Source organism: Corvus moneduloides, chromosome 4 (assembly GCF_009650955.1).
Source record: "Corvus moneduloides isolate bCorMon1 chromosome 4, bCorMon1.pri, whole genome shotgun sequence".
Taxonomy (NCBI): Eukaryota; Metazoa; Chordata; class Aves; order Passeriformes; family Corvidae; genus Corvus; species Corvus moneduloides.
In genome coordinates this window covers 39,411,091-39,473,464 of record NC_045479.1, presented here as the reverse complement: position 1 = coordinate 39,473,464, position 62,374 = coordinate 39,411,091, and the positions used below count along the sequence as shown (strand labels likewise).

At 39.3% G+C, this 62,374-nt stretch overlaps 1 protein-coding gene across 5 annotated transcripts; it reads left to right on the top strand.

Moving 5' to 3' along the window:
- Positions 1–3,560: 3,560 nt before the first annotated feature.
- On the top strand, positions 3,561–42,570 carry MYRFL (myelin regulatory factor like). Of its 5 annotated transcripts, none has more exons than XM_032106333.1 (24): positions 3,562–9,109; positions 12,054–12,121; positions 12,217–12,475; positions 13,263–13,357; positions 15,181–15,328; positions 18,519–18,714; positions 19,142–19,218; positions 20,478–20,588; positions 21,155–21,245; positions 24,025–24,225; positions 24,605–24,713; positions 25,169–25,278; positions 28,695–28,858; positions 29,452–29,515; positions 30,240–30,325; positions 31,104–31,175; positions 31,297–31,340; positions 31,468–31,632; positions 36,042–36,116; positions 38,622–38,709; positions 38,927–39,001; positions 39,980–40,088; positions 42,133–42,207; positions 42,300–42,570. In XM_032106333.1, exons 1-24 carry the CDS (start codon positions 8,907–8,909, stop codon positions 42,384–42,386), a joined length of 2,772 nt encoding a protein of 923 aa, XP_031962224.1. In that variant the 5' UTR covers positions 3,562–8,906; the 3' UTR covers positions 42,387–42,570. The 5 variants fall into 5 exon arrangements, with proteins under 5 accessions (XP_031962225.1, XP_031962224.1, XP_031962222.1 ...); XM_032106331.1 differs by having other exon boundaries at positions 31,294–31,340; XM_032106334.1 differs by lacking the exon at positions 38,927–39,001 and having other exon boundaries at positions 3,561–9,109; positions 31,294–31,340.
- The last annotated feature ends 19,804 nt before the right edge of the window (positions 42,571–62,374 follow it).

Below are 62,374 nucleotides of genomic sequence, written 5' to 3'. Positions count from 1 at the left end.
AAAATTTTTAAAAATACGTACATAAGAAGAGAAATACATATATTGTATATTGAAGAGTCACAGCACAGTAAACCTGAGTATCTTCTCTTTAATGAAGGGTGCTTCTCAAATATGAAGGAACAATAAAATTATCTTGTTTGTTTTTTGGTTAGAAATCTGTTCTGATCCCTATCTGACTGCTAAAAACTTTATCTTTCCCCCTAGTTTTCTTTCACTAGATTTTTTCATTCCTTTAAATTATTTGGTTTTTTCTCCCACTCTTCTGGGATTTCCAATTTTCAAAGTTTTATACATAATTTTCCCAGCAGTTGTTCTTGAAACTCGGAAATTTCCATTATGTGATTTCTTCAGCATGCTGATGATAATTTCCATATGATGATACAATCTGTGTGTGTGAAAAAACTTGTCAGAGAACCCAAAAAAGGATCATGGCCTCTTAAGAAAGTTGCCTTTTCTGTTGGAAGTGTTACTTTGGCACTTGAAGTTCAAGTGATCATTTTTTTCCTGGGCATTGTCTCAGCTGAAAGCAGGCAGTTGATGATGTTATGAGGAACATAGTTGTGGGTATGTACTAGACTTGCCTTTTTGGAAAAACATTAGATAGAAGGACCTGACAGGCATTTGTCAGTTGCACATAAGATTAAAACTTTGGCAGGTGAACTGAGAAACATTAGAAGGTGAGCTTATTCAGCTGTTTTTTTAACAAGAGGCATCTCAGTGGATACAGATCTCTTTGATGCTGAACAAAACCAACAGTATTCATCATTATCTTACTGCAATGTTCTCTGTTTTCATAAAAGTCAATAGAATGAGCAGTGAAATTTAATATCATACTTGTGTTGCTTGTATGTGCCTGAAAACACTTTGCAAGTGTTGGCTTTGACTGGGCATTTCAATGTTAAGGTAAAACAAACAACTGAACCTAAATATTACTAGTAATGGAGTATGTATGGCCAAGCTGGGCTATTTTAGTACTGAGGGAATACTTTTATCAATCTGTTGTAGAAACCTGGAATAATTCTACTAGCAACTGTTAAAGGATTGTTTGTTCATTCAATAATGCTAAGGAAGTCTGGCTTTAGTCACTCCTAGAAAATAAGCTGTGTTTATTGGTGTTAATGTTTTATGTTAGGCTCATAAACGCTTCGTAAATGCTTGTTAATCCTTAGTTTAGACAATGAGATAGAGCTGTTTCCATGATTAGCTAGCAGTAGGCAAATGGTAGCCAGTAGCTGGTGCTATTCTGACTTAATATCCTTTACAACAACAAACTCCTGTTGCTCATTTAAGCAGAGAGAAGGGTCCTTTCTATACATGGTAGTATCTAAAATGTATTACGCTGTATTTTCTTGTATTAGGGATGACAAAGCTGGACCCCATGTAGTACATCTCAGTAGTAATGACTGGCTCAATTACATAACATCTTGTAAATGCTGACTGGCTTCTGTTTTCATGCCCATACTCAGGTTTTTCATATGAGCTGTTCATCATGAGAAACCTGTGTCACTGTGAGTGCCTGGGACTTGTAAAAATTGGGCAACAGTTACTTGGCTGGTAGATATAATTACTTCCAAAACTGTCCTAATTCCAGATTTCATTGGAACTTTTGTTCATAACCAAATGCCTTTTTTAGATGTCTACTCAAATCATTTGAGTATTTTTCTCCTGTTAGCTTAGTGGTGACAGAATGAGCGGTTTTCAGTGTTTAAAGATGAACTATGAGAAAGTGGAGTTTGCTGCTAGCCTTAAAAGAGCTTTGTTCCGTGTTCTACTTTCCCATATGTTTTCCGATGTTACATTAGACAAACAAGTTAATATGTCATTTAGTTTGTTAATAATAGTAACAACATAGAAGTTCTACTTTCCTACCGCTGATGGCTTTGCTCTTGCATTTTTGATTACTGTTGCTTTCATCAGTATTACTAATTACATGACCTGTGTGAAAGTACAAAGACAAGATAAGTAATTTTTATTGCTGCATTTTTTGCGCATGTGTGATTAGTACTGGGACCAAAGGTCCTTAAAACGAGAACATTAGACTTACTGACCAGATAGAACACACATCATCTTGCCTCAAAAGCCTTGTTAGCTCTCCTTTATGTGTAGTTTAAGTCCTTTACATAAAGCCTAAGTATAACCCTGGCTCTAGTTATGGAGGAATGAAATCAGCTGGGACAAAGTCATTGAAACCTCTGACAAAAGTATGATGTGTTCCTTGGCATGTTCATAATCATCTGGATGAGAGTGCGTTTGTCCCAACGTGAGCTCTTCAAGTAGCAGGAAAGCAAAACACTTCTACTGGCTTTTCATGGATGTGGTGGGAGAAAATGAGGCCTTGCAGCAGTTCTTTGAAGGTAAGAATAGTTTCAAGAGAAGCCTTAACAATTTTTGGTGGCAGCAAACCCAGTAATTGTTTGAGGGTCACTGAGGGAGAAAGGAGGAAGAAAAAGTGCCCTGAAACCCAAAGCTATATTTACACTAAGTTATTGTGGAAGACAATACCAGAATGAAGTATTACAAATAGTACAGATGTGCTGCAGTGCCTTTTTCTTTGTGCTCTGGCCACAATACCAAAGGGAAGGCAGACCCAGCAAACCCTGTGGTACTGGCGAAGTAATTGCCTTGAAGAAAAACTGGGAAGTGACTGAGGACTCATTGCAGTGTAACACTTCTGAAATTGTAGTGCTTTTCATGTGGTTAGAGATCTCACTTCCTTCTCAGTTACAGCATGTGAGATAAAGAGGGTTTTCTTTCCACTAACATTCTTCTGAAATGGCCTGATTGTAATCGGTAAAATGGTAATTGTGCTGGTATCCTCAGGACCCTTCTGAGGCGTTAAACTTAGATATTTTTGTCTTTTGCCTGGGATCATCTGTCTTTCTGCCTTTTTCTCCAAGACATTTTCTATTCAAGCTGGTCCAATTAGTTTCATAACTTTCTCTTACTACACAATTCACTTTCTAATAGATTCCATAATAAAACCGCATTTTTTAGATTCTCTGATAATGTGTTCAAAGGCTTTTTACTTTTTAATTTTTTTACTATTTTCGTTCCCTTCTTCCAGTTTGCTCTTCACTTTTTGTTTTGTTTTTAATACATTAACCATTCTATTCTAAGCTGTTTTTGTTGTATTTGTTTTCCATCTATTATCTGTGCAGGTATTCACTGATCTCAAAGTAACTTGGGAAATAACCTTTTCTGTCATGATTTTCTTTGTCTTTTGTTTCCCCTGCCCCTTTGTTGGCCTGGGTGAGAGGTGGCAACTGTAACTTTTAAGTTTTGATTTCAAACTAGGAAATTAAAAAATTGATCAAGGAAATACATTTAAGCCAAGAAATTTAAATTGGTGAGCTACAATCTAGGGCTGCTAGCCAGCAAATGTGTGGTGTATAGATTGTAGGAAATCCACACCATGTTCCTTAAGTTCAGTTTACATCATGGAGTTGAAAAGCTAACAAACTTTTTTGGCTTTGCTTTCAGCAGCATAATATTTGTTTTTATCTGGCTTTTTTTTTTCCCAGCTGCTGCATTGCATAGCTGTTAAAAAAATCATGTTGAACATGAATTATATTTTTAAAAAATTTTTTTAGGAACCATCTTGGAGAAAACCACTTTCTAGGGAGTATGGGTTAGGTTCTGTTAGCTTTTGTGATGATGATATTTTGATGGTAGAAGGTATGACAGAGATTTTAGCTGAGCTCTTTAATGAGAATTAATATTTTTAATTATATAATTATTACTTTAATTCTTTTTAAAGGTTTTTTGGTAGTCTGCCAGTGTGAGAGGGAGAAGCTCTGTTGATTCCTTTTAGTTATAGGAAAAACGAACCTCTTGGGATGTCATGTCTCTTCCATAATGTGTGGTTCTGCTGTGTTCCATTAGGATGTGACAAAGGTCTGCTAAGGGTATACAGCATACGGTGATGCTGTTAGATGGCTGAATTTCATTATCTGGACACAGGTATGTGTCAAGGCTGCAAGAGCTAATCCTTTATTCAGCATGGAGTAGGCTCTCTTGCTGTTATAAACCATAAGTAAATCTGAAAAGGGAGCAAGCTGAATTGAAGAGGTGGTTAGCCCTCTTTTCAAGCAGGGGTTACGTTTACTGAGTGCAAAGCCATCTTTAAGTGATGGCGTCTCTGCAGCTTAGCACTACAGCTTGTGTGCTGGCTTTGTAACACCTGAATGAGGCAAAATCTCATGAGGCAAGAGTAATAAACTGCTAGTGTTGGTTTGGCGGTCTCTGTGATTAGTCATAGCAGTGTTAGAACATTGTTTTTCAAGGCTATGAAAAAACTGAATCTTGCAGTATCAAGTGGAGAATGATGCTACTGAGTGGTTCCTCAGTGATTCAGTTTTGGCTTACAAATGCATCAGCTGGCAGTTAATGAATCTATAGGTCTGCTTTGTAAGATGATTTGAAATTCATGAACAAAAAAGATCCCCTCTCCCCTGTGCTTTAGTTCCTTACAGTGCATATTTGTTTTGACACTCACTAGTAAGATAAAGTTGTATCTGCAATATTGAGAGGGGGCAGTCTGAAACAGGATATTTTTTTTCAAGGAAAGTGAGATAATGTTTGTTTTCCTGACAATCACTTCTTTGAATGATTGATAGACCTTTTGCATTAGATATGACTCAGGGATTTGACCTTTGCTTTTTCTCATTCAAGTAAATGGCTTTTGTGTTGTGTGGCTGGGAAGTTATCTTTTTTTCTGTTTCATTTCGATTGCATATTAGAGAATTCATCTTTGATGCAGGCTTTTTCCCTATTATTCCTGTTGAAATGAGTATTTATAATTAAAACATTTTGCATTTTACAGTCACAAAGTTCCTATTTGTCAAGGGAAGGTCAGGGTTCCTGATTAGCTCTTCTGCCTGTGTGTGGCAGAACAATCTGTTCTGGCTGATGTTATCAATGGGTTGAGAGACCTGATGGAAGGTCAGCCTAGTTACTGTTGAACTCAGTCTTCTCTTTTGTTGTAAGTTACTTTGAGGTGTCTGAAATGTGTTTTGTTTGTGCTGTCTGTGATCTAAAGAAATCTCTTCCTTAGTGGAACCAACACCTCTCTGTATACTCATGCTCCTGCATGGGTAACATGGAATATAGATTAGAGTTTGTGGTAAATAAACCAAGCCACTGAAGAAACATGCCCTTAAAATACAAAACACTTAAACCCCAGAGATGCCACATACCATTTTAGCGATGAGAGATTGAAACAGGAATAAAAGATTAAATGAAAAATATAAAATATTAATGGTAAGATTTGTTTCTACAGAAAATGTTACTTTGGGGGGAAAAAAAGTCTATCTTAACACAAAGTCGCTCCTTACACTTTGGAGTTACAGGTCTTCCTGAAGTTGAATAACCTAGGCTGGGCTACGTCCTGGTTGGCTGCAGCGCTGCTAGCTACATCTGGTTTATATTTACAGCCCTGTAGCTCTGCAGCTTGTGTCAATGACACCAGGTCTGTTCTAGTCAAAATGAGCTGGACTTTGTGAACAATTTAAATGGCAACCAGTCCTTGGAGTCCTTTAGCATGAAAAAAGGGCCTATAAGCCCCATAAGTAATATTTACCTTAGTAAGTCAATGAGGTTCAGCTGGACTTTCCACTGAGCCTGTATAGTGGAACTCATAAAGTGCTGAAGCCTCTTTTGGTAAAAAAAAGACATAATTTCATGATAAAGTATCTTTAGATGGAAATCAGTTATTAATTCTCAAGCAGAAACATATCCCTCAAGGTGCAAGGGTTTGTAGCAAACAGTATGAATTGGTCTGTTCAGCAAGCAGGTATTACTGAACACTGATTATATTCTCTGCGCTGTTTTTACACCTTGAGCTGTATATAGGGATTGTTTCCTGTGTAAAGTAGCTGATATCTTAACACTAATCTTACTACACATTGCTGGACTTGGCTGGAAGCTTCCTGGTGTCCTCTTCTAATGTCAGGAAATTATTAGTTTAGTACAGATCTTTAGTCAATACTATTTCTCTGTCCCCTATCCTTCACTTTCCATTTAGATACCACTGAAAAGGAGGCAGCCGATTTAAATGCAGATATATATATATAAGGCTACATGAAAGTGTTGGGAGAATTGATCAAGGTAGGTTTTCAGGGATTGAGACTTGGCTACAGGACTGTAGAATGAAGCTGAGGAGCCAGGTGATGAGAACCTCATGTCTGGAGGAAAGAAGGGGATGACTGCCAAAGAGTAACTGCCAAATTAAGAGGCTGGAATTCATACTTCTCCTTGCGGGCCTGTGGCTGAGTATTAGGGACAGGCAAGAAAGAACAGGGAAAGAGAAGACAGTGGTAGTACTGACAGATTTTAGACTTGGGGACCAAACAACAGAAGTATCAAGCTTATGAAGAAATGAGAAAAATTATATTAGTAATATTCAGCCTGTGACTGCAGTGTGTGTTCTGCAAACATCTCTGTGTGAACCCCCTGCCATGGCCCTGCCTTGGCCTTTCACCTTCATCTGTTTGTTGGGTAGCTGGGAGTTCTCTGCACAGTGAGACTGAAGTTGAATGTGTCACTCAGTGCAGACTCTTCCAGAGATGTCTGGGCACATTGCAGCGTGAACTGCAAGCAGAGATCCCCAAGCACAAGCTGATGATTGAGGCTGCTGACTCCACATATCCTCCAGCAGCTCTTAGCCATGCATATGGTTTTGTGCAGGAAGCTGTATTCACAGAAGCCTGACAGCAGGGCTTGTCCTGCCACATACACGCAGTTCTCTGCTCTTACAAGCATGCAGCATCCAGGTGAGTGACTGGCTTGCATACCGCCCACATCTGTTAAGTACGTACTGGGATCAAATGCCTGTGAGGTGGATGCCACCATTTAAAATAAATCTGCATATGATGCAGTAAGTCCTCCTCTGCTGAAACAGTGCAAGCCTGTGATGCCACTGACCTGGAAAGTACATTAACAAAGTTCCACAGGGCAGCAAAATGTACCCGCTCTTCCTTTCACCTGCTCCACAAACATTCATTAGTCGTGGGCTGTCTTCCTGGTGTGCTTCCTTCCTCTCCCAGTGCTGCTTATCCTTTCATTGTCCTCCTCCCCATTTAGCTGTTCATGCAAAGTGGAGAGATTAAGAAGAAATGATAGATACTTCTGTTGTCATCACTTAGCAGCAGAACTGATCTCTGGACTGTGGGATGTCCATTTGAAAGGCCTTGTTTAGAGCTGTATTCTTTGATTCAAAAGAGCCTGTCTCTGATCTTGGTCAAAACGAAGCATTCTTGGTTGTGTTATACAGGAAAAACACTTTGTATTTGACCTCTGGCCTCAAGTTAGTAATGAAATTATATCATTCTGCATGAGGGTTTGGTAGTTTGAACAGGAAGAACAGGTGGGGTAAAAGAAGGAGAAGGTGATTGAATCCTTTTCCTGTGCACTACATTAGTAAAAGGAGAAGGGTTTGTAGTTCAAGGTGGGGTTACACTGTATTCAGACGTGAAGAATGAAAAGGTGAGATCTCAACAGGTTTGAGGAAAGCTGCTAAGGAAAGTTAAGCTCTTTTGTACTCATTAAGCTGGTTTTGCAAAGTGACTTGCTGCTGCTTCCAGACTTTGTGTGTTCCAATTTTGCTAAGTCAGTGGGCTGCACCTATTGAATCGGTTCTTCTCTGGTATGTGTGGGACAGCTTTGTATACAACATCAATAAATTGAGATGCAAGGGTCTATCAGTAGCACACCTGCAAGTTGCTATCCCCCAGTGAAAGGCAGTCAAAATTAAGCCTGCAGCACCAACAAGTAAACAAAACCTAGATTAATCTACTATTCCAAAGCAATTTGGGAAATATCTATTAGCAATATGAATTTATGTATTAAGATAGATACAAGAGGGAATTCCTGTGCAAGGTTGTGGATTTTTAGATTCTGCTTGCATGAATGTCCTTTCTAAGCACTAGATCAAGAAGGAACACTATCAGAGAAAGACATCAGAAAAGGAACTGAAGATATATTAGGGTAAGTGTACTATGCAGGGCAGTACAGTGAGAAGACAGCAAACGCACTAAAGGCAGTGACTACTCCTCAGCCAGTGGCAGTGATTAACCTTTTGTGTTCTCACATGCTGCAGCTGAACTGAGGGGTCGTGGTTGGTGTCAGACTCCAGGGTTGAGCCTCGAAGCTCTGAATGTGTGGGCTGGTCCATTTTATCATGTATGAAGTGGTACAGAGGCACTTGCAGCTCAAGCAGGAATGTCAAGGTCCTTATCTTGTTTGTACTCTGACTGGCCACACCTGTATTTGTGGAAGACTTGCCGCAGAGTTGGGGAGCCTGCAGAGTAGGGCTGCTTGTCTGGGTTTTTTAATGAGTGCCTGATGACTTTCAACGAAAGTTGACATGAATTCTGGAAACTTTATAATCATAAAATCTGTTTATAGCCTCCAGTTACTAAGCAACAAAGGACAAAGTACGGAACCTTTCTCTTTGCTAATACATTTAACATGTTAGTGGGCTGGATTTTTTAGGCAGAATAAAAGGAAGCCACCAATCAAACATTTTTAAAGCTTTATTTTGGCTTTATTTAAACTCAGATGGTGGATTTTTAGATTGAGTGTTTCAGAAACTCACTTGCAGTACTTGTGAGTACTAATGCACAAAGTGGATCTGTGTACGACTATGAGCTTCAACCCAACAGACTGTTTTGACCTCAATGTGAAAGAGTTGGAAATGATCTTCAAAAGCCCTTTTCTCAGTTGCAGACTGGAGTCGTTCATCTTCCTGCTGTAGTAATTCACTGAAACCTTAATGCCATGCATTCAGTGGTGTTTGCCCAGTGCTACACTGTCATCTGCAGTGCCCTGCATATCATTAATTACTCTGCATTTCTCATCATCCTTTTCCCCAGAGTGACTAAACCAGAAGCATAACCCTTTCATTACACATGAGACAGGCGAGATTTGGTTTTCCTTTGTGTAGGAACATGGGCAGCATTACTTATTCTGAAACACCGACAATTCCCTCTGAATTTCTGTCTTTTTTACTTTTAACTTCAGGGCAAGATGTCCATGGAGCCTTGGAAAATCCCATGGTGGATACAAGCCTGTTGGAAGAATTCATTAGTAGCGACATAGAGTTTGGAACTTTGTAAGTATTATAGCAACATGTATTTCCTCTCCTTAGCCACAGCTTTTGAATTGTTTTCATTGGTGCCATGATAAAATCTGAGTTTCAAGAGGATTGTGGCTCTCTTGGCATTGTTTCTTGAAGCTGCATAGGAAGACTTAGAAAAAATTAACTACAGCCAGTAATGGAAATACGGTTGTCCTCTTGTTCAACAGAACGAATGATAATGAAATCTGCGTTGGTTCACAACTGTTGAGCTAATTGCGACATTAAATGCAGAACTGGTACTTTAAAATTCCTGTAAGTGCTAATTTACTGTTTATGTACAGAATAAGCGATTAAAGTAAGACTACTGTATAATAAATTGAGAGAAAATGGAAGTCTCCCAGTTTGAAGGAAGCAGAGTTACTGTTTTCACCCTACTTAGTTCAGAACAGCAACTATCCGTCAGTCTCTTTTGAGACTAACTTTAAAACTATCAAAGGATGCATAGTGCAAAGGCTTATGGTCAAGGGTGGAAAATTATGTATCAAAGACTTAAACCCCAAATCTTTCATCTAGACAACTGTCAGATGATTGTAGTTCAAGGCAAAATACTATTAATAGTATTATTACACTTGCACTTGCCAAGAAGCAGAGCAAGAAGGGATGTTTTAAAAATAATTAAACATGGAATTTTTCATTCTAGACAGATTCAGCAGCACATGTTTACTTAAAGTGGGCTAAATAGGCTCCTACCTGATCTAAATCATGAATAATGAGTTAATTCTCTTTGCCCACACTATAAAAGTAAAGAAAAAACAATTAGGAGGTTATATATAAATATCCATAGCCTTTATTTTTGGAGTGACTAAATGTGTTTTAGGTTAACAAGATTATTGAACTCCTGTATGACAACTTTAAAATATTATTTTGCTTTTATACACAAAATACAACAGAAATATAAATGTATATATAAATATGCTATTATGTAGTTTAAGGAAGTTAGATATTATAGTTACAGTGCTACAAAGTATTTACATGCAAGAAAACCATCTGTAAAACTACCATGGGTTTGGAGGCTGAACAGGGTTTTACACTAATACTACAGTCCTACTTCATTATTTATGGGATTAAGAATATTTACTGAATCATTAGATCTGTACAGGTCAAATTATTAAGTATTTGTGTGTAGTGCAGACAATTTGTGCATAAACAGAATAGAATCTCATAAAGGAACTTGTCAAAACATATCAAAGGAGAAAAATATTAAAAGCCTCCATATGCACATATAAAATGCAGAACTTCATAATGTCATGTGCAATGAAGAGGGTGCTGTTACCACCAAGGTCTTGGGTGTACATTGAAATTTCCATTGAAGATCAACTTGCATCAGAAAGTCCATCAGCCTTAAATTTATTCTTCTCTTACGTCACATGTGAAGCACCATGTGATTTCCTCACCTTTTTCTACAGTAATACCTTCTACATTATCAGTGAAAGGAGAAAAAGGGTTGCCATGCCTTTTTCTAAGTAGGCATTTCATTGATATACTGTTTGTAATATAGGATCATTTAAAATACAGATTATTTTCTTTTCCTTCAAAAAGTATCAATTTCAGTAAAGTTTTAACTTGGAGATATATTCCTACTACCTCTGTATTCCATAAATACTTTCTCCTAGAAAGTGTCTGTCTGTATTTTACTGAAATAATCTAAGTTAAAGCAGAAATCAAGTACCCAAGGCCACATTTGAAGCCAGAATATGAGCTGAATGTGTAGAAGGGAAGTTTTAGACTTTTACATATGTATATTTTTAAATTTTACAAGGCACAATTGGAATTCAGTATATATGGATCAAGCATCCCACAGGAAAAAAAATTAAAATGAAATATTTACTAACTATCCAAAGTTGAAAACAAGGTTTAGGGTGTAGTCATGGTATTTAAAAGCATCAGAGAATCTATTTTGAAGGAAATTAAAGAAAATTCTAATGTGGAATTTTAAAATTTATTTTTAAAGAGGAGCCATGTGGTTGAAGCTAACCCTAAATGCAAGGTTGTGGATGTGACATGTTAGAAGACCAGTAGCAATACCATTATGAAATGCATGAGCACATGTCAAAAGTAATAGGCTGTAACCAAAAATGAAACTGCTCTCTTTAATGCTATCCATACTCAGAAATACAAAACCTGAAGTGAAAACAATAGAATGAAAATTGTCCATTGATGCTTGAAAATATTTGCTGTGTGTATGCTTTTATGCATATGAGGGTGTCCCTTTAAGGAATTTTATTTTATTTTATTCAGCTTCTGTGAGAACACTAGGCTTTGGTAAAGGAGGTGTGTCTCATTAGATTTTTCATCCTTCCTCTGCTGTAGCATTTTTAGCCTAACATGCATCTTAAGACTTGCCTTTCAGGTCAGGCTTCAGAGCAGTGTTTCAGCTGACAATTCATAGGAATACCTGAAAGGACTGAGAATCCATTTCTTGAACCTCCATCTATTCCTAATGTAACAGAAGAACCCTCTGTAGTTTATTTGGATGGCAGCAAGATGGCATAGGATTTTCTCTTCCTTAAGAGAGATGAAGATGCTATAGGTCTTTAACCTTTAGTCTAGAGAGAATGGGGCTTAAATCCCTTGTGAGCGCCATATGTTCAGAGTCACTGGTGTGCCTGGAGGTAACTGAAGAACCACTCATGGGAAGGAAGGAGGATTGAAGTCAGTGGGTTGTGAAGGGTGGATTTGGGTGAGAAGGGATGGGATGGGGTCTTCCTGCATGGCAGAGAGGCGGAGGGCCACAGGAGATGGTCTGATGAAGTGTAAGTGACACTGTCATGTGAGAAGAGGCAGCAAACATGGTGAACAATGCTTCCTGAAGACCCTTGTCAGTAGCCTGGTGGTCCCTCTCCACTTGCTTTCAGCATTGGCTGTTGTCCTCCATGGCTTGTTCCAGCAGAAATTAAAATCTCTTTTTCATGTTTAGGCAAAGCCAGTTGCCAGACTCCCCACCGGACTCCGGATCAGAACCATATTCCCCACCACAGCTACAAGGTAGGTGATATTAACTTTGGCTTTTCCCAAGCTTGTAGGAAGATCTCCAGCTCCTCTTCCTTGTTCTTATTCTCTTATCTGTTTATTTTTCTCAGCCTCATGGTACAATACTCTGTGGCCCAGTGGGCTGCAGCCTCCACTGCCATGCCCATCTGCCATGGCACCCAGCAAGCTTCCTTGTGGGTTCATGGAGACTTACTCTGACCCCAATGCCATGAGGCAGCTTTCCACCATCTCCCAAGACTGCTGCCTGAAGACAGAAAATGCTGTGACTCCATGGAATCATTCTACATCCTCCAGCTGTTTGGGTTTTAATTATTCATGTTTCCAGCCTAACGCAGCTCAGATTTCTGGGTAAATGATAAAGCTTTTATGCAAAGGATGAGACATGCAAAAAACAGTAGAGCTGGTTTAAGATTGGTTATAAATCCCTGTGGGTGTAGGGTTTTCCACAGGATGGCAGTGTTTAGACATTTTTGAGACCCTTGTGGTTAAGGGTTCTTTAAACCATCTTGATTGAAGTTTAGATTGGAAGTAGGAATGGATTTCAATTTTTAAAACTGAAGAAGGCTAATGATAAACCAAGAGGTTTTTCATAACTGGATTATAAAAATATTCAGGTGTTTTGCAATACCTGTTGTAGAGATTTGTGCATGAGGATCTTGTAAGTGTTCTAGCAAATGACATAAGAGAAAAAAATTCTCATATCTATGTAAGCAAGTGAAGCAGTAATCATATACTACCTGCCATATTAACCCACCAGTGCGTTGTAGGTGCTTAATTATTTAAAATGGCTCTGGTATTTTGACATTAACTGGTAAAAAGTAAAATTATTCAAGATAAAAGCTGTGATTTTAATGCAAATGTCAGGAAATTAAACTCCTGACACTTATGGACTGTGTAAATTTTTAAATGGGATCAACTTCTTTATTCATATGAAATAAAAAAAAATGTTTTGGAAGGAAAAATTTGGATAATTCAGTTTTAAAAACCCACCAACAATCTCCTCCCCCAGCAAATCAGAATTTGGGTGACAGTGCAGTTAAAATGAGGTAATAGAATCCTGAGTGTTCTTTTGTTATGATTTTGTAATATCTATATTTAAACTTATAAATGAGTAATGCAACTTACGTTTTTACAGAAGTATTTCTGCAGTGTCAAGCAAAAAAAGGAAGCTCTCCCAATTACTAGGAGATGTCATTGATTCTCCAGTGCAGTCTCAGGATTCCAGACAAGGTAAGCAAGTGTGTGAAGATGAAATGTTTTATGCCATAGACAAGTGAATACTTGAGGAGCACAGCTCTGTGCCTTACCAGAAAAGGTAATGGTATTAATGGATTGTACTTCACTACCAGGTTTGGAGGAATGTACTTTTTTGGAAAACTAGGACCTATTTAGATTTGGCAAAGAGAGAAGAGCATTAGAGGTTCATGTTTCCTGAGGATTTTCTGTATAGAATATTCTGCCCTTTTCCATATGTGAATCTCCAGTATGGAGATGATATCATATTTTGCTAACTTTGCTTGGCACTAACTTGACAGGGCAAAGAAAGCATTTTGGGTCAGATTAACAGGGAATTAATGGGGTGGATGAGCAAAGAGATTGCATTTTCCCATTATCTCCTCCACTCCTTGTTTTTTTTCTGCTAAGTGTATGCATGAGCAAACTTGGTAAAAGCTGTATGTTCTTTCCCACCTGTTCCCCATATTGATTTGGTTCATTGTTTTATCAAGATAAAAGTGCTAAGTTTATACCAATTGATACAAAAAAACTTTATCAGGCATGTACAGAAATGAATCAGCTTCTGTGAAGCTTCTGTGAGGCTCTCTCTGAATGAGCAGTTTGTAATGACCAGTTTATCTGAGGAATTTCACCTATGTCTGTTAGTGAAAAATCTAGGAACTGCTTGTTATTTCCTCAGAGTAAGTTATTTTCAGCATTAAATCAATCTTTTAGAACACTTTTAATGAGTAGAAACTGGATTTAGTAGGTTGCTTTTCCTTTGATATCTTTGATTTAATCAGTGTTTCTTGATTGTGACTACTCCTCTAAGTAAACCACTGCTGAAAAGAGAAGACAAGCAGACACTTCTGTATCTGAAATTGCTATTGCTGTTTTTAATATGAAAAGATATAACTTTGAAATAGACTTTCTCTGGGTGTCATTTGTAATAAAATCTCACTGACATGTGCATTGGAAAAAGAACAGAGGTATGAGTAAAAATGGCATGGGGATCATTTAGAAGTGAGGTGTGAATTTCTTTACTGTGGTGTTCTTTCTATCTATCTATCTATCTATCTATCTATCTATCTATCTTTACACTGCTGTATGTCAGAAGTGAGGACTTGCAAATGAAGCTTGGGCCTGAAGTGATTCTGAAGGCTCTGTCTTACTGTGCTGTCACTGCCTGTGGATGTATCTTAGTTATATGTTCAATGACATATTTTCTCCTATCTTTACTGCACTCTATTTATCTGTTTCTCTTATCACATTCTCCTCTGTCTTCATAAAATGTATAATATGTCAGAGAATTGTGGTTGACCCTGTCTGTCAAAGAATTCTCTATCGTATAGGCAGAAAGCAGTAACCAGATTCATTGACCAGATGTAGTGGTGAATGTGCTTGTTATTGGAAAACTGTGCCTCCTGTAGTATATTCTTCAATTCAAACCCATACTAAAGGGAATGGGAAACAAATGTAATTATTTTGCTTAATTGCTTCTTGCAGTGTTGCAGATGTACAGTAGAATTCTTAGCTTTCCTTCTGCCCCCCCACCAAGGGAAACTATCCATCCTTTTGGAGAGAATAAAAAATAGGAAGTGCTACTTGTGTATTGTTGTGCAAATCAGGAAAGCTGAAAAATTTATTTTCTAGAGCAAGAGAATATAACACAATCTTGTGGAATAACTGCAAAGGATAATCACATTTAAATATATATGCAATGCATTTGTGATTTATATATATATGTGCATTTATGTAAATATATTTATAAAAATGTCTATGCAGGGTTTTTGGCTAGTCCCAAAAGAAATAACTGAATTTTCACTATCTCTCTACAGCAGCTGTAAGGGACTGTGCTGCTGAAGTGCAAGAATATGACAGTGATGGACAGAATGCTGCTTTGGAAAAATGTTGTCAAGCACTTACATGGCAACCATATCAAACTTCTCAGTGGAACAGCTTATTTAACTCTAATTATGAAAAACTGTAAGCACTAATGTTTGCACTAGAAAAAAAATTGTTTCCTCTGGTTTTTTTTTTCCCTTTTTTTATCTGTTATTGTAGTTTTGTAGGAATAAATGATACATTTGGCATCCCTTGTTCTTACGGGAAATAAGAACAGAGAAGGAAATACAACAGGTATGATGAAATATGAACTTGCAGGTTTTTCAGATAAGCTGAACTTGAAACACTTGTTGAAATTAATGCCAGGTTTTCTGATTTCCCTTCAGGGATTTAGGGGCAAAAGGAAAGTTAAGATACCTGGTAACTTTTATTTATTTTATCAAGTGTGTTGGGGCAAGTAATTGCTAAGCATATGGCACCTTTCCCTCTAGTGGCCTAAAACATTGAAGGAAAACATTAGAAATTACCGGTATTACTTCTGTGCTCATACAACTTAAATCTTAATCATTATAGACAAGTGTGTGTGACATGCAACTGTTCAGTCAAAGATTTAGAGTTTTCCTGTGTTAATCAAACGATGAATAATTTTTTTTTGGTCACATGATCTGGAAAAGGTCATTCCAAGTTCACTTTACATCCCTGATTTTCTCCATTCTAATACTTAGTGTATGAACCCTTTAAGCAAATTAACCCTTTTCTACAGCATCTGGTTAGTTCTTCAGGATTGGTGCAAAAAATTTGTCACTGTCTCCACAGGACTTATATAGCACAGTAAATTGTAATGTTCCTCTAGCCCAACCTGCCAAAATATCTCATGGGAACTGGGTGCATATCAGTGCCATTGCTGGACACTGATGTTACCTGTTTGCACACAGGGGATAGGGGCATTATACATATTACTATGTCCCACACAACCCTTCTTCTCAGGTACTGACATGACAAGAGAGCGGACCTTTACACTCCTTGGGAGCTGGATGGGCCCAGAAACCTCCAGCTGTGTTTGTAATATGTGTATTCACTCTAAATTGAGGTGGCTTCTAACTCCTGTTACACTTTGAGCCAATGACTACATGAGGGCAGTGTGCTCATGGTGGGAGATTGCTCTCCTGCCACTGCCCAGTTACTTGTTGCTTCCCATACACCTAAAACTGAGGTTCCAGACTCACATTTCTTTGTGACTTGGGTCAACAAAGACAATGTGATGCTGAGCAATAAAGTATCCCAATACATGCTCTGCTGCTGTTACTGTGCAAGGGGATTGAGATGTTATTAGCAGAGGAAGTCAGTATTACTTTGAAGTGGAGTCAGTGGCAGTGCTGTTGTTCCAAGATGCACTGTAATTACAGCACATTGCACAGATTTTCTGAGTAGTGATCCTTTGTTCTGTTGGCCTCAAAAGACTCGCACGCTTCTCATTGCTTAGTGTAGATGGCTTGATCCCACACCTTCAAATTGCTGCACCCACTTGAGGGGTATTTCTCAGGTTAATTATTATTTTCCATTTTATTCATACAGTACTTTAACCTCTTAGTTATTTCATTTTCACAACAAAAATGCTGTTAGCTGAGGTAGATTCATTAGAAAAGGTTACTCTACCATTAATTCTGCCCTTCATTGTGTCTGCTTGGCACATTCTTGGCCCTTGTCTCATATTGGTGGTGCTCTGTCCTAATGATTTTAAAGTCCCTGAACACTTAAATTCTGAATAGAAAGAGGAATTTGAAGCATATTTCTGGTAGGGATGCTTGTGTGACAGGGATATCTCTTGCTACATAGAAATTATTCCAAATTTTACTGTACTTCTTGGTAAGACTCATCATTCTTTGTGCACTAAGGACAAAATATGTGTTTGCTCTTAATTAAACTATATACTCAGAAAATTATAATATGAAATTGCTCTTTGAGAGTCATTGTTCCAAACACTGCAACTTGGAGACATGGAAATTTGTAATTTTGCTTGTCAAGCTGCTTGCCTATGTGTAGGCAAATAGTCTGAGATTGCATTAAGAATATTGGCTAATGAACTTGCTGCACACCTAAATATGAAAAATTACTCCTTTCCCTACTATGAAATATAGTCATTTCCTACAAAAATAAAAAAAATTGCCCGCTGTAGGAAGAAACTGAAGAAGTTTTACTTCTTTAATAATGATGGTTTGAGGAGATGGTAGAACCTTCATTATAATTTTAAATATGAAGTAACAGATGACTTAGTAGTTTTGAAGTAGTTAAAAAGTAGTTTTCTCTTTATTCCCTGTCCCAGATAATCAATAGTTAGTTGAAAGGAGACTTCTGTTGATAATTTATAAAAAGATAATAAAGTCTATTTATGTCCTATAAAGTCTGTACATTTTAACTTTTCCAACTAGTAATGGAAGAGTTATGAAAAGCCATCTTCAGTAGTTGTATTAATGAGAGGTCCTCAGTAGCATCCTACAAGATCATTGTTATCAAATTTCATTAACAAGAAAAGCAAGTGTCTATATAAGAGAACCTTGCCACATAATTCTGTTATTTCAGAATTATCCATCCCTTAAATCAGAGGACTGGAAACATTGTTGGGATGGTGAGTTCACCCTCTCTAATAGAAAGATCTGTTGATACCTTTACTTGTTTACCGTGAGTCATAGAGACAGAATACTCTTGCTCTTTAGGTGACCATTGCCCTTTGAAGAAATAAAATAGAGTTGCTTTAGCTGGAGTAGGAAGTACAATATATAAAGGAGAGTTTTATAGTCAGGCCAGAGGGTTGCTACTGATAGCTTTTCTTTTAGCTTAAGTAAAGCCTTATTTGAATCCAGTAGCTTCTGCAGAAGCACTTGGTGTGGGAATTTGTGAACAAAGTGGGGAGTCTTGCTGGCTCATTAGCTTATTGTTGTCTGCAGCACTAGCTGCAGCCTGCTGTTTATAGCAGTGTTGTAATGAATGACTGAATTCACTAAAAGGTTCGTTTGTGCTCTTAGGTGCACAGAGTTCCTTTATATCAGATTTGTAAGTGAGGATTATGTAAGCCCCTCAACCCCTGGTTTCTGAACATTTCATTTTCAGACTAGAATTGGAGGACATTTTATATGCATTTTCATTTTTACACCTTTGACAGGTTAAGAAGAAAATAGTGGTAGAACTGGTGATTGTAAGGATGTATTTTTGGTCCAGTTTTGTCACTAAAAATCAGATGGCTTTTTGGACCACTTTAAAAAAATAGGAACTCAAGATGTCACTCAAGTATGTCAGTACCTAAAGTTGCTATTCCTTCTCCTTGTTTTTGTAGACCTGCGGTAGGATATCACATTGTCACAGATAAAGGATTTAATTTTTCAACAGCAGATGATGCCTTTGTGTGCCAAAAGAAGAATCATTTCCAAATCACAGTTCATATTAGAATCATTGGACAACCGAAATATGTCAAAACTCAGCAGGGGAGGAAACCAATAGAAAAGTTTTACTTGAAAGCTTATGGAATTAAGGCAAGTGTGTCTCCTCTTTGAGATGATTACTTTTAATTATCTATATAATGAGGTAAATAATTGAACTGTTTTATTAGGAATTTTTTGACTAAGAACATGTAACTGCCTTATGTAGGTTCAGTTCTCATGCTGAATATCTGCGGAATGGAATGAGCCAATAATGGTCTGGATTCAGAAAACATTTTTTCTTTTGTAAATTAATGCACTTACTTTCCTTTTTTTTTTTCTCCCTTTCTACTTACTTCTTGGGTCTTCAGGGTAGATGTCAATTATCAATTGATCTTTATTAATTTGTATGTCATACCATTAGAAATGAGTGCAATTTCACTGTTTTAGGCACAATTTGCCTATTAATTTCTATTTCAATTTTTATGTGTTGGAAAATCTAATATTCATGCAATTTTTGAAAATTATTTTTGTCTTATAGATGGAAACTCCAGATCAAACAATTGCTATTGAACAGTCCCAGTCAGATCGAAGCAAAAAAACTTTTAATCCCGTTAAGTAAGTATTTTGAGAAAATTATTCCATTTTATTTCAATATGTGTGATTGGTTTGAAATATGAAGTAGTTGCTTCTTGAAAACTTACAGTAGCTCTAAGCCAGTTTTCTGATTTTTGTACAGATTTCATTGTGGATGCACACATAGAATCACAGTAGTAATGCATACCTGGTCACACTTTGTTAAGGAAAATTTTCAGCAGTTTTACGGATGTGTTAAGTATGTCTATCCAAAATACTTATATTCAGCTAGAAACACTCTTCTGTGCTGCTTAGAGCTGTATGGCAGATGCATTTCCAAGCTTAAAAAATGTCAGAATTTTCCTGTCCTAGATGAGCATGAGATACATTTGCAGTACTTTTTAAGGAGGAGTGCCACTGCTAGAAACATACGTGCAGCATCTTTCTGGAGCTCTGCCATTCTTGAGCATTTAACTCACTGGCAGAATCTATGTTTATTCTTCTGGCATAAGTTTCTTCTGTTGGAGCAGCTCTGTTCTCTATAAATAATTAAATAGGCCTTATAACACAAAGAGATAAGACAGTGTCAAGTTAGACAGGGCAGTGCTGGGATAAAGGCTGCACTATATTATCACCTAAACTGAACTTTGAGCTTGGAAGAAGAGCTTGACTTTCACTAAATTGCCTCTCTCATGGCATTTTTCTTCCTTTTGTGTACTGACAAATAGATTCTGTGTGTATGTAAATTATTTTATGTGTGACTGTTTGGTGAACTGTAATTTTATCTATACAGACTCATTATTTGTATTCTTTATCTCTTGCTGGAGGACTACCACTATGTATTTGAGACACAGGTGCCTGCTGTGTACTTCCAGACATGCAAATTAGGTGCAGATGGAAAGAAGGACAAACAGTAAGATCTATTAATTTTAATGTAGAAATTCAGGCCCAATAATAAGCAAGCAGTTATTAATCCTGTCGAGCAGGAAATAGCCATCATATGGAACATATACAGTTTTATTATATTCAAAACTATGTACAAACAGACCAAGAAACATAAGACTCTTATTAGTAAGAATGGTTCCCTACTTCTGGTGCTTTATCCTGTTTATCTCCCTGATGTAGTCACTGTTTTTAGTACATTTTTAAAACCAGGATTACTGCATTTTTACTGGGGTTCCTCTGTTTTATTAATTGTCAGTTTTTTTCAGAACTGTTTTAACGAGTTTGTGGAAATCTGGTTTGAGCAGATAGATCTCCAAGCACTTACTTCCCTGATCTCGTTTCATTTTCTGTTTTAGAGTTGATCTGCCAGGGGACCAGATAACTAAAGTAACACTGGGAAGGCTGCATTTCAGTGAACCAACAGCAAATAATATGAGAAAAAAGGGGAAACCTAATCCTGATCAGAGGTATTTCTGTAGCTAGTTGGCCTGTGTGTTAAAAGTAGAAAAGAGAAGGTCTACTTTAGAATGGAATTAATGTTTGTGAAAATCTCTGCTATCAAATCTGTGTTATTTTTCAATTTCTCTAATATTTCTCTATTAACTTGTGCTTACAAGCCTCTTCCTCTACAGTCACAGAATGATATGAGAATAAAAAACCCCAAACTTCATCCTCATGGTTAGAAATAGTTTCAGGAAATCATAGCCAGAATACTGGCTGACAAAATCAAGAAGCCAAAAAAAGCAAAATAATGGTAATTTTCTTCTGAGGCAGGAAAGGTTTTCATCTTGGAGGCTTCATTACCTAAATTCGTCAAAATTATTGTATTCTTTGTTAATTTGCAGTGATTGTGGGGTTTGTAAGAGCATATTTCTTAAGAGTGAAGGAAATACTTTTTCTTTTATATTGTAAGAAATACATTTAAAAACATTGTATTTTTATGTATCAATAATAACAGCTGTATTTCAAACATCTTTTTCTGTGAGAAGGAATTACTTCAATTATTGTCTTGATTAAATCAATTTCAAATTAGATACTTCATGCTGGTAGTTGGACTGTATGCTGTTTCTCAGGACCAGTTCTACTTACTATCTGCAAATGTCTCTGAGAAGATCATTGTGAGGGTAGGTATAAATTTGGATTACTTTCATGTAAAAATATTTACTGTTTTGATATTCACAGGAGATTGAGGGGTCATGATTCTCAGGCATAAAATTACCCCTGAGTCAAAAAGATTGAGGAAAAAAACTAGAATTGCATGTTGTATGAGTATGTTATCTTTTAATTATCAGAAATTTAAAATGTTAAAAGTAGAGTTATAAAAAGATTTAAAAAGAAAGCTTGTTATGAGTTCCAATACTAAATATATTGATTTTTCCAGATTCTTTTTTTATTCGAGGTGAAACAATTTACTTCTCTTGCCAGGAATTTTGTAAATGCTTTCACTAGCTAGAGTCTTCATTTTCCGAGGAGGATGAGAAGAAAAAAAAAGTAAGGGAAGAAGGTCAAGCAGCTCTAGGAAGATTAAGACCCATAGCTTCACTTTTCCAGTGTGTTTTCAGAGTGTCCCACCTCTCAATTTGATGGTAGTAATATAGGTTTCAAATTAGAAAAAGGAAGAATAATCTCTTTTCCTCTTAACTGTTACTTTTCAGTTCCCTCATTCACAGAACATTTTTCTTTTAGTACTCAGCTTTAGTCTACAGTTAGACTCGGAAAAGAGAAAAATCCCAAATCTAGAATGTAACAAGAGCTATGGAGAATTAGGGTTAGGGGAGAGAGAAAACACAAAGCCCCAGCGTGAGTGGGATTGCAAGGGACTGCCAAGGAAAGGTGGGGGCTGCTGAAAGCTTTCAGTCCTGGCTCCTTTTTCATGTGATCTGTGGGTGGTGGCTAATGTTTGAACTGGGCATAGTCTGGAGTTATATTTATTTCTAGAAGCATACTATGTTTAGGGCTTAGAAAGATGGGGAATACATAGATGCCATGTGGTGGGGCTGCAAAAGATGGAGAGGGCCTCTGGAAGATTGCAGTCCACTGAACTTTTTAGTGTGGGTCAGCTGAGGAGCTGCTTCTTGTTTGCAAGGACTCTTTCTAGCCCTTGGCTTATGGAGAGGAATAGGCTTAGCATTTTGGTTTGGAGTCTAGTAAGACCAAGAGCTCTGGTGTATTAAGTGGAGCTGGGAAGAGGCTTCTAAAGTAAGTTGAGGGCTGTCAAAAGCTTTCAGTCCTGGCACCATTTTTGCAGGCCATTGCTTGGGCCTGTTTGGCAGCCCAACATCTGCCTAGGCTTATGACTACGGTTTGGTTTAGCATTTGGTTTTGGACGGAGCAGAAGGGCAAATCTCCAGCCCATGGGGTGTTGCTCAGGGGTTTCCAAAGGAAGATGAGGGCTTTCAGATGGTTTCAGTCCTGGCTCCTTTTTCATCTGGGGGTCCTCTTGTGCTATAAACCCTCTTCCTGCAGTTACAGTTAGGTTTTTGAAGGGCATTATGGCCCAGAGCTCCTTTCGGGGTGGAGCTGTGAAAAGGCTTTGAAAGCAATGGGTGGAGTTCAGCACTTTTCTGCCCTGCTGAGAAGTTTTATCATCCTGGCTGCTGCTGTGGGCTTTTTCACTTCAGGATGCTGAAGCACTGTGTTTGCATCATCCCTACATATATTATAGTTATTGTCCTTTATTTGTCCATTAATTTCCACAATTCTGTTTTCATCTGAATTTCTCTTTCTGCATCTAACAGTGTTATAGATATCACATCATTAATAATTTGGAGAAGCTGTTGAATTTTCACATTTGTCTCATACTTGTTACAAGATATATATTTTTATGTAAGATTTAGAAATTTACATTTTCCTACTATTTTTAATATTAGATTATTTTGAAATTTCAATGAAGAGGGCTCCTTCAATGTATGTGAGACAGTTCTTGAACAGGAATTAATGGAATGAGATTTTGCAAACCTGATCACTCTTTCAGACAAAGGAAAAAGAAGGCAGTAAGGCAGAAAGATCAAGAGGCTCTGGTCTGAAGTAGTGAAAATATCGACAGGAAAGAAAGAAAGAAAAGGTCATTTTTTAGATGTCTAACAGGGCTTCAATGGCAGGGTAAAGTGAGTCAGCCACTGGCTACCTTAAAGTGGCAAAGCTGTGCAAGTACACTGTGAGAAAAAGCAGCTCATCTTCTGGCCTTTCATACACTCAAACACAACAAAGCTACCAGCTGAGTGGTGGTTGTCAGGCATATCAGATCATGCTCTAATTGTGACAAACAGTGGTGAGTACACAGTGCCAGGCCTTGTAGCTGGCAAAGCCCTGTGAAAGCCTGGCTTCTTTTTATCATGATTGTGCTTTGGCCTGAACTCAAATTTAAAAAAACAACCCCAGAACAACAAACCACCCTAAAATGAGCTATAGAAATCAAATGCCTTTTCTGGTTATACATGTTCTGTCATTTTATTGGTGTTCTTTAAAAGACCCTGTTTCCTTGATATGAAATTTCTAATACGAATTAATTTGAAAAATTACAAAGGATTTTATGAGTCACATGTGTTTATCTCTTCCTTGTTTTCTCTTTTCTGATTTTCAGTCTCAGCTAAAATTTAGTGGTAGATAAAGAATGGTTATAATGTCAAAGTTAAAACTTGGAAAGCTTTGGACATTGTCAATTTAGCTTAAGGTGCTAATAAAGTAGAATTCAAGGGGAAAAAAGGGAAGAGGCCAGTCCTGTGTGAGCACAAACACTCAGAAGTGACTCCACTCTTGTTTTTTCTGTCAGTGTGTTAAAAAGCTTTTGAATACAATTTCAATATTTAAGATTTGGCTTTTCATTTTCCCAGAATTTCTAATAGAATAAACAATAGTGCATCTATGCTATACTGTACCTTTAAACAAAAAATTTCCTTCCAGGCATCTAACCCAGGACAGTTTGAGAATGACAGTGATGTACTGTGGCAGCGAGGACATGTTCCAGAGACTATAGTGTGTCATGGTCGAGTAGGAATTAACACAGATGCACCAGATGAAGCACTGGTTGTCTGCGGAAACGCCAAAGTTATGGGCAGAGTCATGCACCCATCTGACAGCCGAGCAAAACAGAATATCCGGGAGGTGAGGGCCATGCAGTATTTAGGGCATTCATGTTTGCACCACAGCACATGTGTGGATCATTGTTCTGACACATGAAGCAGCTCCTATATCCTAGCTCTGCTAAAATGCTGGCCTGAAGAAACCAGATGTACCACTGTGCTCTGTAGAACCTATAGACTTTGGAGAGGGCCCTCTGTAGAAACTGGGAGCTGTCAAACTGAAGGGTAACTGGCAATACAAATACAAGCAGCACTCTGATAGTGGGGAATGGTAAGATTGTCTATGTTTTTCAGTGTGATGTTTGGCCAAATGACTGTGTCAGGCTAGTTGCTCTCTCAGTGGTGTCCTAGATGCCATGCTTAGTGTTTCAACATGTAAATCTTGGTATTTTTCCAACTAGGTCGATACAAATGAGCAGTTGAGAAGAATAACACAAATGAGGCTGGTGGAATATGACTACAAGCCTGAATTTGCATCTGTTATGGGAATAAAAGATACCCATGAAACAGGTATTAAGTCAGCTCTGTTCCCATTTTTCATTAACATCTACTGATATTTATTGTGCCATAGGGCCTTTTAACATCCTGCTATTTAATCCTCATTTTTTAGGTTACTGCAATTGCACACTTTGCCGTCTATCTCTTGTGGTATAAAAATGCCAAAATTAGGTATTGTCTGTAATTTCACGACTTCTGTTTCAACTTTTAAAGACGGGGAGTTTATTTTCCAGAAGTAATGAGACTGAAGTATGTGCTTACAAACAATTTTGTTCTTACTGCAGAGAAATGAGAATTCTAAAGGTTTCTAGTTTTTCTCTGTGGAATGGAGAAAAAACCCTGAAATACTGGATTTTTGTACCACAGAGAAATTCTAGATCTTTTTTTGCTCTGCCTGTAGTTTTTAGAATAGTCAGTGGGTATGCCAATGTGTTTCATGACATTATTTTTTGTTACCTTGCAAACAGGAATAATAGCCCAGGAAGTGAAGGGGCTTTTACCTGAAGCTGTTAGAGAAGTTGGAGATGTTGCTTGTAATGATGGAGAAAAAATAGAAAACTTCCTCATGGTTGACAAGGTATGGTCTTGAGGGAGAAAGTGGGGGTGTGTATTTAGACTGTTCTTTCATGTGGAGAGCTATGAACACGCGCTGTGCCCCATACAAAGCTGTAGCTCTCCACGTGCGTTACAGAAACGGCCTTTGGCGGATTACCGAAAAAAACTGAAACAACAGCTGTTTGCAAAGGACTGAATCTTTTAATGACAAGAAGAATCTATACTAAAAACTGATTACAATACTATATAAACTATAATACAGTTAAAAAGAAAAAGGCCTAGCTTTTCTGAATAAAAGTGGATAGCGATTTCATAGCATTGCTTCAACAAGTGGGACTCCAAAACATTCTTTTGTGTTGAAGTGTTCAGTTAATTAGGTGTTCCAGAAGTGAATTAAGCAATGATGTCATTCATCTTGTTAAATAAAAACTTCCTTACTCTAATCCTGGTGTAACCTCTACATACCAAATCCAAGTGCTAGCTCTGTGTGAAGGGGGTTTTTTTGGCGATCTGAAATGCTTTTTATAGGTTCAAAGTCATATGCTGTGAAATGGCACACAAAGTAGTTACCATGCTCATAGGTTGAAAACACTGTCTGGGTGTTGTCCTGTGCTCTCTTCCCCTCCTTTTCTTGTAGAAATAGGACTGCAAGGAACTGTCAGTCACAGAGTCCAGTCACACAAGACTGCAGACAGCACTTGTCTCAGAGCAGCCCGTCTGTTGAGCGCTGGTTCACTGCATGCCAAAGACTACTTCCCAGCTTTTTCCCACTTTCAGCTGATAATGAGAAGAGGGAGGTTTTAGAGATAGGTGACCTTATATTTTCTGGATGTTATTATGAACACAATCCGGCATTCATTATCATAATGCATTCTTTCATTATTCTGTAGAAATCACAAGTTTACACCACCAAACTTGGGGAAAATACCTATAAAAATACTGTATTTCGCTTGTCATCTCTTGCCAGTCTGTAAATAGTTTAAATTCATAGGTTAAATCTTCTAGGTTGTATTCCATATAAAAGAAGTATGAATTAGATACCTTTAATAAAGTTGTGGAAAGAGCACTTCTGGAGATACTGTTGTAAAGGAGATATTTAGAAAATGTGCTGTATTTGGTCAGGGTTCCAGCCTGTAGCTGATTTCTAGATGCTAGTAGAGGAGCAGTGGTGGTAGGTGGTGGCTCCAGGTTAGTTTTGCCCTTTAGGCCTTCCTGTTATATTGTATGACAGCTGTAGCATCATTTGCATTTTTGAACGCCCCCAAAATTGATTTGGGGTAGTCAGTTTTTTGGTCTGACAGAAGATTAGGTGGGAGAGTTGAGCTTTTGGTTCATATCTCTTCCTTGCTGAAATACCACACAAAATACCATCTCTAACAGTGCCTCACACCACTGTCTTTTGGGCCCATCATGTTCCCTTTCTTCTCTGTATCTTGGGTCTCTGGAGAGTGCTTGCCAGGGTGTCTTCCAGGGATATGACCTACAAATGGAGAATGCCTGCTTTCTACTTCATGCCTGCGGGGTGTGATTCTGCTGTGTATGTGGCCCATGCAGGAATGGTTTGTTACAGCAATGGCTTAGTTGCTGCTTGGCATTTTCTTGACTGCTTGTCTAGATCTGGACCTGGGATTACTTCACAGACACTTTGGTGTTTTAATATGGTCAGGTAAATCTGTGCTTTCTCCTCTTTTTCCTAACACCTGTGGCAGAGCATATGAACGTCAATTCCATGAGCTTTGGGGTGACAGGAGCTGGAGAGATGCATCTAACAATATAAGATGTATACTGAATTCAGAGATTTGGAACATCTTCTGTCCAGGTGGAACATCTGATATAAATTCCTGAGCTCCCAGCTCCGAAATAGCTCAGCACCTTGGATAATAAATGGACAGTGCTTCATTACTTTTTTTTCAGTTTGGCAGGTGATGACACTTTGAAATTTCTTATCTCGTATTCCAGGTTTATTTCCAGATAAGTAGGGTGCTGGTGGGTGTTGTGTCTCTTTTTCAGTTAGCTGTTTGGAGCTGTTAAACTTGGTAAAATTAATTGATTGTATTACACATTTGAACCAGGCTCTGCTACTTTCTAGAGAAACATCTCAACTATGTGAAATTTGGTTTTTTGAGACAGAATCTTTCTTTTCTTCTCAGTTGCAGTGTGCTCAGTACTTTGTCACGAGAGAGGCAGTAAAACTCTGATCAGTTTTTTTTCCCCAAATAGAGTATTTCTTCATTTTGCCAGAAGAGCCATTTTCTCAGCTAGTTGAAGCCACCTAGAAGTGATTCATGCTTGATTTGAAGACAAAGGAAAGGGCAGCTGCTCACATGTCATTGATATGAGGGCAAGTGACCATATAAGTGATTTCACAGTTCTAGGCACAGAGATTATTTTGAAGTCACTTTTTATTTAAATGGGCTGTTGGTATCCTGGCAGTAAGGAAGCTTGTGACTTACCACTGATAATGTGCTCTGATTCTGATTACACAAAATGCTGTCTGGTTTTGTGGAATGCAGTCACCTTTTAAAAAAAAGGTATGCATGGCTTTTACAATGTGAAAGGAAAAACTGCTTTTACTAGACTGGAACACTTAGCAGTAATAACTTCATCCAATGGCACCAGTCTGGTTGCACATTAGTATGAGAAAGCCATTCTTTCAAACACAGCAAACAAAGTACTCTGCTACTATGTTCCTGCAGTGGATCAGTAACCATTTTTGTCTCAGAAATGGATAAAATACTTACTACCTGGATGGTTATACTGAGGGCTTCTCCAGCAGCAGATTGATACCTAGATGATAAGCAGGGGTAGGAGAATAGGAGGCTTTTCCCTGGTAAAATATCCAGAAGGAGTAAATGGAGGGTGTCTGAACTGTTTTAGTTGCAGAGATGACCATGTTACTAGAAACTACAAGACTCCTGTAAGAGACTGGAGAGGCTGAAGGGGAAAGCAAAATATTATGCAATCACAGCTTGACTCCTGCTTTGGTTTTAACCTGTCTCACCTCTGTGTGATTAACATTATGTGTACCACATGAATAGAAACTCTGGCTTGTCTGAGCCTACCTAATGCCTGTAGGTAAATGGTTGGATGGACATTTTGCTAAGCAATTCTGAAATCTGTGTTCAGCTGCAGCACTGAAAATCAAGTAGTAGATGCCTGTTGGAACAGTGTTAAGGTTTCAGTACAGTATGAAGGTAAAATACAGTTTAAATTCTTGGTATAAAAATCTCTTTAGCTTCTTCAAATTTTTCTGCAAGTCCTCATTTTCAATTTACTGCCATTTAAATGTCTAGAAAAAGGCTTTTATAGTCATACGTGTGTTCCATTTACAATGAGATAACTTGTGTTTTTATAGGCGAATCCTGCACTCATTTCTTCTTGTTACATCTGATTGATGAATATACTATGGATCTACTTTTGTTACTGTTTGCTTCTCAGGATCAGATCTTTATGGAGAATGTTGGTGCTGTAAAGCAGCTTTGTAAACTAACAAACAATCTTGAAGTCAGAATAGAAGAACTGGAACAGTGGAATAGGAAACTGGCCAGGCTGAAACGGCTGAGCAGTTTAAAGTCAACAGTCAGTGAAGAGAGCAAAGTCAGGTATGTTTGGCTGGTTTTTTTTCTAATAGTTGTCACACAAATTGTTAAAGTGATCTCTGTGATAGAAGTGAAAACTGATTTTGCTTGACGGTAGAGTTCAGCTAATTTCCAGCATTTAAGTTGTGCAAAACACCCCAAATTTCTCATATTTTTTTTTACTCACTGACAAAATTAATATTTGAAATGGCTGTTAAATCTTTGTAATTGCTTCTGTTGCATAAAGCAAGGGTAGATTATGTCCAGTTACAGCTCTGGAACTTGGAAATTGCTTCTAAGGCAAATCTGCAGAGCTTCTTCTGCAAGAAGGAATCTTTAAAGAAATTGGGGCTTCAGCAGAAGTGATGAGCATTTCCTGTTTCTAAGCCATTTCCCCAAGTTTGCTTTGAAATCAAATGTAACATTAAAGAGCATTCACCTGAATGAGTTAACTGCAGATCTTTGTCCTTGAAAGTGAATCTGCTGACACTTCTGCCTTTCCCTTTGTAAATGTTAGAACTGAAAAGCAAGATGACATTAACACATTAAAAAATATCTTTTCATCACTAATTAGTTGCTGAAGCATTTGAATGTTAAAGAGATCTTGTCTCTTACAGCAGGTACAGTCGAGCTAATAGTCTTTTGCCATCAATAAAACCAGTCCCGCTAAAATCCAGGAAGGTGAGTGAAATTAAATCCTTGTCTGAGTCATTCATTGTGATTTGCTTTCACTTTCTCTTGCTTGTATAGTGGTATAGAAAGCCGATACCCCTTTTCACAGGGATTGTATGAGGGAAGAAATACATACATTGACCTTTTTCAAGACAGTCTTCCTAGGCTGCCAAGTCCCATTCTTTAAGATGAACCAATGCTCATTTGCCTACCTTGCTTCTGCCAGTGACAAAGAGCAAGAGAATATAATAGGTCAAATATTCTTTGTGCCATAATGACAGTCAAATGCTCCATCATTTAAGATCACCCTACTTGTTTGGAAAATGCCTTTCTTCTGTATTTTTACCAGTCTTGCTTTAACATGGTCTGAGCACATACTGAAAGCTGCTGAACTTTTAGTTCTGGCCACTTATTGGGTTCTTAATTTGATTTTGAAATACTCAAAAGTATGAAAAATGTCAGGAAGAAAGGACGAGGAGCTGTTACTTCTAGCTATCCTTTCGTCCTCTGTAATGTTTTTGTCCCCACACTATCAACAATGCACAGTGCACTCGCAATTTTAGGACCCTTTAATAACTGAATTTTTCCTCTGTAGATGCTGACGCCTATATAAGGGTGATCATGAAAGAAACAAGGGTGATGTATAGTCAGCCTAGTGTAGTATTTCTTAATCTACTAGTAGTGGCTTAGATATGTGCCACTTGAATTAACCAAACTTTTTTTTTCCCCCTAGGTTTGTTTGTCCAAGACCAAAGAATCTTGCTCCATGAAGATTTTCCGAGTGACTGTAATAGCTTTGCTTGCTATTATGGCACTATGGTAACAATTAATTAACAACAATTTGACTTGTTTCTCGCTTCTCTTTTCTACTTACCTGAAAGAATATAGCACTTTTCCCCCTTCTTTTCATTTCCTACTCGAAGAACACAATGTGTTAAAATTAACAATGAATATCCTGGTAATATTGTAAAGTTGAAACCATTGTATAAAAGTGAGGTACTCAGGTGATGGACACGCAGCTGATCTCTGTCCATGTCACAATATATGGTGCAACTTGACTGTACCTCAGTGGCTTGTGCTACAGGTGCAAAACTGGACTCTGCATGTTTTATCCAATCATTCTGTGCCTAAGAACAATTTCTGATGTACGGAGTGATTCTGTTGTGTGAAATGAAGCTGAACTCGTTCCCATTGTGGTGGGCAAGTATGTGACTGAAAGTTTAGCTTGTGACATTGGACTTGTGGAAAGGAAAGTATGCTCTGGACTTCTGAGACTACCATTTTCGGTTTCCAGGCCAAAAACCTGTGGCTTACAATCTCTTTGTGAACTGAGTACTTTGAAGTGGTGTTGTGATAGTATTTAGGTTGGAAACTGGCCATATTTTGTGTTGAATACAAGTATATGAACACAATATTGTATACGGGTATCTCATCTAAACCCCATTATATTCAGCTGAAATTTTTCCTGCTAAAGGGAAAGTGATGAGATAGTTAACACTTGCATGACTACATTTGGACATGGTGCTGTCAAGGTATTATTCATATTGTGTTGTATAAAAGATGGATGTAAATCTATGGAATAATTCTCTTTCTACAGTGCTTTGACAATATGGAGCCTGTATTTACTTAGCATTCATGACAGACGTTTTGAAAAACATCCAGTGTACAGGCAAGTAAATTACCATTAGTGAATTCAAATGAGTAGAATTAGTAATAGATTGTGGATCAATTTGTTATGGTCCTCAACTCTAATGTTCATTTCTTAATGAATTGTTTTTCTTCATCAGCAGCAACTCAAGTTCTGTTCCAGTCTCTCCCTCTACCACCACAGCAGGTACTGTGTCTCTGCTGGTCTGCATATACATAATGGGCTATTATAAAATCCTGTACACAGCATTTGTGAGAATTAAGGTTTTGTGTTTGTTTTGTTTGTTTTTTGTTGTTATTGTTGTTTGCTTTAGCATTGCAAAGGGAAAGCACAATTTCTCAGAGTACACAGCCCATTAGCAGGATCCCTGAAGTGAATTTCTGTGACATTTTGCCTTGTGACAAGGTCTATTGTTGTCCAATTCATCAACCAAAAGTCAAATCTCTAAGTTATGAAAAAAACAATGCAAAGGAAAAAGGTAAGTTGAAAAATTAGTTATTTATGATTTGAGCAGAGACTGTATGGAAAATGTGGGGGAAGGGGCAAGAATATTTAAAGGTAGTTAGCTTTCTACAAAAGAGCTTAGTCCAGAGGATTTAAAAAATCTTGATATAACTAATCATCACTACAGTCAATATGTTTTTGAAAAATCTGGCCTGGTTACCCTTAAGAATTTGGGGCCCTAAGATGTTTTTCAGGTGTCACTGTTCTTCCTGGCCATTCTTGGTAAATTATTTGATGTGAACTGGAAAGTCACCAATCCCTTTAATTAACCTTTGGCTACAGTTGGATGGGAGTTGATTTGGGGTAGTAGAGAATGAATTAACAGATGTAAAAAACCCCCCAAAAACGGAATCGTGTCACAATGTAATGATACTACATCTTTTCTATGGGCAGAGATAGAATTCCAACTGCCTGAAAACATAAAACTTACACTTCAAACTCTGATTGTTCAGGCAGGGGTTTTGGGTAGTATTATTTGTAGGCAGAGCTCTATAAAATAAAATACTTTAACTGGAATGAATTCTTTACTGATATTGTCTGCCAGATGTTATATGTGTAATGTATGAGAGGGTGTGTTGTTTACAACTTTTATAATATTTATAAGAAAGGATTAATGCATAAAGGTATGCATAAACTATGGGAATCTGTATTCCTCTTTCCCAGTCCTTAACATTGCCAGTGTCTGGAAGCAAGTGTTAATATTACTAAACCAGCATTCATACTCTTCCTGTCTTGGCCTTGGAACAATTCTTGCACCAAAGTTGACAAAGTGAGGTTAAACTGGGGATGGATGCAGTTCAGCCTCTGAAGTACAAATATCTGCCCGGGCAGGCATTACCAATTGCTGTGGCACTCTCAGCATGACCTGTTTCAGTGGGACTCATCCACTGGTCATTCCTTACTCTGCAGACAAGCTGTATGCAAGTGGTCCTTGTGATTCTTGTGAATAGTGCTGCGGTAAGCCCTGTGGCAGATATAGCTCACTACAGTGCTTTCAAGAGGTCATACCAGAGTAATTTGTGTTGCTCTGAAGCCTGAAAGAGTGTTGATTAATTAAAAAGACATTAATCTCATTTATAAGTGAGGGAACTGTAGATGGGTCAAAATGAAATATGAAAACCTTCTGTCCCCAGCTGGCTTCTTCTGATATTAGGTGGAAAGAGAAGATAAGAATAAACACAAAGCATTACCTTCTCAAGGTCTTATGCTCCAAATAGCATTAACTGTGGATTCAAGAGTGAAAAATCAGCACAGTACACAAACTACTGAAAGATTTCAGTTCTGCATAAGTTTAATGAACCTGAATATATCCCCAGATGGAAGGTAACAATGTCAATATGAAATCCAAACAGAAGGAAAACCAACAAGCTGTTTAATGTAGCTGTAACCAAGATAGATGAAAAGGAAAATGTTTTCAGAACAAAAAGCTAAGAGTTAAATATGGGGAATAATCAAGATTAAAAGTGGATACTTTAGAATCAGCTGGTTAATCTGATTAATGGAAAGGTGGAACTATTTGAAATTGCAATTGAATTAAATACTAATTTAGGAGTTAGTACAGGCCTTTTGCTGTTCCACAATGCAGTACCTGAATTCAGTGGGAGCAGACTACTATGGAGTGCATCCATTGGAGCTCCTAATCCTTTGCATCCCAGATTTGTTGATGAAAAGTCTGTTAAGAAAGTTCAAGCAGAAGCAAAAGCATTCATAAGCAAGAGAAAATTTATTAAACAACAACTCAGCACATCTTTATGTCGTCTAGCTTAATGTGGCCTTTTTCCCTCATACTTTCTTTTAATTGATTTCTCTGGAGGATTTAGGCTTTTGAACTTCCACTGATTTCAGTGGAACTGAGGAATGTGAATACCCTTCAGCATTTGGGCCTTTTCTGCTCTCTGCTTCCATGCCATTAATGCTCATTGCTCTCCCCTTAATGTTAAGCGTCACCAATAACCAGGAGCTGTACTTGCTTCCTCCTACAGTGTTGTTTCTCCCCAGTGTCTCTCCCCTCACAATAAAAGTTTGGTGAGGGCTTCTGCTGGATTTTGGTCAGCCTCATGCATTCACATTTATTGCCTTCAGAGGGTAGTTAACAGATTCATGGTAAAGTACCACCACCATGAGAAATCATTAGCAGATTTTTCCCACACTGCTTACAGAATATTACAACGCACTTGAATTAAAACCATAGAGTGTTTGAGGGGAAAAAAAAAGGATACCACATTTATTGGATGAGTTTTGCTTAATCTTATCTGAAGATGATTGTTTTCCTCATTGTGTTCTTATCATGCTTGTAGTTCTGTATGTTATTGAATTGGATTGTCACACCGCACATGGGCCTTTAAGAAAACCCTCAGTGTTACTATATGTGAAAGAGTGGAATTTTATTTACAATTTATTGAAGGTTGCTGTGGTGCTTAATGGTAATTCTTGGTGTTCTCAATTGGCACCTTGTATTCCAAATTTAGAATGCAGCAGCTTAAAGGACAATGAAATGGTAATTTTATGACGAGTAAAAGCCCAAGTGAAAATAAATTTCTACACTGGTTACTGACTCCGTTTGAATAGTTGAAATCTTAGTGAAGTAAATCTGTCTTTATCCTGATTTTTGTACAAAATTCTGATACTGCTTAATACTTTCTTCCGTCATCTGCAAAAGAATCAGTTTTAAGTGTTCGGTAATTCCAAGTTTTTAATATATATTCCTGCCAATGCTTGCATGGGCTGAACTATTTTGTCTACATAGAGCAAACTTTTACCTCTACTAGGGGATTTAGGTTTTCTACAGAATAGTTCTCTGTTAATGAAAATACAAAATAACAGTGTTTAATGCATTGCTAGCATATCTGGATTATTAAGAGAAATCAGGAGAAAATGAAGGTGTGACAATTAGTTTGTGAATTAAAGGGAGGAATGAGAGAATGAACAGGCTTTTGTTAGATCTGCCCCAAGATGACTGTACATGTACAAGTGATTGCATGTGTTCAGTGGCCATTTTTCTAGGTGTGTGGAACCGTCTAACGAAATGGAACAGCAGATGACTACTAAATGCTGCAATTACCACCAAAGATGGCAGAACCTGCAGATCTGTATGATGAGCTAGTAAATAGAAAATGGATTCAAGGAATAGCTGGCAGCAGTATGAGAGGTTCATAAAAAATCACAAAACAGATTAAAATCCCAAAGAGGATTTTGTATTACATTGCTTCTGGGCCCTTGGATTCCAGTTGTTTATGTTGCTCCATGCGCTTGGTCACTTACTAGCATGAGAAAAAACTGGATTTTCTTATTTCCCAGTACTGAAATGAAATCCAAATCTGGAATGAATAAGAGAACAGTCAGGTCAATCCACCTGTCTTGTTTCAGTATCAGTTATAATGCATTTTCATCCTTCCTTCCTATCATGAAACTGTCATTTCTATTCTAAGCAGCCATTCTGAAATCAGAAAGATTCCTTTGGGAAACATGGGAATGGAGTATTTTGGTATTCTAGAAATGGTATTTGATGAAGCACATTAGTTTAGGCAAGACTGGCATTTCCCAGTGCCAGTTTCCTGGTAACACGTCTCTGAACAGATTCTTAGCTGGCAATTTTTGTAGAAGCACAAATTAATAGCATTAAATAGCATTAAACCATTTCCCATGGGCTCAAAGGGCCTTTTGCCTTCCCCAAGTTGTACTGTATGATGATTATTCAAAAGACCTTTAAAGTTCACTTTTCTAGAGAAGTGCTGAGAAAATTAATAGAAACAATTAGAAAAAGAAGTCATCAGCTTATATTACCCAGCCTAGTTCATTGTTTGAAGTTACAGAGGTGACGTCAGTGAACATGGTGATTGTGCTGTTAGAGCTGTGTATTAGCTTTTTAATTTGATTATGCATCCTCTCTCTGAAGCAATGGCTCAGTCCTCAGTATCTTAACATCTCACATTCAAAAATCCAAGTTGTTCTCCCAGCTTACATTTGCATGCAGATTGCATTCCTAATGCCATTTTCTCACTAATAAGAAAGATGTGGCTTTATGATCAGATTTGTGCTGAAGTGCCTGTCTGCTTATTGACCTTCGCTTTGGCTCTCTGTTATAGAAATTGGTGATGTTCTCTGTGTGTGGTGAAGCCTTTTCTATTAGGCTATTTTTTGGAAATATTTTCAATATCCTGTAGATGTCAAAAGCTTGTTTCTTGTTATCTGCAAACTTACTTTTGCTGTGTATATCTTCTTCTGAATAGAGGTGGTTTATATTTTAAAGACTTCTCTTGTGGTTATGCCTGACTTTACTCAAGAGATAATTAAAAAAATATCTCCTGGGTTTGTATTCATACTTTGCTGTTACAGCTGAGCAAGACTAATCTGGGGGTTGTTTGTGCATTCATCCTTTCACAGGAAAAAAAAGCGACATGTTACCCAAAAGACATCTGGTCAAAAAACCTGGTGGAAGACCTGATCTTGGAAATGACTGTAAGTCCTATATTTAAATGAGAAAAAAAAAAAAAGTTAAAATGTTTACTTGTATAACTTTCAAGATCTACTTTTAGGCTTGGAATTCTGCTTCTGGAATTTAGAGAAGTTTCAGCTATAACTCATCATTATAGAGAATTAGCACTTGTGAGTCTAGTTCCTGTGAACCACAGGAAACCTGTGATTCACTGTAATTTTCAGTTTATTCTTACATCTTCATTAAATTTTTATAGATTCTGACTGCCCTCTCTACAGAGTTCTTAGGCTTGGCTTCAGATACAATAAAATGACAAGTGGCATTTTCCTTGACAGGGGCTAAAATCTAGTGCTTAAGTATGTGAGTGTGATATTTGTGTGCAGGAAACTCATGATGCAGTGTGAAGGAAGTGTTTTGGGGTTTGCCTCATCTCACCTAAGGGATTAAAATGTCAGCTGCTGAAAGGGGCCATCTCTGCCTTCAGATCTTGACACTGCCTGCTTCAGAGGAGATGAAATGAAGTTCCTTGACACAGGACATTTGGCTGGATTTCAGGTTCCCCTTTTAGAGACTGTGCACTGCTGTCAGAGCCAGTCTGGGCTGAAAATATTGATTCTTTTATGTAAAGACGAGTATCTGCTGACTACGTATGTTATAACAGCATGCTCTGGCATTCATTCAGTATGAGCAGGATTATGCCTTGTGTCTTTTTGGTTTATGTGCATCCTCTGTTTTAAGGCTTGTTTTTTTAAATAAATATTTGATTAAAGAGTAGGCAGTGTTTGGATGATAAAACACCTAGACTTAGACATCTAGACAATGCACTTAAAGCAGGTGAGAAATAGGTTCTGCTTGTTGCCTAGATGTGCCCCAGTGGGATGATCTGGGAAAAATCATTCCCCTTCTGATTTTTTTTTGCATGGGTACCCACACCCCAGACAAAATCCTCTGAGGCATCACTATGTTACATGTTGTAATGAGATGCTCTGTCACAGGAAAATGTTCTCCTGTGCTAGTTCTCTGAGATGAACATACTCAATTTCCCTCTGTCACTTGTAGATATTTGCAGGCTGAAATTTAAGTATATACTTCCACACAGAGATTTTATAATCAGAGAACAGGTCAGCCTATACTCATCAAGTTTCTTTGCAAAGCAGGGAATGGTTGCTGTAGACCAGAGGAACAGAAATGCAAAACCAGCATGCACAGCGTGATGTGAAGGGCTTGGGCCTGCCGAACCAAGTCCTCCTTGTGCTTTCTGCACCACAGACTTGGTGAAGGGTCTACAGGGGAAGCCATATGAGGACCAGCTGAGATGACTTGGTTTGTTCAGCCTAGAGAAGAGGAGACTGAGGGGAGACCTCCTGGTGACACACAGCTTCTTCCTGGGGGGAAGTGCAGGGGCAGGCACTGATCTCTTTGCTCTGGTGATCAGTGACAGGACCCGAGGGAACAGTATGAAGTTGTGTCAGGGGAGGTTTAGGCTGGGTGTTAGGAAAAGGTTTTTCACCTCAAGGTTGGTCAGGCACTGGAACAGGCTCCCCAGATAAGTGGTCATGACACCAAGGCTGCCAGAATTCAGGAAGGGTTTGGACACATGGTGTCCTGGGCAGGGCTAAGAGTTGGACGCCGTAATCTTGTCAGTCCCTTCCAGCTCAGGATTTTCTATAATGCTATGATTTCAAATCACCCAGCCCTTTCCCAAACCATTGTCAGCATCAGCTTAGTTCCACTCAAAGGGATTAAACCTGTTCAGCCCCTTGTGTTTAAGGGGCTGCCACAGTGCGTACAGAAATGGTCTGGTTTCAGAGTCTGAGATGCTGCAGGTTCTAACTGTGGATTGGATGACGTAGATGTATCCAGAAGAAAAAAGGCTTTCAGGATGCAGCTCAGTGAAGCTATTCCCAGGCCAGCTGTGAAAGCAGAACCTGTACTTCTGTGTTAGCACCCTAGTTCTTGCTGCCTAACTCTAACAGGGCTAATCTGCCCAAGGGAAAAACAGCGTTATCATGGCTATGCTCATCATCTATATGTAGAATATTACAAAACTCTTGCAAAACCAAAAGTTCTTGCAAGTTCAAGGCAACACTTTATGAAGGAATTATGTTTTCTTGCACAGAGAATTAGAAACAAGTTTTGTTGCATTCCATATTATTTGTCTCAACAAAGATAAGTTTTTTCAAGTTAATGGTTACTTGAATGAGTATGGCTTCTAGTACATTAAAATGAATATTGACACATTTGTGTTCTACTTGGGCTGCCATCAAAGCAGCCTTCAATGTCTGCCCAAAAGAAAATGGTACAGTGTTAGGTTCCCAGGATATTTGTCCTTGCAAACTAAACAAGGATCTTATCTCCAATGGCAGAATGAAGGTAATCAACCAGAGACTTTTAACTGAGTGCTAATTTAGACCTGCAGCAAGTCTTGTAGTGTCAATCAAGAGAGTAGACTAACTGCAGTTTTGTTATGATCTTATCTAAGGTTTCTGAAATAATCAGGAATAAACCATTGTTCTTAATACTTTTAGGGATTGATACAACAGTCAGTTCCATACAGATTTTGGAAACTCAGCAAAGCATTGACAATCGCTATTGTAGAAAAAATCTGCACTGCAGGTAGGTGAATTTTTTTATTATGCTGTGGTGGAATAAAACACCATTAATGTGGCCTGGCTGCCTGGCTGGCTCCTGCTCACAGTTGTTTCCTCTAGCATGCAGGAGCCTTTGATACCTTTTTATGTTTCTTTCTGTTTAAATTTAAATGCAGTTTTCATGTTTTGGCAAAGATACTGTCTATCTCAAATCCTATGTGTATTAATGCAACCTTTTTCAGCTCTGGAAATTTCAGCTATGTTATCCCTATTAACAAATACACACCCATGGATGTAGAAATCTCACTGGAAATAAAGTAAGTACAATTAAAAGGAATACATGCAAAAGACTGCAGTGGTTCATTATTTGATAGAAATTCTTGCCTGATGTCTATTGTTACACAAATGTGTCCTGCTCAGAGGAGTGGGAAAGATCTATGCACAATTAAATTCTTAATGCAGACCTTTGGGTAGATTCCTTGCTCTAGCATAGGCCCAATACCATTCTCAAGGAGAATTTCACCCAATGTTGCAGATATTGAAATCCAGAAGCTTCTATCCTAGGAATCATTTGAGCAGACATGTATGTGTATATTGGCAGGATTGTGGCCTCTGGCCCGGGGATCAGCTTTTTTTTGTTGTTGTAGAGAAACATTATTAGGAACATAACATGAGTAACTCCAGAGAGTACCTTCTTTGAGCCTGTTGTGCCAAGCCCTGTAAAAGGGGGATTCTTGTGAAGGAGCTTCTGGTATCACATAAAATTGTGACTTACAGCAGGGAAAAGCAGCAGACTTATTCCTCTCAGCAGGTATTTTCTCCTCAAAAGCCCACCTCTATGTTCTCCCAGAGGGAACAAGTCCTTTCTTTTGGAGTTTTATTCTGAGAAAGGCCAGTGATAGCCAGAACAGCTGCCAAACTATCTGCTTGATGACACTTTATGGCTCCTGTCTCTGCAAGAAAGGACTCGTCCAGTCTTTTGATCTTCAATGTTATCCCTGTAAACATCTGCCTTTTTCAGATAAGATGACATGTAACAGTACTCCTGAAGTACTGTTTGTACTTCACTGAACACTCCTGAAGTGTCTGCTTGTTTTCTACAGCCACTGAAAATTTATCTTTTAAATGTATGCCATTATAATCCAATTGTACAGCCCTCCCATGTAGGGATCAATACATCACACTCAGAGTTTCATTGAGTATGAATTTATTTTGAATATTGGTTTGTGGTTTGGGGGTAACTGATTTTATTTTTAATAAAGTAATTTATCCTTATTTTTCTCTGTTTCTTGAAGCACCACAGAACCATTAATTATATTTCTCTGCAAAGTCACATTTGGAAATTATTGCTCCCATTATTCTTCAAGCCAAAACAGTAGGAAGGATTTCCAAGAAACCACACAGGTAAGACTTTTGCAGCAATACTCTGGCCTGTGGGGATCATTTTTATAAAACTAATGGCTGCAAAATTGTGACTTTTGTTAAAGTACTAAAAATCCAGTGGTACTTTGAGTCTGTCAGTCATGGCTGACTTTGGCATGACCATAATGCGATGCAATAACTTTTTTGGAGTCAGTTTTCTGCTGACTTTTACAAAAATCTATCCAGTGATTCTCTGCAAGGACAGTTTTAATTCTGCTTCAGCCTAAGTCACCACTCTAACTCATTATAACTCCAGAGATTCTTTAAAAATGGGAATAACTTATCACTCAGAGCTTTAGGAGACAGAGTCCTCCAAACTCTCATCTACTTTATGGTTTTCATTATTATCTTATGGGTAATGAATTCCAGTTTTAAAGTCTTGAATTTGCTGATAACAATGGTAGTATTCCCCTTTATTTCTGTGTGAACAGGAGTTTACCAATAAATCCCTCTAGGGAAAATTCTTAATTTTAAAAGCAAAAGTTGTTTACTTATCATTCTCTGGATTGCCTCGATGGGGATAAAACTGTTAAAACATGTTAGCTTTTCCCAATAAAAAAATATTTAGTGACCAGGTCTTGCAAATCTTTAAGCATCTCCAGTAAATTGATGAAGGCTTTAAACTCTCATCGAGTTCCATGGACATACAAGACTCCTTAAGGCCCCCATTTGTCAATGTTTGTTTGGAAACGCTTATTCTGGCTAAAATGGTAGGAAAGGCAGAAGCAATGATAATAGCATTTCTGAACACATTGTAGGAGAAACATCCCTGAATTTGGAAGTAATTTCAGAGTCGTCTTTAGGATTCTGATCTATGCTCCCATACATAACATGTTTTTAATTGATTTTAATTTTTTTTTTGTGCTTAGTCAAATTAGAGCACTTGAGATACCTCCAGCCTTAAACTGCCTTTTTGCTCAACTTTTCAAATGTCTTTGCAAAAAGTTGCAGGCTTCTCTCTAACTGTGGCAAAGTCATCCGAAAGCCCAGATTTTCTAAGTTTTGACCTGTCTGCTGTAATTTCAACAGAATTGGAATTAAGTCAGACATAGCGAGTATTGCAATGCAGAAATGTCCTTGAAGCTTACTGACAAAACTGGTCAAAGAGATTTCGTGTGTCAACCTGAAATCCACATCAAAAGACTAAAGCTAACTAGCCTCCAGCAGCAGTGAGCATTCAGATTTGATGTGACTCAGAATAGAAATGCTGCCTAGTTGAAGAGGTTTCTTTCAAGAGGATTTTTCTAGGGATTGGAAGGCTTATTCCCTACCAAAAGGCAGAGCAGCAATCATTTGGACTCAGCAGTCCCACATAAGTTTTGTCACGTGAACATATCCTTTCCAGCAGAGAGAATGTGTCAGAAAGTGAAGTGAGGAGAAAAAGATGAAGAAGTTGAGACACTAGAAATAAAAGTTACCATGGATCATTGGGTAAAAGAGAGGTGAGGGATTGAATTTTGTTTTATTCATTGTAGCATAAACATTTCAGGTATAAAATATATTGTTTCACTTGTACATGGCAGTACACTGTAATAAAAATTAGCATGAAACCTTGCAGGTATCTGTTTTTGAAATACTGAGTGAAGACACTACCCACATCTTCAGAATGTAAAGAGGAACTTTTCTGTCTTCTGAGCGCTGCTAAAGTTGCTGGCCCAAAATCAGCAGAGCTGCCATTTGTTACTATTACAACTTAAAGCTCTCAGACCACCTGGCACATCAGGAACAATCCCTATTTATTGTGGGATTTGCTCAGAAAACAAGTGAGGGAATCCAGTTATTCAGAGCCAGCTGAGTGTCACTGGGAGTCAGATGCCTGCAGTTCCCATGTGGAGCTGATCAGAGTAAACCGACATTCACAGGGTTTAGTCAGCACTTGGTCTTTAAATACTTTGACTACAGCTATCAAGGCTTGGTATTGTAATTACTTTGCACTGCATTTGTCAATTAAATATTTCCAGAGCTTATCCTTCTCTCCAATTCCCCATGAAATAGGGTTATCTAATGTCTCCCATTTATCACCTAGGGACGCCAGCATGTTTGGGCTCTCCCTGTAGCTAAGCTGTATGACAGCGCATATTCTTTCCGTGTAGCTGTGCCGGTAAGCCTTTTCAAACAACAACATAGCAAAAGACAAATAGCATCTGAAATGACAGAAGTTCCTATATGAATCTCTTTGTTTTTCTTTTGCAGGGTTTTGCTAGCTGCTTGACAGACCCTTATTTTGCTGGAATGTTTTTTACTGATTACTACTTCTACTTTTATCGGCAGTGTAACTAAAATGTTGCCAAACATTCTGTTCTTTGGGGAAAAGATGAAGAAACATGTGATATGAAAAAGAGACTTGCAAATGACCCTGGATATTTTTTAAGCCTCTTACTGAGTTGTGTGGGACTTTCTTGGTTTTTTTTCAATTTTAGATTAAAAAAAAAAGTAGAAAAATAAAGTGTTTGACAACAACCATAGTTCTGCATTTCCAGAAATTGTTTCTAAAGAGACAAGAGGTAATGGAGTATATGATGATATTGTGGGTGGAGTGGGAGCTTCAAAGTTTATTAGAGAAGCCCTCCCATTGAGTCACAAGGTGCAGAATGACCTCTGACTTTCTAAACTCAGAGAGGAGTGTAGGTGCAGTTCGATCCAATCTTAGCCCCAGACTTGGTCAACGGTTTAAGTCAAAGGAATTGTACACATGTGATTGAACCTCTGTACAATTTTGTCATGCAGGATTAAGGATGGCAAGCCAGATGTATAAAAATGAATGATTTATTATGATAAATGTTTGGGCAAAAAGATCTTAATCAGAATTACTTACTACATGGTATAGAAGCTAATGCTACTAGTATAGTATAGGATAGTGTACTGTATCAAAGCAATGATATTAAAGCTACCAAAAAAACCCCAATTATTGAGTAGAGATCAATGTTACTCACCCATACAGATGACTGTGGGCAAACATCTTTAGCTCACCTTAAGAGGCATGCCCACCCAAGGGAGGAATCTCCACGCACGCTCCAAGAAGGGGTATGCTAGAAATCCCTCTCATTTGAAAGTGGCACTTATATAGTGCATATATGTAAGTGGTACTTTTATAGTATAAAGTGATTCACTGTTACTCATATGTCTCCAGGTCAGCTGTGTCAGCTCAGCATCTTTAGATAAGGATACTTTACTATATCTGCCACACCTTCACCTCAGTATCAGGATGTTTAACTTTGGGGTTGATGAGTCAGATTTCATTTTGCATAATTCAACATCAAAAGCGGCATGACACCTCTTCTCAGTTCACCACTGATAGTTTTGCAAAACTTGCATCGCTCAAGTTTTTACTGCATCCCAGACAGAGCATCCTGCTACAGATGTGTAAATAAAATGATCATATGGATCATAGTGAAGTTATATGATATTGTACATTAAACAGACAAGAGCAAGTGGGTAGGAGCACTGCTGAGTGGGGATACACTTCAGTTTTCAGAAAATGGGAAGATGATTAAATATTATTTGCAATAAGGAGACCTGCTTCTGTCCTACAGGCATACACCTTCTTTTAGTATCTGCTGCCCATTTTTAGATATAAATCTATTTATTTTTTTGCTAGCAGAACAAAACCCAACCAAAACTCTAAAAGAGAAATGTAGCACTGTGAAAATGCCCTCTAAAATAAGTGTAAGTTAGGGAACAACAGGTCAATTCAGTTGCCTGTGTGTTTCCATTTCAGAAAGCAGTCCCATCATTACCGCCACAGTTGTGATTTAATAATGCTACTGCTGTTTCAATGAGTTATGTTTTAGCTACTTTTTTTTTTTTCCCTGAAACTGTACAGCAGGAATGAACTATTTACTCCTAAATTCAGGTTATATTTTTTTTTGGTGTTTGTGATTTGTGATAGTGTGATGAAAGAATAGAAATATTGAGAAGAAGAATATCTTGCCGATGTGGCTTTCTAAGTTGCATATGGATACACACCTGCATGGGAAAACTCTTTCTGTTTATATTTAGGAAATACATTTTTAAGGAAAAGTTATTTGAATGAGATTTTACATTAGTTGCTCAGAAGGAAATCAGATATAATAATCAAGTAAAGTATAAATAGTGTTATAGGGTATGTTTAGATCAATCCTTCTTTTTGTGTAGAGAAAAGAAAGTAAATATAACACAGAGACTTCAGGTTTTTAAAGATTTATGATGTGAAAGTTACATTTGAACAACTGTTCTCTGAATGAAATTATTTAGCGTTGAAAGGGAAACATTAGGAAGAAAAATGAATGTCTAAAAAAGACCTTGCCACAGTCTTTGTAAACACCAGTGTGCCTTAATTGTGTATTTATGGCCTGACAATGTGATGGGAGAGTTTGTTTCTGTGCCTTGATTTGGCATTTCTTTTGTCATTATTTTGGGATTTCCTTTAAGGATGTCCTTCTCACTGATTTTTTTTTAGATGTATGTGCTTAGTTGGGGTCAATTGCAATGTCAGGCTTTTTTTTCCTTAAATGACTCACTAGTTTGACCTTATGTGTTTAAGGGGTTTTTTGTGGTGTGGGTTTTTTTTTTTCTGGGAATTATTTGTGGTGTAAATCACTGTTCTATAATATTCCAGAGACTAACTGGTCTTGGAACTTGGGATACAAAATAATCAGAAGTTTGTGCCTTTAGTTTTTTGTAGTCCATACTTGAGGGAAGAGTCAACCGGTCACAGATGATAAAGCATGTGCATTTTGAACAAAAATTCTACCTTTTTAGGCCCACCTGGTTTTCATCACACTGTTCTGGATTCTAATAGTCTTCCCAGTGGCACAGAGCACTGCAGCAGGAGAATATAAACTCTAAGTGTTTCCTGTCATCAAAAAGCTTTCTGTAATTAGAGTCTAAGGTGAGGTGCGTGTGGGATAGCAACTATTTTCTTTCTTAAAAAGCTTGTGGTGATTTAATTACACATCAGTTTGCCCATTTAAGAATTTTCAACTAGTTCTTTACTCCTGTCCTATGTTTGTAGAAAGATACTGTTGAAGATTTCATTCAGATTTAAGGTGACATGAAGCTTGTATGAAGGCTGTGTTCTAACATGTCTGAGATAACAAATACCGATCTTGGCAAAAGCTAGGGAAGACCTAGCACAAATTACGTACTTGGAGTTAAAAGAACTGTGGCTGGGTGCTGTTTAGCTGCTTACTGGGGTTAAACTGTGACACAGCCCCACCAGATACCCAGTGAGTGACTGACCTACATGACCAGAATTTGATCCATTTTGGACTGGAAATATAGAAGCTCTAAGAATGATTCTCACTCCCATAACTGCGGAGCTTTCACTTTACTATGTTTCAGGAAGTGGAACTCATCTTGACAGCACTGGACTGGTGACATTCTTGGTCTCCTGCTGTCCTTCTCCCTTGTATGGCATTGAACTAGAACTACCACAGAAGAATACCACAGGGAAAACATGGCCAGCAGCGTTTTCCATCCTGTACAGCCAAAGGAAGTACGGATTGACCTTTCCAAATGAAAAGGTTCGAAAAATTTTAAGCGCGTCCTTTGTTACGTTTAGGTTGGGAGTGTTTTTCTGCCATTTCTGTAACCATTCTCAGTAACAAAATTACAACAGTTTTTAATAGCGGTCATTCTAAGTTGAAACAATTCTTGTGAATACTGAATAATGAATTATTAATGGTTTATGTACATTATACTTGGAACAGGAGATTCTCTTTCCCTTATCTATTTTTACCATGATGTGGTTGTAAGAGACCTTCAGACATCCATCACTGGAATATTTCTGCCTAACTTAAGGGGGAGCTGAGGCAAAGTACACTGCCAGTCTGTGTGAAAGTCACAGCTGTAAGTTGCAGGAGGAAATGCAGGGCTGGAATGGGGTGATCTTGTACCATTTGATCTGGGTTTCAAACCGTGCTGTGCATACCAAGAGCATGATGTGGCAATTCACGTTTTCACTTGACTGTAACACAAATTACTTCACTGTGCTTTTACTGAGTTTGATCTAGCAGTAGCAGAGGCATTTGAAGTAAGAACCTGAGATCACCTCAAAGCCCAGTGCACTAAGCCAAGAGGCTGTGAATGCTGAAAATGCTGCATGGCCAGTCCACGGATGCCAAGGATGAGGCAAAAGAGCAGAATGAGTGGTTCTGAGCTGTGAGTTTGCAGCTGGAATTGCTGATAGCCTTTGGCACAGCTGTAGACAGCTGTGAGCAAAGAGGCATTTTGGTCTCTTACAGAGCTCAGTTCAAGTGACTCTCCAGTTAAGAGGCTGTCTGGTAGCATGATGTGAGCCCACCCTGAGAAGTTAGCAATCCCAAAACTGAGCTTGGAGTCCTGCACAGCACAGGTCTGAAGGGAGACCTGGAGGTGAGGTTTTGATTGAGTCCTGATTATCTACATTTTTCTAGGATTTTGCTTGCTTTATGAAATCAGAAAAGTACTTTTATTAATATTTGCTATTGGTTAAATTCTGCTCACAGTACAAGAAGTTCCTCACTCAGGAGTCACTGACTTCTTAAATGACAGATCTGTTGCATAGAACCTGAGCCAATCCATCTGCAAAATGCAAACCTGGTTTATATCAGGTTTACTCTTTCTATTGGTAAGAGTGCTACAGAGTGTGTTTAAAATAAGCCAGTTCATTTCAGGTGTAGAAACTACTTTCAAAATACACAGAAAACTTATCCTAATTTTTCAATTGCAGTGCTGTAAGACTTTTCTATGATGTGTTGCTCTATATGAAGACATGGCCTTTGTATGTGACATTACAGTACACTTGGAAGCATTGAACACAGCTGATGGAAACTCACAATAAGGAATCATTTACTGATCCTACCTTAATCTTGGAATAATTCTATTAATGTCCCAGATAAATAGTGCTACAGAGAAACAACTTCCTTCAGATTTGTGTCTGGTATCGCTGACAGTCTGCCACTGCAAAAATCCCAGCTGCTCTGCTGGCTTTTGTGGATTGCTCCTCCACAAGATGTTTGCTTCCTCCCATGTTCCCTACATGTTGGACAAGGCAAAAGGCAGGACTGGCTTTGATTTGAGCTTTTCTCATACTGATGGGGAATAACTGGCTGCTCCCTCACACAGGGATTTCCTACTTGCCTTTGGAAATATTAAATTGTTCCTGTCTGTTTCTTTCTGTGGGCACAAGTTTTGTATTTTTTAACTTCTTGACTTCAGATTTTATTGAATCTTGAAGAAACATAATTGGTCAACACATTAAAATTATTAGTAAGCAGAACAGTGAGGCTGACCACATCAGCTTCTGAATTTTATGTTCGGTTAAAAGCCAGGGTTTAGTTCATTCCAGACAAAAGAATCTTGAGTGATGTCTCTCAGGTTTCTTGAGGGAGATGGTTCTTTTTGAAACAGGATATTTGGGAAGTTTTAGTTTGTAGCTCCAGAGCTTTGGATGACATCTGTGACACAAGGAGGCTGGGATGCAGTCTTGCTCCTCTGTAGCCCTGGGACCACTGATGAAGCCTTCATGCCTCCATTGCTCACTAATAAAACTTTGCTAATTGTGTTTTTTCTTCCTGAAGGGGAAGAGGATTTGGAAGTGGGTCAGTGTTGTAAGGGTAAATGAATTAGGCACACTGAGATGCTCAGATGTGTCAGGATTATATATCAAACTGGGACTAATCAAACAGGTCCTGTTTTAGTAAAACAACGTGCTCAGCACTTTTGAAAAATCAGGCCCAGTGAGGAGTATACTGGGTCTAGATTTAGCTTTTCAGCTTGAATGCTTTGATCCTGGCATGTTAACTCAAAATCCTTGTTAATCTACAAATAAATATTTCTCCAGGAAAAGTAAGAATGATTTTTTTCTGTACAGTGGGGATCAAGTAATTGAAAGAAAGTGTTTTCATTGTTATATTTCCACACCCCCTGCCCTGTTCTTATGCATGCAAAGTATTTGTCAAATTCTTCTAATATGGACAGAGTAATTTTAATTAACATCTGCAAACCATCACATAATACCTGGAGCGGCTGTTGCTGGCTATGAATCACACATTTAACTGAAAGAACTGTGCTTTCTAAGGAAAGGCCAAGGCACAAGTATGTCCCAGTCCTAGACTACATATATTTGTCCAGTGACTTGCTTCTCCTCCTGCTTATCTTTGGGCCATGCTGGCAGGTGGTGAACCTCAAGGTTCAAGACATGTAATGGAACTATAGTTAGTCCTCGTGTGTCTTGTCCAGGCATGGTGTAAGTAAAAAAAGACAAATTCATGCACTCACAGAACTTTGGGCATTGATTTCCTCATAAGCATAGTTTTCTCTCCCCTCTTCAGCTTCACCAAATAGCATGTTTTCTGTCAAAACAGTGCATGAACGAACATTTTCAGTGCGAACCCTATATTCAAAATAACAGGTTTTGCACTGGCAATCCTGACCCAATTTTAACTCTGGTTGCTATGGTGCTCTGCGGGCTGGGTGGCCGGCGGGGCAGGACGATGAGGGGATGGCACACAAGCCTTTTGTTGCTCCTTGGCCAGGGTGCAGCCAGCTTGTTTCCTCCTTCTCCCTTCACCCCACAGCAGCTGGCAGCAGCCTATATCTGCTGATCAGGGGCAGTGGTCAGGCTGCAGCCTCTGAACCTCTCTGGGTCTGTGTCCTGGAGGAGACACCTTCTCCCAGGCACCCAAAGCTGTTCCTCTGCAGACCACAGTTCTATCCTTTGGCTGCATGCCCCTGTATTGGGTAAGCCTTCATCTTCCTGCTCGTGGGCTTTAAGCAGTCTCCCTCTCCTCTGTCCCTCACTAGTTGCTTTTCCAGACATCCTGTGTCCTGCTTTACTCCCTCCAGAAAAGGAACTCATCACAATACTTTTAAAGGATGAGATCTAAACTAGGTCATTATCTTAGTAGTGAGGGGAAAGTGACTTTTATGAACAGGATTTGAAATAACACTCATTATTTTAAAGGCAGATTTAAAAATTTCTAGTTGATGTTAAATATATCACAATTGCCTACATGCAGTAATATAAGCGCAGGATTTGCAAATTTGAGTTTGATGTTAATTTAGCTGGTAGATAGTCTGCAGGGTAATCAGTGCTTTGCATTTTTCATTCAATCTTAATGTTACACTTTGCCTTCCACAACATAATCCAAGCCACAGACCAGCTGGCTGTGTTGATTAAAATCCTTTTTCTGCTTTTTATTAATCTTCATGGTTTTGCCCTAGAATTATGAAGTGGTCATGGTCTATCAGGAAGGAAGTCTGCAGGGCCAGAATGCAGTCTTTACAAGTTGAGATTTCTGCCTATAGCATATTGCTGATTCCTAAAATAAGTTGTCCTGAATGGTTTGTTATATCTGCAGAGCTTGACATGAGTTTGGAATGAAGCTCTTCTGGTTAAATTACTTACAAATACTTCATTATGCATTTGGCTGACACATTTCCTCACTGAAAACCTAGATTAAGAGAATATCATTAGGGGGTGAAGGTAACAGTGGACTTTTATTGTCAATAGGCTTAATCCTGCATTTTGGAGGCACAGAGTCATGTAAACTCTTCCTGTGGACTCTTTACCTTGATGGTAGAGGGAGAATGGCTGGGATCAGGGTATTGCTGCAAGGGGCAACATCAGGGGTTCCTCAGGATGCACAGCAAAGGGACAAGAATAATTCTCAAACTGAAGGTGGTGAAGCAGCAGGAAGGATGCTCTGATTCCCAAAATCAGCCCAAAGGCTGCTGGGACACAGTCTTGATCTTCCTTCCTCTGTAAAACTCCTTGCACAAAGGCTGTTTGTTCAGACTGGGTGAGATAGACCCCAAACAAGTAATGTACTCTGTGTGTTGTTGCTTTTTTCGTAAATAACTATTTGATCACGGTGAATTGATTTTTTAACAAATTTGATGTGATGATTAGGCAATCACTTTAGCATGTATTTTTTCAATTATTTCTTGTTAACAAAATGAGGCAGTAACTAAGCATGATCTATATTTTCTGACTTCTCACAGTGTTAATTAAAGACTGTGAATATTCTTGCTGATGTGTTTGGATATCTTTGCATCTAGTGGTGGCTATAGTGGTTATATCCTGTAGTTATGCCACCTATACGTGGGCCGAGATCCTACACTTAAGGATGGTACTCATTGAAAATATTACATAGGGAGATAGATCTGCCTACAGGTCTTTGCTGCACTCTTCCCTTCCCTGCTCTGTGTTGCTGTTGGGGACTGTGTCAGTGCATACATTTGGGGCAGAGAGAACACAATATGATGATTCTTATAAATAATGCCTGCTAATACCTCAGAGTTTTGCTGCAGGGAGTTCCATTTGGTGTTAGGCTTTACTCTTTTGTTTCCATAGTTGCATTTAACTGCAAACACCCATTTTTACTATTCAAAGTAAATTGCCTTTTGAATTTCATACCATTACTATCTCCTTTGAGCTTTAGCAAGGCGATGTGAGATGTGCAGGTTGAAGAGTCAAGGCCCCAAATTTTACTAGGTTTTCTTTCACTCTGAGAAATGATATGCCTCAGGTCAGTATGTCTCTCACCAGTGCAGGGGTATCTATCCTAAAGCAGATCAGGACAGAGATGGGCCATGAAGACATGAAATACCTGCAGCATTAAACCCATGGCCTTCCACGATACCAAGAAGAATGAAGTTTCCTCTGAGCCAGATCTGCTGTGACTTGAGCAGTTGAGCACGAGCTCTATCTGTGAATGGAGTTGTTCTCTATCTTATTGTGAGACTTGTAAGCCTTTATTTGGTGCCCTTTCCACAAACTTGTGATTCTCAGTTTCTAGGCTGCTTTGGAGTCTGCTGCAACCTTATGATTTTGTAATTTTTAACTTTAAAAAGCAATTTCTTTTTCTTCCTTTGGAGGGTCTTGGCTGCAAAAAAAAGTGACTTCCTGTCTCCCCAATTTACTTTTGTCAGGTTTTTAGGCATTGATAATAGTTTTTGAAGCTCTGATTTCTTCAGGCAAAGAAACTTGCGCTAGCAACTTGCTGAGGTAACCTCATTGCTGGTAGGGTGCTGGTGAGCATTGCTTGGCTGGCTGCTGAAGGCTCATGGGCACTACTTAAAAAAAACAAACTATAAAGGCTACTGGGTAGGACAGGTTAATTGCCTTTTTTCCCTCCCTGCACAGCTCTTACCTTCATTGGACTTTTGCCATCTCAGGTATTCGCTTTACTAAAGTGCACATAACAGCTGGGCTCTGGCAGCTGAAGTGACTGGTTAGTGGTATTCAGTTCCTGCTCTCCCCCGTAGCCTCCTGTGTTCCCATCTAGCTTCCCCCTACAGCATCATGGCTGAAGTAGCACAAATTATCCTCTTGTCAGTTGTTTTATCACTTTCCTTTGTGATCTACTTGCTTTAAGGATCTGACTATTGCCTTGTCTTTTGGTAAATATCATCCCTAAATTAAAATTCTTACTCTTATCCTTCAGAAATATTCAATGGGCTTGGGATCTCTCTGTTGGCTTTTGTGTTTCTCCTTCCTTCTGGGCCACCACTTTTGTCCCTATACATTCTCATGTAAATCCCTCTTTCAGGTCACTATTTCCTACAAATACTTACCTAAGTCATCAAATGCTTAGCCATGCCACCAAATATATATTTTGTGAACTTTCATACCACGGTTTTGTTTCTTCAGCATCTTTGGTGTTTGTGATGATGTTACTGACTTCAGCTGGTGCTCCAGATAGCAGTGATGGAACATATAGCAGACCTCCAGGTGCTTTAGCTGCATGTGCTCCTGGACACAGAGTGCAAGCTGGATGCTTCACTAGCAGAAAATACAAAAAATGAATAGAAGTGCTTAACAAAAAGAATGGAAACTCTGTGTTTCTGGTTCACTTTACTGTCCCTTAAGGATTTATTTTTGCATTACGTTGCATGGTTGTATGTGTTTTTCAAGACAACAAAGAGTGACATGAAGGATCTCAGTTAATCCATCTGTCTTGGCAAGGCTGAGTTTCCTTGCTTCTGTTCAGCTACCAAGAACCATATCCCCTGTGTTTACTTATTTAAACTGAATTAGGTATGGTGGCTACACAAATCAAAACAAGAATGGTCGGTGTATACAAGAAGCAACAATGTTCTGTTTCTGGAATAAGATATATGTAGAATTTTTTTTTTCAATGTAGAAAGAATTAAAAAAATCTGACTCTGTCAAAGTCAAGCATATTAAAGCAGATGGCCGAAAGAAGACCCATATGCTGTACATAGTATACCATTTTCTTTCTCTTCCGTGTCTGCCCTCTGAGAGATGAAATACTACGAGGGGTGAAACTGAAAGCATCATTAAATGTTAATCTGCTGGGGCTTCCTTAGTGCTAGCGAGGTCAAGCTCTGCTGCAGAACGCGGTGACAGATGGAGCATCCTCTGTGAAATCACTCCGTGCTGCCAAACGCCGCAGAGAGACGCGCCGTCTGTCAGCGTGCCCGTGCTCTGCCTGCCCACCCCGGGAGCTCCCAGGGGTGGGAGTGCTCCCAGGGGTGGGAGTGCTCCCAGGGACCCGCCCTCCGTGCGGGAAGACGGTGGCACGGGCGTGTCGTGCGGACACCGAGTCAGGGAGGATGGCCTTTAGATTAGGGCTGGTAATGAGCTTTCTGCCTCTGTGAGCATATTGTAACCTGCAGGCAGGAAAATGCGGTTTTTGAAAATGGTTTGCCCTGGTGTAGTGCTGAGCTGGAGATCTCTAAATCCCTCTGAAGGGCAATGTCCCTGCTGAGCCTGGTTCCTGGGTTTTTCATCGCCTTGTATTAGAAAGGCTCAAGTCTTGGAGACTTACCATGTTTGCAAAATTAAGTTGAAAGCTCCTGACCGACAGCCTTAAGGGCTTTTCACATAAACACATAAAGCTACACTGCAGCTTTGGCAGAAGGATAGGGTTTGCCTGGTCTCTAGATACACCTGCTTGTGACTGGGCTCCCTGCATTGCTGCACTTTTGGCATCACCACTTTGTAACTCACTAGCTAATTTAGTCATGAAGCTGCTGATGGGAAAACAAACCAGCTGAGTTCCTCCCTAAAGCTTTGGCTCAGCAAAAATGGGAACGATACCCAAATCAGTGCCTGCCCCAGCTGCTTTTTGCCAAAGTTCTTTGTAGTGGAGGAGCTGAGGCTGCTCCCTAGGGCTGCCAGAGCAGACACCATGCATTAGGACCTGCCTGCTCTCATTCAGGAGAGAGATAACATGAGCACTAGTTCAATGTGACCTCCCTCAGTGGCATTGCACACAATTTGTTGTGCACAAAAGTTGTCTGTGAGCCTCATCCTCTGTTACACTGCTGCAGTGTAAACCTGTGCCATCAGAGTGAGTGTTCAGCTACGTGGTCTTTCCAAAGAGAAGTGGGCAAGCCAGCTAGAAACCCACCCCAAAAATATTAGTGAGGTCTGTACAAATATTGCTGATGAGCCCTGCAGCAGTGTAACTAGAGAGCCTTCACAACTTGTAAAAACTGTCCTGGCAGTTCCATCAAGGATTAGGGAAAGAAGAACAGCCCTCTTGTCTCCTCAGGAGAAGTCTTCTGACACCTGCTGCAGCGTAATGGTGGTCCTTATCACAGTTCCTGTAAGTATGATTTTCACTTTAGGGAATCTGGGCAGGAGAGTTAATGTCAGCCTCAAGCATTGAATGGAATCATGTGTAATTTTTTGGGTGATCCAAGTTAAACATCAGTTCCCACACCACTAAGTTGTCCATTGGAGGTTTTCTTCTCACTTGCATTGCCTACATTTGAGCTCTGAGCCAGAGAATGCATCAAGGTGGCTTCTGTGGGGTACAAGGGCCACTGGGAGCCACCTCAATCCTCCATGAGCAAAGCCATTCCCAATACTGACTATTAGCCTAGCCTGTGATGAATAGCAACTCTTCCCTGTTTTTTGGTTGGTGCTTTTTCCTTTGTAATAAGAATTGGTAGTGTGTTATTTTGACCCTTTCTTTGTTGTTTTTCTTAATGAGTTCCTCTAAGGAACCTTGTTTACGCAAACAAAATTTGAAGTGTGAACTTAAGAAATATTTAACACACATATGTATCTTTGGTAGGATTCAAGCACAGAAAAGAGGGAACAGAGAAACTGACAGATGGAAAAGGATACAGCTGAAGGAGTTGCTCCATGAAGGGGCCTCTTTAACGTGTGAGGCGGATTTGTACTCACTACCTTTGCTTTCATTTGGATTATAATGTCAAAATAACTAAAAAAACCGAAGCACAGTCAGTCATATTTGATGGAAACGATGCAATTAAAACCATTTCCCCACTTGAGGAGAAAATACCTTAGGCACAAGCTAGATGGTGCTAGAGCATACAGCTAAGAGGATGTTCACCTAGCAGCTGTTTGACATTAAAATATGATGATCAAAACAGACTATACTAAGGGAAACTCTGCAGTGTTAGAGGCTTTTTAGCACCTGGTTTTGTCTGCTGCTTTTGTTCTGACTATATAAAAGTAGTTTCTGCTTCCCTGAGCCTCTCAAAATGCCCTGTCAGATATATCAACTTATGGAAACCTCTCTTTGATATTCTTGTTTTGAACTGATTAATACAGACAACCCCGCTCTGTGATTTGAAGTAAGGTCAGTTTTGTCTCTCTCTTTCACTCCTCTGTTTGCATTACATCAGGAGAGCAGTCAGACATTCCCCATTGCCAAAGGGCAGTGCTGCTTGGCATGGAGCTTGCAAAGAGGGATGTGCATTCTGGAGTAAGTGTTCAAAAGCATTCGTGAGGCTGAAGGGCATAATTCCCATTGAAAACCAGTGAGAGCTGTACTTAGGAGTTTCCTATGCTGCAGAGCTTCCCCAGCATGCTTATGTCTGTACTTCCTCTGTTCAAACTGAGGAAAAAAAACACCCATGGTGATTTTTAGAAGTTTTGACATGCTTAAAATATTAATTAGCTTGATCTGAGGAATGAAAGAATGTCACTCTTTCAGCTGTAACTACAGTCAAAAATTTGTGACCGTAAATGTAGTCAGAGGATCTAATAATGCCTCTGAGGCCTATGCGGCTGCTGTGCATTTTGATAGGACTTCAGGGCAAGTTACCCCATGCAACAGAGCCCAGAGTGCCATTGATTGGAAGCATGCATTTGCTTCAGAGCAGAAAGGAGAGGGAAATAGTACCATGCAAGTTGAAAAAAAAAATTTATTATTATATGTAATTTTTTTTTTATTTTTACAGATTTTGAAATGCAAGGTCTTTGCACTTTTTAAAGCATGGCCTACAAAGACTTTCAGGTGCATTTAACTTCATCCATGTAAGAAGTTGAATGGAAAACAAAGAGGCTGTTCACTTAGGTAAAAATCCCACGTGCTTTAAGCTTTCATACTTAGTACCTTTGTTTGCACTTGTACGGCTTTATCAGCATGTGGCAATGTCCCTACACTGAAATGTGATGTGATGGATGGAGCACTGCATGGTGAGTCAGGAGGCATTTCTCCAGGCTCTTCCCTTGACTCGCCATATGATATTCTGCAGGACTGAGTCTCTGCTACTCTTCACTTACAAAATGTTATAAAAATGTTTTCCTAGCCACATGGAGTGCTGTGACATGTATGGGTCACTGAGTGTAGCAAAAGGAGTAAAACTGGAGAAGCTGAGTATGTTCAATGCATGCAAATATGCCTGGAGGTTAATAATTTAATTGGCAGAGTGCCTTATTTTTCTGGCTAATGGGCCTGTTTAGTGAGCTCCTGCAGTGCTTGACATACTGGCCCGCTGCTGTTCAGACACAGTTGTACATCTGGTGATGTGAGCTGTGCTGCTCCATCTCTCGGACCCTTCAGTGAGAGTGTCAAAGCTGAGGTGATGCCTAAATTCTCAGCCAAAGAGCTGTGTTTTTGTCTGAGACTTGAAGACATGCTGGAAGTGGTCCTTTTTGCAGTGTGCGAGGTGATGGGTGGGATTGTTGCGATGTGTGGAAGACATAGTGCTTGCAGAGCACTGGTGCTGCTCTGTGAGGTGCAGACGTGGGAATATAGGTCAGTGAAACATCCAAAGCGGTTGTACAGCTGCAAAAGGCATATTTACACACACAGGATACAAATGGCAGGCTTGAGCTAGACAAGCTGCTGCTGAGCAGCCTGGTGTGTGCCTGGGGAGGGGGATGCCAACACACGCCGTCCGAGCCTGATCGTCAGAAATAGCTGTGGTACTTTGGTCCAGAGCAGCCCTCAGGCTGGCAGGGCTATTTGGTCTCCAGAGTGGGGTGTCTGTGACACAGGACTGAGGGCCCTTAGGTGCCACGTCCCATGGCTCCCCTGTAAGTCCTGGCAGGGCTGTGTGCCTGGTTCTTGGAGCTGCGCTGGGCTTGGTCACAGTGAATGTGAGCAAGGTGAGGCTTGGGGGTTAAGAGCAGGTATTGTCTGTGTTTTCCGGCTGTATCAACTGATCTAACAGACGTGGGCTTGGATCCACAAGCCTTTTTTCATGCCTGAAGCAGTGGCAGCCAGTTTTGCTCTTATGCAAGCCAAAACTGTGCAGCTTCACTTGCATCAGCTGGTGAAATATTTATAGGTTTGTAGTATGAGGTGTCCCAAGTTTCGTGGTCCTTTCCTGCTTACATCTGTGTGCAGCTTCTTGTAAAATTTCTCTATTCTTTGCTGCTTGTGTTTATTTGACTGCCATGATTACCCTGGTACCAACACAAGCTGATGGATGAAAGGGTTGAGAGCAGCCCTGTGGAGAAGGACTTGGGGGGTGTTGGTGGATGAGAGGCTGGATATGTGCCAACAACGTGTGCTTGAAGGCCCAAAAGCCAAACATATCCTGGGCTGCATCCAAAGCAGTGTGGCCAGCAGGGAGGGGATTCTGCCCCTCTGCTCTGCTCTGGTGAGACACCACCTGGGGAGCTGCATCCAGCTCTGGGGTGCCCAGCACAGAAAAGATATGGACCTGTTAGAGGAGGTCCAGAGGACAGCCATGAAAATGGTTGGAGTGCTGGAGCACCTCTATTATGAGGAAAAACTGAGAGAGTTGGGGTTGTTCAGCTGGGGCAAAAAAGGCTCCAAACTCTGGGGAGACCTTACTGCAGCTCTGCAAAACCTATAGACGGCTTAGTAGGAAGATGGGGACAAACTGATGAGACCTGTAGTGATAGGACAAGGTGTAATGGTTTTAAACTAAAGAGGGGAGCTTCAGATTAGATTTAAGGAAGAGGGTCTTTTTGATGAGGGTGGTGAAACACTAGAACAGTGTCCCTGTTGCCTGAGTTTGGAATGCACATGCAGCTCAACAGGGAGTGTCTCTGTCTCTTAAGAGTGTTGAAAGTTTTGGTTTGAATGTTATATGGTGCTAGCCAAGCAGACAAACTTGCCTTACTCTGCTGTTCTGTCCTCTACAAAAACATGGAAAACATAGTACCTTGTGTCTTTCTGGAGAAGAAATTGAGGCTGTGGGGAAAAGAGTTTGCTAATCATGGCAGCCAGATGTTCCCACCTGGCATTCAGTGTGTCTCCCTGTCCATCTTAGAGTGAAGCTGCAAGGTTGGGTTCAGTGGCAGCCCTTCTGAGTTTGTTGCCTGGTCTGGTTTATGAAATAAGCACAATAAAGCCTATTCCATATGTTTATTTTACCAGAAAACCTATTTGTTTGTGATACCACAACTGAGCATGTTCATGGATATTTAATCCCTTCCAGGATAAGGCAAAGATTTGCTCTTCAAGGAATTTTAAGTCAAATGGTAGTTCTGCCTTAGCCCGGATTATGCAAGTGCAGACAAAAATTAATTTGGTGGTTTATTCCTGCTGTGAACAACTCAGGATTTTCTTTTGGGGATTCTAAGATTGTTCTTACCTAGTAATTAAAGCTTAATCATGTTTTTTGCCAAAAGCAGTATATTTGGCTTGCAAGTGGGGAGATATCTCTGTATCTGTCTGTCCCACCTCCTCCTCCCCGTCGTGTTTGCCTTGTCAGTTTTTCAATCTCTGACTCTGCAAACTGATACCTGGATCTGCTGTGCTTGAACAATCCCTGTTCTGAATCCTGCCAGGTGTCACTTTGTTTTGTTCCCCTGGCATCCAGAGGAGGTTTTCCTTCCCGGGAATTACACGCTTTCTCTGCCAGGAGCTACGGACTCTCAGCGCGGCTGGCACGGGGCCATCGTGTGCAGTACCTGCCTGCTGCCAAGCGGGGACATGCGGCTGAGATCAAAGGGCTCCAGGCAGGAGGCCCTGGAGAGCTCTTGCTTTTCATCCATCCTGAGGGATTTCCTGGCAGAGTTACCTTGGGTAAATGACTTCTGTCCTTGTAAAAGCCAGCCCGGAAAACTGTACGTGCGTGGCAGAGCAGGGAAACTTGTTAGATTTAGAAAAAGATAGTATGTAATGTAGTGTGCAGATGTATTTGTGTGTATAGTGTTTTATCACCATCAATGATTGTAGATGTTTGTCCTGTTGTCTAATTAATCCCATATGTACCCTACCCTGGATTCTGGTATCATATCTGTCTTGCCAGGACTTGAGTCCTTTCTTTGTTCTGCCCAAGGAGAACAGAATTGCAGAATCAGTGAGGTTAGAAAAGACCTCAGAGATCATCGAGTCCAGCCTATGACCGAACACTGCCTTGTCAACTAGACCATGGCACTGAGTGCCACATCCAGTCTTTTCTTAAACACCTCCAGGGATGGTGACTCTACCACCTCCTTGGACAGCCCATTCCCATGCCCAGTCACCCCCTCCATGAAGAATTTCTTCCTAATGTCCAATCTAAACCTCCCCTGGTGCAGCTTGAGACTGTGTCCTCTTGTCCTGTTGCCGGTTGTCTTGGAGAAGAGACCGACCTCCACCTGGCTACAGCCTCCTGTCAGGTGGTTGCAGAGAGTGATAAGGTCTCCCCTGAACTCTTCTTCCCCTGGCTAAACAACCCCAGCTCCCTCTGAGACTCCTCACAGGACATGTGCTCCAGATCTTTCAGCAGCCTTGTTGTCCTCTGGACATACTCCAGCATCTCAACACACTTTAAATATCCTTTTAGTGTTATTCTGAAAGTTCTTCTCATATACACAGCTTTTTGGTGCTGTAATGCCATATTACTATTGTTGTTTTGTTTCTAGAAATGCTCATAAAAGCTGTGTATTGTTTCAGGAAGGGTAATGATTGTCTTACTGGTTTTCAACACCATTGCCATCATCAAAACAATGATCTGTGTTACATGTCAGGATAGTTTTCAAAAGCATGAAGTCAGTCAGTTCTACAAAACCTTTTGTACAAAGAATTAAGTTTGTAGATGAATTAACTACCATGAAAAAGCAACACCAGAAAAAGTAACAAAATCCGATCACCTTTCCTGTCTCTTGCTCAGACTACTACATATATATATATATGTCCTAATGACAAATCTTTAAAATTAGACGTATATTTGCTTTTATCTAAGGACAAACTATGACAATACAATCTATTGGAATGGAGTTTTCTTTTAATTGTTTTCATTCTGGAACCATATTCTGGAGTATAGGGCTTTCCAATCTAATGTACAACCCTCTTTTTTTTTCCAGTCAAGAGTCAAACAGACATATATATGTATGAATGCTCATTTCTGTAACAATTTCTTTATTTTTACTTTTGGGAGTACACATAAATGTTGCTAGATGTGAAATGTTTAGTATGTGTAGCCTGAAGTTAAGGTGATACCACCTTAACTTTATCACAGCTTTGTCCTTTGCATGACTCAAGGACTTACTCTGCTATGAAAATTACATGCATATTCTTGGAGAAACCTTTTCTTTTACTTTCTGTTTTTTGTTTACTTTTGCAAACATAGTCTACATGATGGTTATAAAAAATAAGCCACTGTATAATTTCGGCAGGAAGAATATTAGGAAACTTTCCCATTCTTCTCTTGCTTGTCTTAGAGGGCTTGAGGGGGATTTGGCTTGGTTCTGGTTGCCAGTGACATGTGCGTTGCAGATGCCAGAAAGAACTTCAGGATACTCAGACCCTGTCATGCAGGAGCTACCAAGTGCATGTGATTTAGAGAAGGCATTCAGTAATTCCTTCTGTTCTTCTCACATGGGTTTGTGAAAACGGACCAAAACAGTGGTTTCCACTGCTCAAATCAGTGACCAGTGTGAAGGAGTAAAGCTTTTTTTTTTGGGTCAGATTGTCTGTAGCACATGCCAATGTTCAGAGTCATGGCACCACAGCCAGATCATTTCAGTATGGAGCATGTTGGAAGGAGAAGCTTCTGTCACCCATTCTGAAAGATCAAAAGCCTTCAAGATGTGCATATGTTTCACAGTCAGCAGTAATTGGTTTTATATCGAGCTTTGGTATGAGATTGGGTTTGGATTTTTTCTATCTGAAGTAACATAGCAGTTAAGATTTACCTAGCTTATAGCGTTAAGAATTGCATTCAAAGTAATTTACCTAATAACTAGTACTTGAACTAGTTTCCTTCAGGCACTCTTGTTGAGCAAATCCATTGAAAAAGGAGATGCTGTCTTCACTTCCCCAGTGGTAGGATCCATACCCTATTCTCTAGCTTGGATAAACTTCCTTATACTATGTAGGGCATTCAACTTCTGTGAGTGCCTTTAAAAATTGAAGTAATGTGACAATATTACGTGATGTCCCTAGGTGTGTCAGAGTTTCTTCTCGATGTTCACTCTGAGCAACCTGCTTTCCTCCTCTCCCACTTACAGACCATCAGAGCCTTCTTCAGTCCTCCTCTTCCCACATTTCCCTGTCTTCCTCCACTGCTGCCCTCTCAGTACCTTGCCAGTAGCAGAAGCCAAGTAAGCTGCAGCTAATTTGACTCAATGCATTTTCTCCTATTTTGCACCCTCCAGGCTGCCCTCAGGTCAGCCCTTTCTGCTTTGCCCCTAATGCAGCACTGCACTGACTTGCACTCGGTCCAGCAGGAGAATTAGTGCCATTTAAGAGAGTACAGTCATTTTTCTGATGATTAAAGAGACAGAAGTTGAAGGGTGTCCAATAAGATCCCCACTCGTCAGTGCCAATATCCCAGTGAGCATCTTGGCAATGCCATTACATACTTAATGGCTTCCCTTTTAGTCAGCCATGAACACATAAGGATAAAACCAAGATTCGGTTCCCCATTCAGTCCAGTTCTAGAAATCCAGCTGAAGACTTTTTTGATTCAAGCATCAGCAGGTCTCGAAACCACAAAAGACACTCAGTCTTGCAGGTGCCTTCTGTGCATTTGTGAAAGTCAGGCTCCTCTGGTGGAACGTAGAAGATATTTCGAGGGATAACGTAAGGAGCATGTGAGTATGCATGTGGACTGTTTTCACTGCCTCCAGTTTTCATCTGTGTTGTACTTGGGTAAGGATGAGGAGAAGGCAAACTCAAGACTCTTCATGTTGATTACGTTTTGGCAGTGGATTGCTCCAGTATTACTGATGCAATGGGGCAGTGGCAGCAGGAGGGATGGGAGTTATCTGCTCCTGCCTGGTTTCCTGCCTCTTAGGATAAATCTACAGCTTACATTTTTTTCTGCAGCCTTCATCATGCTGACATTGATGTCAGTCTGTGCTGACTTGGTTTTTCACCGCAAACACAAACAGCTCTTGATGTGCGTATTGTTGTTTTCACAGCCCATATGGTCTTCTCAGGTTCCTCAGGTGCTTGGCAGAAGCTTTAATTCATGGCACCTTGGGGAGTCAGGGGTGGTCCTCAAGGAGGGTAAGCAGCTAATCCCAAGCCTAGTACAAACCTCTGTCTAGGATGGTCTGTGGTCACTGGCAGTGTGGAGCACGGGAATAATTTAAGAAAAAAATTAACCTCCCTAGAAAGGATCAATTTCTGAAATTACTGTCAAACTGCGTGTCTGCAAGGGAGCCCAGCTGGATCTTTGGGGCTGTAGACTTTTAGCACCTTAAGCATGAAGATTGAGCTGGTTGTCCAGAGGAAAAAGCAAAAGTGCAAAAGCTTCAAAGGCTTCAGCTATTGTTTTTTTCTACCTGGGGTCAACTCCTTTAGAAGTGAGACAGACCTTCTGGATAAACGAGCCTAGGAGACATGGGAATTTTGCCAGTACAGAGAGCCTGGGTAATCAGTCACATTAATTTGGGCTAAGCGAAGCATGAATGAAGCCTTTACTATTCATTCGATGTTAATCATATTGTTAGCTAGAATAACAAAACTGACTCCATAGAAATCCAGTCTAATTTCCTTTTGTTGTAAAGTTAATCCAACCATGTTGTTATTGCATAGAAGTTCCGTCTTCCTAAAAGATCTTTGACATTGCCTTAACATCTCTTTCATAAGCTTAACTCTCCCAATTGAATACTGTTTTGGTGTTTAGCAGAGAGAACCACTCCACGTACTTTGTGAAAATAA

Excerpts from the sequence above, each read along its gene's own strand:
- MYRFL (XM_032106331.1), top strand. The coding sequence starts at position 8,907 with ATGAGACAGGCGAGATTTGGTTTTCCTTTGTGTAGGAACATGGGCAGC. Across the intron at positions 24,226-24,604 it reads CAAAACAGAATATCCGGGAG|GTCGATACAAATGAGCAGTT; the intron begins GTGAGGGCCATG and ends TTTTCCAACTAG. Across the intron at positions 36,117-38,621 it reads ACCTGATCTTGGAAATGACT|GGATTGATACAACAGTCAGT; the intron begins GTAAGTCCTATA and ends TAATACTTTTAG.